Below are 72,089 nucleotides of genomic sequence, written 5' to 3' on the forward strand. Positions count from 1 at the left end.
CTCATCTGCCTCTGATTCGTTGCATGACAAATGCTATCTCCCCTGCACAGCTGGGAATAGAGACATGTCCTGAGATTGCAGCTCATGAAAAATCTGGGTGGGACAGCATATATTTTAGAAATGCCTGATGCAAGTAAATTGCTAAAGCAAGCTCTTTTTATATAATGGTTTAATTAACAGCTTCTATGTTACTGCATTTAATGTGATTCACAGTGCTTATCAGAAGACTCCTTTTCTGAGGCAGGGATCATCCCTTCCCTCTATGATTTACACAGGTTTCTCCTCACTGGTGTAAGGAGTGGAGAAAGTCCCTTGTCTTGTTCCTGAGCAGGCAAACTCCTGCACTCCAGCATGTGAGAACAGGAGATAAGATGGATCATAGCCAAAATCACTTTTGTCCAGTTCTGGAGCCCATCAGCAAGAGGCTGAGGGTGTCTGAAGGCGTCAGACAGAGTGAAAGGTAACCCCATGTAATACTGCTGACCACAACAGAGACTTTGAGCAAAAGGAGCACAGTCAAGTTGCTACTATTGAGGGACATTTCTGGAAACTAATGCAATCCTTAATATTTTAAAAGGATATTTGTGTCCTAAGCTTTAAGCTGTGAGGGAATTGGACCATGCCTCTCTCTCTAGACTGTAAATAATTTGCGAGGAGAGCTGTTTTTATCACTGTACTTCAAACAACACTCAGCATATTGCTGGAACCAATTATATAAATAAATTATATAATATATCTTTGGGTAACTTAAATACCATGCTGAGCAGTCAGTAGTTGAAAACTGAAAGATGCCCAAGCCAAATTTGAAAATAAGGAGATAAAACATTAGATAATTCAGTCATATTTATTATAGTTTTTAATTTTCTGTAGCAGCCTGGTAATAGAGAAAGAAATTTGTGTTAAAATACCAGTATTCTACTGAACAGATGTTTTTATATTACTTTCTCTAATGTGTTTAATAACATATTATATGACATACTGTAGTCATAACACTTTGTTAAAAATCTTCTGTAGATATAACATTTACTTTTGATTGAACAAGTGTGCTGGGATTTCAGAGTATCCCAGTGTAATTTAATGTTATTCTGCTATTTTGGAGTGGTCAATTGAATTGCACAATGGGCTACTTCAAGAAAATATAAAGAATATATTTGTTTCTAAAAGTTAAGGTAAATAAATTCACTCTTCAACGGTTTAGGGATGAATATCTCACACTCCTGAAGTTCAAAATAAGTCATATTTTTCTATTTAAGCATAGTTTCTTGATAGTGGCAATCTGCTAGTTCTCAAAATACAGATTACAAAGCAAAGACTGAGATGAACAAAGACTGTGAATCCATAGCAGATATGTTATGCTGGAGACACTATGAGTACAAACAGACTAAAATTCAGGGAGCTAGAGAAATGGAAGGTCAAACTTTTTCAGCCTTTCTTATTCAAGGATTGTCTCCTGAGTATAAAACAAATGTAAGCTGTACTAGAAGTCTGTGTGTACAAGAAAAAAAAAAAAAAAGATGGTAAGAGCGAGATAACTGGTTTCAAAGAAAAAAAAAAAGAAAAGGAGGAAAGTAGGAGAGCAGTGAACATCGTATTATCACGGGTAAAGAGAAGGCAGTAGCTCTTGTGACAAAAAGGTCATCAGTGGGTGGGAAAGGCACAGCTTCTTTCTTATCTTTGATTTTCAAACATGCTGATGAAGATGTCTCTGTATATAACAGATTACAGAGGCCTCTGCTACATTTTATCAGGATACTGATTTTTTGATGCACATTCTGTACACTTTGAATCTTGATATCCAGAAGGCATTTGACTAATAGAGTGGTGGTTAATGACCAAGATTGTGCCTGCAGGAGACGAAGGAAAAATGGCAATGTCTGGGCAAAGCACTGCTTTAATATTATTAGTTACCAGCACACTGAGCACAGCCCTCTGCATCACACCCATGGTAAAAGGGAAGCTATCTCTGTTAAGGTTACCAGGTCAAGGTGTCCTTGACATGGATAACTTGATCATTAGCTTCTTAGCACAAAGTTTGTGTTTTAATATGTATTACTTAGCTGCATATCATATAACCTCCGTGTATCTGTGTTGTAGACTATCCTTATCTGAATGATTAACATTAGCTCATGAGTGGTGGCTAAAAAAAGGTGCAAGAAAGATCAAAACAGTGCCCTGATTAAGCAGCATCCCCTCAAACAGATTTAGAGTTTCAAGGTGACTCCTCAGTCTGTGCTCCTCAGCCCAGCAGCAGGGGCTTTTGTTTGCAAAGCTTAGAGGGGAGCAATTGAAAGATAGCAATTTGTTAAGGGCCTGATTCCTGCAAGAGACAAGAGAGGAAATTGTCACTTTCAAAAACTGGCATGCAGATGGTCTGAGCCCAAAGTATAACCAGGGCTTAGTTCTCCAGAGAAGGGGCTGCTTAAGTTATGCCTACTCAAAGGATGAATTGAATTTCAGATGGAGGTCCCATAGCACGTAAAGGGATAGCATCCTGCTCAGCTGGCACGAAGGTATAGCCTGGAGATGGAAGCAAGGAGATCATTAGTTAATAACACAAGGAAGAAGTGAAGACTGTTTCTTGGAAAGTGTCCTTAGGGAGCTGTGAGAGGTCTCAGAAGAGGCGAAATAGGCAACAGCTGGGGTCAGGGAAATGTCAACTGCATTTACAGCTCATTCGAGGAACATAAGGTCACCTTTATGCTATTTGCCGATAAATGTTTTACTGCACACCCTGGACAGTCTACCCTGTGCTGTTAGAAATCATAAAGTAATTCAATATGCGATAAGGGTGTAGCTTGACACTCATCAAGTCTGAAATCCCAGTTTCTGTGGAGTCACACCCTTCTGCTTAGAAGAACTGTTGAATAATAAAAGCCTTCGGACTTGGCATTCAAGGAAATGCAAAATTAAGGTTAGATGCCAGTTCTTCAGTCCAAACAGTTGGGGCTGGTTGAGGTGAGGCAGCCAGTCACTGCAAGAGTCTAGGGATGCCTCACAGAGCTAACCATTTCTTCCCTATTTGTTGAATCAACCAACTTCAAGCATTTTCAGGCAGACCAAAAGCTAAAAAATCCTACTTGGGTAGAAACTTCTTCTCTCCCCTATTTTGTTTACTTCACTCAAAACCTGTGAATTACACTTTAAAACAGTTGACAATGTGTAACCTTAGGAAACCACATTCCCGGTGTTCAAACATATTTTGGGGCTTTGCTAATATGATATTAAAGTGTATGAGACACACTGGCTACCATTTGGTCTGAAGGAAACAACAGATGCCAGGTAAAATAAGAATCCAGTGCTGCCAGTTGCAGGGCCTGGAGGAAATACCAGAGATGTCAATGGAGTAGAGGATGGTGATAATTCTAGGCTATGTCTACACAGCTTGTCAAGCACAAATAGGGAAAGTCTGGTGCACCCCTTGACCCCAAGCTCTGCATTTGTGCCATCAACTCTATGATATTTTTCAGTCAGCCTTTGGTATGAACATTGCATAAGAAAGTCTGAGCTATAAACTGGATTTGCTTCTAGGGGGAGGAACATCGGGAGCCATGTAAGAAGGATTGCTTAGGTGTAATTTTTGTCATTTAGGATATATGGCAGTTGCCAAGGCAGTAAAATTTCATCTGCTCTGTCTGCATAACAAAATACCTTCCTCACATCTTCACCCACCTGCCTGCATGCCCCTCCATTCTTCCCCTGAGTCTCACATGAGCACTGGTGTCAAAAGGTTGTTAGTTAATGTAGATTGCAGTGTGCACCAGGACCACTCTATACAGATGGTGTTCTGTCTTCCGAGGATTCTTTCTCGTGAGACTTCACATGGAGAAATTGCTCCTCAGGTCAGATTTCTCCCCTGGTCCTGGTAGGAAGCAAGTTTCAGTGATTTTCTCCATCAGTGGGAGAGCACACCCAAGAAAGCTGGATGTTTTCCCCATTTCTAGGATTTCCTAATGGATGGCACCTTATAGATAGTTGTCAGGCTGCTAAGCTTTTACACCTCTCTGCATTTTAAGTTTTGGCCTTTCCTCTTTAGTTTCCCGCTAGCTATTTTTTTGCAGAGGAGGGCTTTTATCTTTCCTTCTCCAGGCTTTCCTCACTGTGCCTTTTGTAAACTCCTAATTTCAAAAGTGTTCTTCAAAGACCTTTTGTCCCCTCCTGTACCCCAGTAGAGTTTAATTGTCCTCAGATAAAGGTCCTTACTGTTTCTCAAGAAGAGGATGAAACAGAAGCTTCCAAGGTCTTAAATGCAAGATACACGCGAATACAAAAACTATGGGTGAACTGTTTCAGATGGTAGAACAGGAAGCTGTTCTTAACTCTGGCTTCATGGAAAAAATAGCCAGAACCAGGGTAGCTATAGCAACGTGTATATTGCCAGGTTTAAGGGAAATCTAGCCCTCATAATGGGTAATCAAATGAAGTGAACAAAGCAGATACCTAAGTAAATCTAATTAAACTATTGAAATTAATTTAAGAATAATCTAATAATATAAAAATCCCTTGCACAGCATGCGACATTTTTAACTCTTCACCCTCAGCAAACAGCCAGGCTTATCACATCCCCAAACTGTGTTAAAAACAAACTGTTTCTTAGAAACCAACTTCAGCTGTCAACCTGATGGTTTATGCACACACGCACACACATGCAACCACATTCCATAGGCACATCATATCTGCTACCTACATGCGTTGTGCCTGTGCATGTGTACACACCCTGTAATGCTTTTTAAAAGTCATTCTCCTCGACCTCCACCAGAACATCAGCAGTGGATCCTTGCAGGTCATACAGGTGCAGAATTTGTGGCCTTCTGCTCAAAGGCCCTTGGCCTTGCACTGGGGCCTATCCTTGGCCTGAGAGCAGCACGGGGCCTTGGGCGCAGCCTGAATTCAGCAATGATGAGGCAGCACATGCTGGGGTTGGAGCTGCCTCTTTATGACATCCGTGATCTTCCCATCAAACTCATAACCTCCCCTTTCCCCAGAGCTGGGGACAAGCTTCCCAGTGAGTGGAGGATAATCGGTTCCCTTTGTCTGAAACATAGTGTACAATTCCTAAAAGCACAAATTTACATTTTATGATTTTGGCCCTTTTTCTGCAGTTTCTCATTCTTGGAACTCCTTCCCTCTTTTATGATCCAAGCAGCCGCCCATTTTCATTTAAATCATTCCTTGAAACACACTTTCTCTGCAAAGCCTCTGGCTACAGATGACTGGATATGGCAGAAACAGTATTTGAATTCAGAACAAGGGTTTTGTTTGAGCAAATTGTTTGGGGGATAGCCACTTTTTATACCACACCTGATATTCCACAGGGTATTAGCATACAAACAAAGATTTATTATTCACTAGTCATTATGTCATTATTCTTCTGTTTAAAAGAGATCCACTCATCTAATCACAGCACCAAGGGAATAGAAACATATCACATCATTTAGTGTATCAATTACAGGCCTTAAATGAGGATGAGCAAATGGTCATGGTGCGTGGTTTGCCAGTTTACCTGTTCTCTAGGGAGAAGAATGAGGCTCTTACTGCAAGCACACAAACAAGCGAGCATTTTTGGGTAATTGTTTGCAATCAATAACTGAAGTGAGTATTTCTTTCCAGCAGAACTCTATCATGAAGAAAATCTCATTTTAAAACAGTTGGAGAAAAAAAGTATTGAATTGTATCATTTTGAATCATCCTCTTTACTTGATTTGCAGATGGCCTTCTGTCTCTGCATGTTCTCTAAGTTGGTTTGCAGTGCTACATGGGATGGGGTCCTTTTCACAGTAATTGTCAACACTATGATATTACTCATTCCTTCAACTAGCAATAGAAAAGCAGATTTTCTTGAGCTGCAGTGAAATGCAGTGGCACTGGAGGGAAAAGTCTCCGGGAAGCATTTGGGACCAAATGTTTCTATGCATTCCTTCTTCCAAGTGCCTGTGCACACTCGCACACGAAGGCATGTGTGCACACCATGGTGCCACACACTTTGCCAGGGCCACCAAAAGCAGAGGAGAAGGAGCATGCCAGGGAAATGACCACCACAAGCCCTTTTGGTCCTGCATGGGATTCCTTGCAGAGAAAACCAGCAGTGTATTTACATGCTACACGCAGCAGGCCAGACAATTACAGTCGTAGGAGGTATGCCCAGTTGTCTGCGTGGGTGCAGAGTCTCATCTCTGAGTACCACAAATTCCTCCTGTGATCTGCCAAAATGTTGTTGATTCAATCCAAGACATCATTAACCTCAGTAATTGTCTTGTCCCTTTGGTCTCAAGGCTGTATGATTTTTCATCTACTTTCTTTCTAGCCGGTGGCCCAGAAAAAAGGCTGGATCACGCTGACTTAAGTGCTCTATCAAGGACTCAGTGGATGGGAACAGCCTCCTTCCCTGAGAAGAACCCAGCTGAACAAAGTTAGCAGAACCATTTGACACTGAATAATCAGGTAAATGATGATAAGTGCCCTGTGGTGAGACAGAAATATTACGCAAAACAAACCAAAAGCCTCTTGCTAAACATTTGTGTTCACAGGTAAATACCCTGTGGCCCTAGGCCGTCCATTTATAGGGTGGCACCAGGAGGTCACTGTGCTGAGAGTGGCTGCTCCCCTTCTGTCCTCTTCCCACTGAGACCTTAGGGGCCAGCTCCTGACCTTGGCCAGGGCTGTGCTAGGGGAATACTGTACCACATTGGTCTGAATTGCAAAAACTTGTTAAAGAGTCATGACTATCCCACCTTTCCAAACAGTAAATATGTGTGTGCATGTGTGTTTGTGTATGCAAAATAGGGCAAGTATGAAAAATCCTATGGAAAACCTGAAAATCATGTCCTCAGTACAGAGTTAAAGTGTAGGCTGCCTTTAGTGCACATACATGTTTTCTATTTTCTTTGCGATCTTAATCTAAACCCAGCAGGTTGTTCCCTTGTTTCCCTCTGAGGAGGTAAATGCTGCCACCAGTTTTGCTTGTGCAGTATGCTCTGTCAAGCATTGCCTTATTAGCACATCCTGGAAAATGATAACCAGTGGTGTAAAGTCCTTGCCTAACATTTAGAAACACTTCCTCAGAAGAAACGCCAGGCACTCCACTGCATTTAATTTTAGGAAAGCAGCTGGTCCAAAACGGTGGAGACTGTATTATTAGTCTCCCACTCTGGGGCAGGACTGATCATGCTTTCCCATGGAGAGAAGGGGCTGACATGGGTTAGGAGTGGCTTTGGTGTCCTACAGGATTTTTCACCGTACCAACAAAGTGGCAGCACAGTGAAGGGGATTTGACCAAATTTGGTTTCAGCTAGCTGTGCCTTGCTCTGGTGGCAAGCTGAGCTTGAGGAAAGAGATAGAGATACTCAGTTGGGTGAGGTGTTGTTTCTCAAAGGGGTGCTGCCGTGAAGGGAGACAGAAAAGTAATGCAATTGCCTTTTCTTCAAAAAATGAAGGCAGTAATGAATTATTATAGGGGGGGAAAAAAAACAAAAGCAATAATATGAAGGACCATGCATGTTGAAAGGCCACAAAGCCCATAGAGACACCCAGCAAAGCTGAGTGGTACCAGAATAGCCACTGGGCTATACAGATAGACTTAAGCTATAAAACATCTGACCCAAGCACACGTTCCTCACCCTAAGGGCAGTGAAGTGGTGCTGCCTGAGCCCTGCTTAATTACTGAGTATAGGGAAAACATATGGAAAACTTCAGGATGGGGAAGCAGCACAAAATGTCTTTGTAGAGAGCCTGTGCCAGTAACACTGCCCTGCATCCTGCTAGGAAGCAAGCCAGGGAGCAACGCCTCAGCGAGTGGAGCTCTGAAAGCCTTGATTCAATTTGTACCCAGCTCAGCTCCGTGACTGTCTCTTAGCTGCTTCAAATTACTCTCTTTTTGGCAGCTGAGAAAATGTTAACTCAGAGAACTGTATTAATCTCTATTAGTAAGGAGCTAGAATCTAAATAGCTTGAACATAGGCTTTCTGGTGTGTCAACTGAAGCAACATGCATTTATCAAATCTATAAATCAGTTTGTCTGGCACAGCAGCCAAAAGTAGGTACCACAAAAATATAACGGTCTAAGCACAGTGTTTATCTTGAAATTTTTTAAGGCCTCCTTAAAAAAACCCCAAACAAATAAGCCAACAAAATTATGATAAAAAACTAAGAGCTAATCTGGGAAGGCTATAAGATAAATAATTCAAAATTTGTTTAAGCTTTTTTCCCCAACATTGCAGATTACAATAGCATACTGCAGGTTTGCTGCTGCTATTGTACTGTTTCTGTGAGGGAAGCTCCCTTTCCAATAATTCTTCAAAAATATCTAAGGGAAGAAGCTGAAATTCTTCACTACAGTACACCACACACAGAAAATGTCTGCTTGCCATCTAAACTCATTTCTTTTCTTGAGGCAGTGACCAGCACCACACATTCAGAGTAAAAAAATAAAAAACGGGCAAGAAGTGCTAAAATGAGCAATTACTAAGGAACCTGCCCTTAGCAAAAGTTGCCTTCTAATCACTGGGCAATTTATTGTTATTTAAGATCTAAAGCATGGTGATTTATATCCCTTGTAATTTGTTATTCTACTGAGTGCAATGCTTGGTGTTTTTTATTATTCATGGGCCTTTTTAAATCTCGTTTCTTTGCTGACCTCAATAATAGCAGCTGGGGTAGTAAGTTCCACTAGTTAATTATTGGTTGTGTATAAAGGCAATTCCTTAAAAGAATTGTATTTACAAAACTTACATTTGCCTCCTAATTTGCTTGATCCTCTCTCATTCCTGCACTCTGACTATGGCACCTTCCTCTATAAGCTTCATTATTCTGCTTTAAATACATCCTCAGAAATTATTGTTTGTCTTCTTTGTCAGCTCCAAGGCTGTGCATCCCTTTCTGTGCAAACAGAGCCTTTGTGTGACCATTTGTACCATGAATACCTTCTCCATCAGTCTTCCTCTGGCAGGTTTTACCAAAGGTCCCCAGGGTGCAGAATTGCTTCTCCCTAGCAAGGTGACCACCAGGGTGTTGGTAAACAACAAAAATTCAGGAACTCTTCCTAAATTCTCTTCCTAATAAGGCAGTGAGCCCCTGAACAGGGCTTTGGACCAGTCACACTTGCACTGTCTGCCAGAGCTGTCATAATGGGGAAATATATTGTCCCTGAACAAATCCTGCCTGACGGTGTGGACTGAAAATAGTGCTTTGCTGGGGCTTGCCTGCCTCCCATGGCCCTTGCTGAAGTCTCTCCCTTCCCACAGCTTCCCACAGCTTTTCTCTTGCCCCCTTAGGCCAGGACTGCTGTCTGCTTCCCCCTAAGGCACAGCTGCCAGGTACAGAGAGCTGGTGCCGCATAGACCCAGAACCAAAACTGCTTATCATTTGCTCCATGCAAAGAACTCCAAAGCAACCAGCTTGTCCCTATATAAAGGCAGCAGTACCAAGACCCACACAAACTGCTTTAGCACAGGAGTGCTGCAGAAAAGCTCAGCCATGTGGTCCTCTGGTTACCAAAGATACAGGAAGTGCCAGTAAAAGATGGTGGGAAAAAGATTTCATAACTCCAGTGGCTTCTCTGTTGGAAGTCAACAAAAAGGAGGGCTTCCCAACCTCATACCCATCCCCGGCACAGAGTATCCCTTCCTGCAGTTGGTCCTGTCTCTACCTTGGTTCAGAAGCAGGGATTAAATGACCCATGAGTACATATTTGTGATGCAGTAAATAAAATATCCATTTGGGCTAGACATGCCTGATCTTCTAACTATCCTTAAGTGTTTGATGTTGACAGCTCAGGATGTCATCATGAGTTTTGCATCATGTTACTTTTCTTTTTCTGTTCTCAGCCCATCGCCTGGATGTAGTGCTATTGTTAAAAGGCCAATTGTCACTTTTGAAATAGTAGTTCTGTGTCTTCCTAATTGCACTAAAAGGACTTCAAAAGTAGGAAGGAAACAGAGAACCTAAAGTATATACTTTTAAAATAGTATGGATTTGAATTAAGCTTATTAATTTGGTAGAATAACTGCCAATGTACCTTTTAGTTACTTGGGCGGATGAGATAATGCATACATTTCAATCTTATTTCAGAAACTCAAGTATTTTTCTGATGTGACTGAATCATGCAAGAAATACCAGTGTTCATCCAGTGTTACTGGAAACCCTGTTCCAGAAGTCCTGGTGAAAGTGAGATGGTAGGAGATGAGAGGTGACCCAACCACCAGGGCAGGGACAGGCAGGAGAAGTGCTGTGGGTGGACTCAAGGGCAGACCCCTACAACAGGCCTCGAAGCTCATACGAAGAGGGAGAACAGTAAGCTGAGGGTGGCGATGCAGGGCCATGGCATGTGTGTTTGCACGTGTGTGTGTAGTAGGAATTGTGACTTTGCAAGAGAGTGCGCCTCTGAGTGCAGGGGGAAGCACTTTTCCTTGAGTTTTTGGGGAAGGAAAAATGGCAAATTTCATTGCAGTTAAGTGCCAGAGACTCCAGGAAAAAGCCAGGAGGTTTTGGTGTGCTTCTTTAAACAGGCAAGGTTTATTGATGCATGGGGCAGGCATCCTGGCTGGTTTGGCTGGCAGTGGTGGACTAGTGCAAGGTGTTTCAGAAGTAGCAGATGCATGTTGCCAACATGGGAAGGGTAGGAGAGTGGGGAACATTGTCTGAAGGCAGTAGTAGAAAGATCCTAGATCAAAGAGTGACATGGCTATAAAAAATGATGTGGCATCTGAAGGCAAGTTGGAAGGACAAGACAAGAGACACACAGTTATACAGCTCTTCCTTTGTAGCTCTTCCTCACACAAAAATTCGTGTTGAGTTGGGCAAAACCCTGTTTGGACCATGTGATCTCCTCAGAGTCATGGCACTGACAGGCGATCCCCATAGAGCTGGCCCAGGCTGGAAAGGGCACAGTAAGCTGTGGCAATCCTGACAGTGCTGACAAGCTTGCTGGCTCTGTAAGCAGCATCTGCTGGCCTTCAGGCATCTTATAGCTCATTAGAACAAACACCTGACAGTCATTTGGGGTGCAACTGAGCTACTGTGGAGATGGGAACTGGAGTGCCTGGGAGCAGGGGAGCAACCTGTGCTGGTCAGTGGGACTGTGGGTGAAAGAGATGATGTCATTCCAAACACAGTAATAGTGGTGGGAGACCTGTGTTATGTCCCTGGACCACACGTGCCAGGGCACACCGGGTCTTCCCCCAGTAGTTTTGGCATAGAGGGTGTAACAGAGAGTGACCAGCCAATGATGGCTTAAAAGGTATAAGGCTACAGAGGTTCTCAGTGAGCTCCCTCCACCTAGAAGGAGCTCCTGCTTTAGCTTGGCTGGTACCACATATATAATTGATGAGTATATTAGACAGAGAAGCTCAGGCCGTTGTGTTCAGGCCATGACGGGAAGGCTGACTCAGAAAGGGCTGCCTTTACTTTAGAAGAAGAGTATTTGTCCACAATCAGCAATTAAGGCATCATCTCTATTTGATACAGAAATCACCCCTGAAAATGCTCTACAGAGAAAGTTTTTTCTATAAATGGACCTCAGTTCTATTAATGAAATTGTGAGAAGTTTTTCTAATGTTCAGTGCAAGACAGGACCTCTATAGCATGGAGGGTGACAGCATCCAGACTTTTCCCATCTAAGAAAATACCCAGGAATATTGTACAATATGAGCAACCCTGACCTTTTTCCAGACAGCAGCATCAAATTATCAAGCTGAAAAAAAAAAGAGAAGCAGTCCTTCTAAGAAGGCAAGTGAGCTCTGGAAACCTAGTAATTTAATGTCCTTTAATGTCTTCAGCCAAGCTGCATATCACTTGGAGCAGTAAGGAAAAAAAAAAAAAAGAAAGTGGAAAAAAAATCAAACCATCTTTTATTCCCACATGGAGGTCACAGAGTTTGTCGTGTCCAAAGGCTTACAGCCTGGCCCAGGGGCTACAAAAAACAGCAGGAAGCATTCCCTCAGAAAATGATACATCTTCTTCTGTCAGGATTTTGCTTCTCTAATCAGATAAAAAACACATATTATAGTCAGTACCTTTAGAAAAGAAATACAAGATTGTGCCTTTTATTCAACTCCTTTAAGCCCTTAAAGAGAACCATAACAAAAAGTCCAGTTTGCCAGCCTGACCACTTCCACTTGTCTCACCTCATAAAAGATAGGAAAGCTGTTTATGTATTTTCTTTAAACTTTAGCTCAGAAATTCAGGTTATCTCTCTCATTTTCTTCTTCCAGTTCAGACTTTCAGGCATGCCTCTTGCTGTCATACTTGATGTGAGCACTGAGGACTTGGGGGAAAGCCAGCCACCTGTGCCTTGTAGCAGGAGAGCCTGTGGAGTACTACTACCACTAGCAAGGCAACCAGGCAGGTGAACCTGAATGTGCTCAGCTCTCTTCTTCTACACATTGAACTCCCAGCATTTGAGAGAGAAGCTTTCTTAAAAAATATATGACCTTGTCTCCTGAGCAAATAGCAGAGAAATCTCACAATCCACTTCATGGATTCTATTCTATGATTCTATGATTCTATGATTACTCCTCTCGACAGGCATGAACAAAGCTATCAGAACATCACCTTCTAGGTCAAAAAAATTAGGTACACCTTTTAGGACTTCTTCATGCACTTTTAGAGTAACAAGGGAGGACAAATCCTGTCTTGAGCAGAAGTTTCTATCATAGAGACATCAAAGCTTTTAAGCCTGGACTATTGTAATACAACATGATACTAAAAATTGCCTGAAAACAACAGCTTGTTAAGCAGGCAGGTACTTACCTGTAAGGCTGAGCAGACTACACAGCCCATTTCTACCACAATAGCTACCAGCTATTCTGCTGTGCAAATACACTCTTCAGCTACAGAGCTGCAAGTGAGTTACTATCTCAGCAGAAGGGAGAAAACACCCCTTTGGTCCTGCTGCAGCAGCTGCCTGACATGGGGATGTGGTTTGAACTTGCAGAGGAGAGGCAGGTCCCTATCTAAGAGCTCTCTGTGGTTGAAGATGAATTCAATGAAAGTCAATATTTAGCCCCATGTTTCAACTCACAAGTTTTATAGCATTTCTCCAACATTTGCAAAGATAGAAGAAATATAAGCTGCCCAAGAAACACGTTGACTAGGCTTAAACAAGGGACGGAAGGACTGCAACTGCCTTTCAGCTTCTATTAAGGCTCCAAACCTTAGTGCTGAAAAAGTGATGGACTGTGAACGGGATAACAGTAAGTGTGGCTTGCAGCAGAAAACCAAAACAATCTTTTCCAGCACTACATCCTCATGGGAAATTTTTCTTTAGGAAGCTCACAAGCTTATGAAAATCACATGGACAAAGACCTGGCAAAAGGGAGTGACAGCTCATAAACCATCCATATAGAGCTGGAGCAAAATGTGAGCTATGTCTCTGACAAACTTTTGTTCATGGTCTGAGGGCAAGATTTTCACTCCTGGGGGAGCTGATTTGTGAGACTGAACATTCATGGTGGAGTTTTAACCAATCAGCCTGTGCTAGGGCAGGAGAAGGGAGGCCACAGGACACGGAGAGCACTTATGATCGTTGCTTCACTAACCCCCAGCTGCTGGGACTGTGCTTCAGTGGAAACAAGTATGAGCAAGTTCTTGCTGTGTGCCTTTGACTGTCTTCTATCACATAACCTCTTAGGACCATAATTAGTCCAGAAACTGGCAAAGATCCCATCTGGGTCCAGGACTGAATGTGCAAAAAGGGCTTAAGGCCTTCACCAGTGAATTCACTGACTGAGGGACAGCGAATGCAGCCCTGAGGTGATCCCAAAAGGCCCCACCACACTCCAGGAGGTACACTGCACCAGGATGCTTTTGAAAGGTGGTTCCCTGTCCCTTTCTCTTCGTGGCCTCTTCTTCCCTCCATAAGATTTGCTTGAACATCAGAAAAATCCCTAGAAACTAATGTTTCTACATGAGCCTGGGGGCTCTGGGGACAGGAGGTTTTCAGATGACATGAGGCTAGGTGCCTGTTCTGGACATTTTCAAATGAGGCTTTAATAGATCTGTCTTGCTTATCAGCATCTCTAAGAGCTCAGGGTTCAGATAAGCACTGCAGAGGATGCATATTTAAATAAACATAGAGAGGACTGTGGTTTTTTCATCCATCACTTTACAGGTTTCCTTTTTAACCTCCTCAGGAGGTATGACACCTGCTTGAGTGTGTGTGTGTGAGTGTGTAAGCTCCTTCTCATTTCATCTGGGTTGTGAATAACTTATATCTAAGGCAGTCAGTATAACTCATTGTATGTATTTATTTCAATTTCTAGATATGTTTTGTACAAAGAGTTGTTCAGAAACATGTCTATCAGGCTACCTTCTTTCAGCAGCTTAGAGGGAGAAAAAGAAGTAGGAAAGAATATGTGTTTTGAATAGTCATAATTCTTCATTTTATCCTGTATGGACATTTTCTTTCTTAAGCCTGATAGTTTATCCTGAATACTTGTACTTAAAAAAACATATAATTAAAGGATTTTGTTGTTGTTGTTGTTTGCTTTCAGCAGTAAAAAATAATTGAAGGGGGAAACAATCTATTCCTCTCATGAATAATCTTCAGCTTGGCCAGTGACTGCTCTGTGGTCAGTGGTTTGCTGACCACTATGGTCTGGCTGTACTGGCTGTGAGGAGATTCTGAATTCTGAAAATCTCTGACCTCTCTGCCATGCAGTGATGCCACGAGCTTCATTCCAGCTGCCAAGGTCTGCTCTTGCCTCCAGCATCACAGCTGGATGTGGGGCTGCCTGAGAGACAGTGGGAGTGAAGGATATCTTGCCATAGGTCAGCACTGCACCTGTGGGTGCCTGGAACAGTCGACATGGTAGGAAAAGCTACCTGCCAAAAGACCACAATTAGCCCAAAGTGGACTATTATTGAATGAACTTGTGTTAAAGTTGTCTTGTGGTGGCATTTGGTAGACTCTCCCTAACAGCCTGGTTATCTCCCCATAAATGCTCTCTGTGATCTCCCTTAGTGAAAGATCCTGCAAGGGGCATCATAGAAGACAGAGAGCAGCTTTGAGAATCATAGAAAACTTCCTAGCTGTGCAAAATGCACCGTGGGAATAACTAGGGGGCAAGGCATGACACTTCTGCTAGGGTTACCCATTTGACACTCTACATTTAATCATGCACTTCTGCATTCTGTAGCTATTCTGCGACCAAGCTGTCATTGCTGAGAGTGGTCCTGGTATTGCCCAGATTATTGTGATCCAAAATAACATTTTTAATCTCATACACAAGCATGTGGGTTTTGGAAATCTCTTTTGTATACTAGCTTTAGAGTTCGGTTGTGTGGTTTTATCTGGATTTACAGGTGACCTTCTTTTTTTTGTTAAATGGTTATATAAAGATGATGTAAGAATATAGTATACTTTGCCTGCCAAATTTTTGTCTCACTCTTTCTTGAATTGTGATTCAGGTCCTGCTTCTGCTAAACTAGTAAGGATTGTAGCATTTACTCCTGTGCCCAATGCATTTATATGAACATTTGCTGAGATCTGGAAGTAAAGACAAGTTAGCACCTTTAATCTAACCACTGCCTCACAAACGCTACCCACACCACCTTTATGAGGCAGCAACCCACCATAAACATCTGCAGTTTGACATCTAGGGAAGCTATTGCAGATGGGTTAAAATAATTGCCTTATTATTATAGTAGGGATATGCTACGAGGATCAGAACTGCTGCCGAAGATTTGGACCTCCCCAGGGATTAACAATGTACACCAATTCAGACACCTCCTCATTCTCTGGCAGGTTTCCTTCGAAGCAGACAGGATGGGGAGGCCAACAGAACAGCAATCCTGTAAAAAACCAAATACATGAAAACTAGGGAATGCAAGAAGGGAATAACTTGTCCAGGGTCATAGAGGAAGTCTGTGAGGAGGCAAAAATGTAACCCAGGCTTGCTGGGTTCAAGACCATCCTCTGTTCTGAAGGGGGAATCACAGCAAGAAACTGCTCAGAAATCAGGAGTTTTTAGCTCCTGGCCACATACTGATATTGTGAAATTTTGTTTCTCTTGGGTGACTATTCCAGTTTCCATAAAATTGCCACATGTATTTTGGAAGTTGGACTGCTACCCTTTCAGCTAAACATGACAAAACCTGGGAAAGGGCCAACAGAGGAGCTGAGGGCTCATTATGCCAGGACACTGTACCAGAGGGTAGGTGTATCTCACCGTAGTAAACCACTCATTTACAGCTCCCTTGCAAATCTCCAACAAGTCTTTACACTCGCTGGGTCCCCTATTTCCTGTTCACTCTGAACCAGTTACATTTTTTCTGCTGATAAAGTCATTATCTTTCTTTCTTTGACCACGTTGGCCACCCTGACCTTGCAAAAATGAGATGAAATGCCACACAGGGACATAATGATTTAAATATGAGACTGCACATTTCATCTTGAAATTCAGACGATCTTATTAAAGTGTGGAGGGAAAACAGACAGAAGTACAACCTTTTGTGTTTGGTTGGGTACATGTATTATTTATGATGTAGAATGAATGACTGATTGCCTTGAATTTTGATATGTGAGGCAAATGAAGAAATGTTGCCTCTTTATATGCAATGCTACAGGAAAGTGGTTTCTTCAAGCCTCTGATGTGGGAAAAGCTGGATTATAGCACATTTTATATGTTTAATCTGCAGCTGAAAGGTAAACAGGCAGACCTGATTTAACAATAAGGACCTACAGTCACTTGTGGGGCAAATTCCATTGTATTTAACAGTATGATACCAGAGCTGTATCTGCCCAGTATTTGCTGATTAAAACTTCATGTAATGGCAATGTGATTGCTGGCAGAGCAGTGACCTTCACCCTGGCAACTTGGCTTCCACGGCCACAGAGCTCTGCAGCTGAATAATAGACTGATGTCTGGAGAAGACTTCAGTCATAAAAATCAAAACACTGCTCTGACTTTGTGGTTTTCTCATAATGGCCATCAGGATAGCAGGTGAATTAATCCCCTTTTCACACTGCCAAAATGACCTCTAAATTATTACAGACAAAGATAGGAAAATGGTGAATTTGTATTTAGTGGGAATGGTCTTGGGTCCCCAACTTGCATGCTCTATCAATAATGCCATAAGTAATCATACTTTCAGCAGGTATTTAAAAATAATTTTCACCTCATTCTTCAAGCTACTTTGCTTATCACATAAATGGAGAGTCCGACTCCATTTTAGAGTGCAGCTAGAGGCTGTGAGAGACAATGTCCTGTCCTTCTCTTCCCTCTCCTCCCACAGGAGTCCCAACAGCAGGAGCTCAACCATTTCCCAACCACTGCTATGCACAGTTCACTCATTTTTCCTGTTACATATAGTGGCCTGCTAAGTGCTGCCTATCTTCCTTGTGTGTTTACATAGAGCATATATAAAAGGACAGAGCACTCACATGGATAGACTAGCCCAGACATACTCTAGTGATAGGAGTTTAAATATAACTAGAGTTTGCAAGGCATTTTAAGGTGAAAAGCTTCACATAATTGCTGACTACCCTTAAAAGTTGTATTTCTCCTTCTTTTCTGCTTACCATATACTGTCTGTAAGCGATGACAAATGAATAGGCTGTTATCTCACAGGATAATGGCTTTCTGCTTCTATGTCATGCTGAGTTGAATTGGAGATAGCCAGGTGTAAGCAAGGGAAGGACGCTGATTTCCAAAGCAGAGAGTCACACAGTGACAAGCTTCCGCTACCAAAGCTTTATTCCTCTCTCGTAAAATGAACTTAAGCAGACACTGGAAGAGTAACTCTTCCTGTTGAAGTGTGTTACAAAAAATTGACTCTCATTTTTGTTGTCTGCTGCTTCTAGATATCAGCAAAACCATTGCCAATTGATGCCAGATACATGGATTATTTTAGCAGTCAACAAAAGTAAACAAAATGCTCCTTCTCTTCCATCAGATTTTGATAGACTGATCCAGTGTAATAACTAATACCTGGATAATCTCATTGACTTTCTGCTGCTTTTTGGCACAGTGAAGCACTGGGCCATGGTTTTTTTTTTACACAGAAGGCATACCATTGTGAAGGCTTGGCTACACACAAAATTAGAATTATACTGGTATAGTAAAAACGGTATAATTTCCCTAGGGTAGAAACAGTCATACCAGTATAAAGCAGCTTATTTATACCTAAATTTCTATTTCCATACAAGCAACTGAATAGGCTGTACAGGCATAAAACACCTTTGTGCTGGTACAACAGTGTCCCCAACTAGTGGTCATACTGGTTTATCTATTTCAGTAGAAAAATCACACGTCTCATGGAAATAGCTGTACCAGTACAAAACCTGAGTCAACCAGGCCTGAGTAAAAACTTTAGACAGGCTCCTTTCCACCCCCCCCCCCCCCCACTAGAAAAACTATCTTAAAGCTAGGTGTTTTTTGAGGACTGGCTTGGATTGCCTTTTAGGGCTAACTGGCAAACCTGGGTCAAATATTCAGTAGTCTGGCAGACAGGGAGGCTTCCCAGTGTGATGACAGTGCTTACAGGGAATATTATATTTAAATCTTTCTTATTTTGGTTCTTTTCCCATTTAAGGAGCAATTAATGCCCGGTGCGGAGATACTAGCGTGGACAGGGGCTGAGTGAGAAGCCATGCTCACTAGGGCTGGTCGAGCACTGTGCTGACTCAACATCCCTTCTGGAACTGCTTACTGCCTTTGGGGCCAGTTTGGGTTTCCCTGCCTGACCCCACAGCACAGCTGGGGAGGTGAGGCGAGAGAGGACGGTGCTGACAGCCATACCCACACTCCATGGATAGACAAAGGAGTTTCAGAAATCAGGCGGACCAAACCACATGGCAGAACCTGTTCCCTTAAAAACAGAAAAATGCAACCCTCATCATACTGGATACTGGTCTCATGATTTTGTGGGTCTGACTCATGATCCTTCATCTCTGAAAATTCTGCCTCACACACTGAAAAATAAAATCTGCTCCTAGGCAAAGGTCAGGTAGAGCTGGGATGTATTTCTTATAAAACTAGGTTTACATCCTGCATTTGGTATTTCTCTGGCAGACTTCAGTGCTGAACTGGTGTGTTGCTGCGGAGAATAACATTACCTGCTCTTGGGAGAAACCTCCCCTGGCAAGTTAAACCTATGTTTTCTAATTCCACCTTTGATTACTGGTGACAATTTAATGTCCTGGGCATATAAGGCAAAAGTGTATTTTTTGCCATTTTTGGTAATGGTGGAAAACTTTCTTGGGGTTAAAGGTGTGCAAAGGGAACTGGTTGAAATTTCTTCTGAAATCTCATTTGCATTGCAACCTTAGTCATGTAACATGAGATCTGCATCCTGAGGAAAACATGAAATCCTCACCTTTTGTTCCCAGTTTTCAGAACATGCAGCACGTTGTTACCCTGGGTTGGGCTCTATGCTGTCACTTAGTGCCAGAAAAAACAGAAAAACATGCTGGAAGTAAGGTACTGCATCTTGCCATAGACCACACAAGCCTAAGAAAAGCACTTCTGAATTGATGCAAATAAAAGGGGAGAGTGGGGAGAAGTACAGGTTGTCCCCAAGCCCTTTTTTTGTTTGTGCAATTGCTGCACTCACCAAGTTTTGACTTGTTTTAGAATTTGGTTTAAAATCCTCAGCCTTTCCACTGTGAAAAAAAGGGGAAGATGTGAACCTGTGCCGATGTAAGGTTTTTCCTTGAGAACAGGACTTCTCCTGTGCTGGGTCACTTGTTGGGAATTTTATTAGCTTGAAATAGTCTCCACTGCCTCCCAAGTGCAGTATGTAACACAAGATCTACTCTTTGCAGATCGTGCCCAGTGATTTAGAATGCGCGAGTGATTTAAAATGATCCATGCTCCCTCCATCCGGAGTTGCTTGCCTGGGCTGCTGTCCTGTGTTTATACAGGGGCTAATAGAAAGATCCTTGTTAAAGCACTTGCATGCTGCTGAAGCAGCAGTATCAGGAACTTTTTCCTCTTGGGGATAGCGGGCAGGATAGCTACAGGTGGGCAGGAAGCCTTAATGGACATACAGGCTATTTAACGATCAGGGAACTTCTACCATGCAGAAAATCTGTTTTAAATTTAGCAGCTGGATTCCAAACCCCTCTTGTATTATGTGTTTGTTGGAGATGTGTCCAGTTATGGATACAAGTACCTAGGAACGTTATCTAGTATTTCATATTTAATGCATTTGGAGGAACAGATAAAAACACTAGGGTATGTTAAGGTGTCTGGTATGAAAGCCAGCTGAACAGCTGTTTGTCTGACTCTCTGAACAATACCATGGGAGGTTGAATTTGTTTCTTATTTGATCTGTACTCACTGTATTTAGTATATAGGCCAGGAAGCAGCATGACTTGGAGAACAGGACCAAAGAATGACACAGGAGTCCCAAGCTTCAGTTTTGCCTCTGCCACTAACATCTTGGGTGACCTCAGGCAACTCACACGACTGCTTTGCTCCCATCCTCCTCTTCTTCTGACTTTTCTAGTTTGTAAAGGTCTTTGGGGCAGGGACAGTCACTTATACGTGTTTGCACAGTACCAAACACAGCAGGGCTCAGGAGCTCAATTAAGGCTCGTATTTACAAATATAAGTAAATAGTAATATAAATAGAAGGCATTCTGCCTGCTCAGCATACTGCTGCTGCAGAGGATTAACCCATTCCAGAAGTCCAATGTCTTCTTGACCGCTTTGATGCCAGGACAAGATGAATAAAACATGCTACTCATTACTTTTAAAAAGCATTTGCATAAAATATATTGCTATATTTTACTACATTTTCCTGTTATGCAAGCCCACCTTTATGTGGTGAGATTTATTGCATGCTAAGATTTATTGACTTATTTCAGCATGGAAATGACTATTAAGATTGACCTGTCAGCAGTTTTTAATTTAATTGCTCTTTGATCCTTCAGCCCTGAACATATTTGCATTTGCAACTAAGCATCTCTTGGCAACACTTGTAGAGTACAGCAGAAAGCAGTAGCTGGGATGCAGAGTACTAAGGAAGCCTGTGAGTTTCTCCATTTCTGGATGTGGCCCCATCATCTGATCTTGAATTACTGCAGGTTTTCAATCTCTCTTTATCCTTAAAAGTGTGTTTTTGGGTGGCAATAATATTACTTTCATTCTCAAACCTTTTAATTCCATTCTGACTACAGAATAGGCAGAATCTCAAAAGAACAATTTCCAGTTTGAAAACAAAACCAGAAATATCTACATCTGCCCATTTTCTGTGTTCTATGCCCCCACAGAGTAGGGGGATGAAACCTGTGTCCACTCTGCATGAAAATATGTCTTAGCTTGCTCCTTAATATAAAGCAAATGTCTATGAGGATAGATGTCTTCCATGGCATTTATATGGAAAAATATTACACAGCATCCTCCTCTGTAGAGAAAACCAGCACTAATACACAACCTAGTGCAAAACCAACTATTTGGAAATAGTTAGGATTATCAGGACTTTAAAGGAAAATGAGGATGTGGAACTCCCCTCTCCCGGAATGAAAGACCTTCTTGATTCCCAGTTCAAACCTGGAAAAATTTTCTCTAATGACAGATGCATAGGATAGAACTAGCAAGCTTTAAATTGTATAACTGGGCTTAGAAGCACACTATGTACAAACGCTGGCCCCAGTAGCAGTAATGCAGTAATTTTACATAACACAGAATTGTTGCTAAATTATTCATCAACACATAAAAACATAACTCTTTGCAGTTCTGCAGCACTGGCTCTCTGCAAACTGCCTCTGAGTTTCTTCCATAAGTTGGGAAGTCTGGAACATTAGCCAGGAGGCTAATGAATGAGGGGACATGCACCATGCAGTCAGCCAAACCACCACTGTGTTTGGTTCTGGCTGGTTATGGAATGTGCCGAGTACAGCCACCACCTGGGTGGACTGAAAGACCGGGGGCTGGGTTTCATCAGCAAAGGGTCTATAGTGGGTATAGCTGAGTCTGGTCTTGAACATTGTAACTAACTCACCAGGTAGCTGTATCAGCAGAGATATGTGCAGTCTCAGTATCTCACTAGTAACTTCCAAAATTCAAATCTAACAGTGGTTTTGGTGACCTACGGCTTATGAGGCCCCTCCTGTACGTTTGCGCTGTTACGCGTTGCTGTGGCAGGGAGGGCTGCAGCTCTTTGTGTTGCTCACTCCTAGGTTCTGTCAGAAAGCAGATGCATCCACTTCCCTCTCCCTTTGGCGTTATCATTGCCTCTGGTTTAAGAAGAGAAATTGCACAGGCTGCTGGGATTTGGGTACTGTAGTAGTCAAATGCTGGATCATAAATCACTCTCCACCTCAACTGCTGTCCACCTCTGGAGCCTTTGCTTATTGCTTCAGCAGAAGCACTTGGTTTGCCATCTTGACCACTGGCTAAATCAAATTGTCTTATCACAAGGAAAAAAAACCAAACCCAAACCAGTGACACAACCCATCAGTGATGCCCTTGCCGCCCAAATCAGAACCCTCAAGTTGTGACCCACTCACCCGTGCCAAGCACTACAAGGGGCAAATGCCAGAGTTTCTGACAGAAAACCCTCTGTTGAACACATGAAACAAGACAAAGGAAACCCATGCCTATTTGCACTGTGCTTGCTTTGTTTCTATTGCAGTAAACACAGGTTCCGATGTAGAAGACAATGATGTTCCACAGTCTTGTTCTTTCAATAAGGTTTCCTTTTTCAACTCCTGACTTGCAAACTGGACAGTGGTGTTTGTTTATGAATAATGTCTTCTTTCAGTCTGGTGTTCAACTGCAGCATCACTATGCTTTGTTCAGGGGAAAACCTTTTAGGGCTTCAAGCACAATAATGACCTCAGAAAAGAGACATGGCATGTACATGTTTTTATCAGTCTACAGACAAAAAAAGAAGAAAAAAAAAAAGGAAAAGAAATTAGCTGAAGATAGCATTATCTGGAACTGGATTTGACATTGCTTCCAGCAGTGACTGCATATAGCTGTTGTGACTGCGTCAAAACTTAGGCCCCGACTTTCTGAAAGTTCCTATTTTAGAGGACAAAAAAAGATACTGTTAAAAATGGAAAAGGATCCCATGGTAGAGATGCTTTTTTAACTATTCCCGACCTTCTGAAATGATGAAGGAGACTCTGTGTGCGCTCCTGTACATATGGAATGAGTGATTGGAGGGAACAGACTACGGAAGCAAGCTTGTTCCTAAAATCCTTAAGTGTGAAAAACACAATATTCCTGTTAAGTAGTTCTATTTTCTATCTCTTTTTGAACTCTTCAATATTGCAATAAATCAGAAAACTGTTTAAAAAAGAACAAAAAAAAAATCCTCAAGTTCTTGGACAAATACAGGAGAGAGGGACTTTTATATCTGATGTAGTATCATGTAGCCTTTTAGTACTTAAAAAATTTATATTTATTTAACAAATAATAATCTTTAGTAACAGAAACAACAACAACAAAAAAAAGAGTACTTATTTTTTGCTCTTAGGTTCATCCATCTTAGCATAATTTCATTAACAACCCTGGGAATGCAATTACATGGAAACTTTCTCTACCCAAACGAAGAAATCAGCAAAGAATCAAACTCCCTACCCTACTCAGCAACAAAAGAGAAAAGCAGATCAGAATAGTGATGCATCAAATCCAGGTGGACACTACTGAAAAATTAGGGGTTTCTTTGTTTCATTTTATGTTTAAAAAGGGGAACTCAATCATCATTACAAAGGTAATTTTCTGCAAGCAGGGGAATGCAACCATTATGGCAGCTAAAGCTATAGCAGGGGCATGGCATATTTTATTGTGTGTGGTCAGCAGCAACAAATGGAGTAAAAATGAGGAATAGTCTAATAAATCTCAACAGAAGTCTCAGAGGCAAAGCACAATGCATATGTAATTCAGCAGAGGATTAGAGATGAGTAGAGAAACAATACACACAAATAAATACTCTAAATATGTAAAAGTTGCTAATTAACGGTTGCAGAAGACAACTATTTTTCATACTGCACCAACAAAGAACCAATTTATAAACATTTCATTCAGACAAACTGATTCAAATCAAGATTTGTGCAGATCTTTGGATTCAAAATAAACCTTGTGCTTAATGCTAAACAGCACCCAACAACAAAACTGCTTCTTTCTTTTCTGAAGAGGTTAGAGGGAAAGCTATCCCGGGGTGGTATTTTCCATTGTTTCATAAATGCATCTCTTGTTCTCTTCTTTTTTCCTACACACTGATAAAGTGCCAATTATTTTGGCTGTAGCATAAATTGTGCAAATCATTTGTATGAGCTGGGGAAGTTGGACTCTGCAGTGTCTGAAACCATGTAGATTGATGTGTATGTCAAGAGGTCTTCACGTCCAGTACTTTGCATGACTAGCATTAGCAGTCTGTTTCTACAAGAAAAAAATAATCTATAATGAAGTCCTGTAAGTCTGCTCATGTGGACAACCAATATTATTTAAAATTAAATGTCTAAAGAGAGATTTAATGCTGGCTTAATGGCTGAGTAATACTCCAAACTCAAGTTTAAAAAAAAGTTAATAAAAACAAGTAAGAAAAAGGGAGGGGAGACATACAAATTTTTATTTGAGACATTAGACTGGACTTCTCTAAGCTCTGAACATAGACTTATACCTGCACAAGGAATAAAGATACCAAATCCATATTCTCCATTCTGTTTCCCTAGTGATACCATTTTTTCACCTCATTTTAATCTCTTACTGAAAAAGACATTATAAAGGGTCGGATGAGTCAGGCATGCATCAGACTCCTCTGGCTGAACTGAGGCAAAAGCATGTGGGGGCAATCTAGGCTGAGAGATACATTAAGGAAAAGAGGAGCTCACCGTCCTTCTTTCAGTCATTCAGAAATGAAAGCAGCCTGCAGACTGTGCAGCTACAGGTGCCGTGACGGGACGTGTCAGGGACTAACCGTGGCAGCCTGTGTATGTACCCCTAGACACAGGCTGTGTCTGCACTAGCAAACAGTGTGGGACAGTAAGAGCAGCCATATAGATGAAAATACCTGGTGCTTAGGACACACCACCTTTAACAGGCACATTTAAGGGCTTTTCTTTTAACTTAGGATGAGTTAAACATTGTTACTACTAAAAACTTTAATAGAAAGTTTCTATATGGACTATTATAAAGGGGTTTATAATGAAATCTGCATTCACTTGGGGTTAAATCGAGCTGTTACCAAGAATCCAACAGCACCTGGATGACAACATAAGAGCAGGCACAACAACTCCCACCAACATGAGAAGAGAATGAACATCCAGCCTAGACTTCCTACTGTAGACAGCTGAACTCCTCCTCAGTTTTTAGTCTGAGGTGTGACTGAGCCATCAGGATTTTTTGTAATTTTTTTTTTTGCTGTCACAGTGAAAATGACATCTTATCTTGTACCTTTTTTTTTATAATGTTTTATCCATGGGAATTAAATGCTCAGAAGTTTACCCAGGAATAACACTTAGAAACTTTAGTTCTATGCAGTGCCAGCATCTACAACCAGAACTTTTGCATTGTGAAGCCCAGAGGATATCATCATCCAACAATCTAGTTTTGAATCCCTTACATTGAAAAGTAAGTACTCATATAACTTATTATACCAAAAGGGTGCTAGTAAGGAGAGGCTACGCACCCAAGGCCTTCAGGCAACGCTAAGAACAAGAAGGAGACCTGCACTGAATTTTGCCTTGCAGCACCTAACAAAGGAATCTGTATTTGCTGCTGGTTGGACTATCTGTAGCATTCAAACTTATTAGTGACTGAATCTTCTTCTGTGATGGTAGCATTTTCAAGGTTAGTATTTCTGATCTTCAGCATACTGAGAAGACTTTTAAGGCAAAAGAAGGCTAATCACAATCAACAAAGGTTATCTGATTTATCCTACAGTGCGACAGAGCACCTTAATTCTGAATATATTAGCTTTCCAAATGAGGAAATGGAACATTATCAGTACTGCGTTGTTATTGAAAAGTATATTAAGTGACATGTTGATTCTAGTTGGTGATTTCTACTGCATTACTAGGCTGTTAATTGTGATCTCTTTCCGGCTTGAGACACTTCATATTAGACTTGAGATATCAAGCACAGCGTACTGGTTTGCTTAAGTCCATCTCTAGTTCTAATTTTTTTCTGTAAGTGGAAAATATTTGGCAAAAAGACCATTTGAAGCCATGTCAGGTTTTGATTTTTTTTTTATTCGTGGCACTAACAGATATCAATATTTTACAATATATAATATATAGTCACATTAAATGCAGATGGCTAAATATTCTTGTGCTTTCAGCAGTCCATAACTATACATTTGAAATTCCAGCTCAAAAAAAAAAAAAAAAAAAAAAAAAAAAAAAAAAAAAAAAAAAAAAAAAAAAAGAATCTGCCCCCACTCTAGTCTATGATTATAAAAATGTAAATGTACAAATTCCTCTTCTTCAGTTTCATTACAATATAGGAAATGTGAAAAAGCGTTTTCATTTGTTCTTTTTAAGTTAATCACTTTAACGAAATATTTTCAAAATATGTACAACAACAACTACCAAAGTAGTTAACATTTGAAAAAAGATGCTGCTATAAATACTTGTGAGACAACATACAACAGCCATACAAATACAAATTAGAAACAAAGGGCCAACTTATGCATGACCTAAACAAGAGTACATAAAAGTCCTGATTACTGATATAAACCAGCTTCACTTCATTTTGCAGTGCAGGAATGAATTCTACATCTTGGACCTCTATGCAGGACTCTGAATCTTATTTAACACCTTCACAGTCTGTTGCAAATTGAGATCCTTTAAGGTGGCTCAATACTTCTGAAGTATTTCTACACTTCTGAATGTTACTAGGGTTCAGCATATGTCTGCACATTAGCATTCTATACATCATATCCCATATGTAACTTTGCAATAGACGCTGTCTCACATTCATTATTAATTGCCTGCTTTCTCCGAGCTCCAACAGAGATACAAAGCTAATTTCATTTTAAAAAACAATGACCCCAGCATACGACAACTTAGGTACCATAACGTTTTTCTTATGATTGTTTTTTATAGATCTTTATTCTGGTTTTCACTCCAACCATTTACAGCCCTTTCTGAAATTAAATAAGAAGCAAGTAAATAGTTTGAAATAGTTTGAAATGCTTTTAACAACTTAAAATGAGTATTACTTCTCAGATAGCTAGTAAAGTTTTTAATTTTGCTCATAAATACAATTAAGTATTAACACAGGACTGCACAGTGTTTATATTCTTATTAACTTGCCAACAAGAATGGTTTATTGGCAACCTTAAATATTCAGAGGCAAAACACAATTCCTTGGCACAGAAGCTTTACAGCAGAGCAACATATTTCCCCCCTAAGAATGATTATGCAGAAACACACAGAAAATTAACTACAACTTATTTTGGCTTGTAGACAAGAAAATATACTAAACTTCTTGATGTTTTTTGCCACTTCAGAGTTTGAATGATGATTATGGATGCATACAGGGTTAGATTTTCCAATTATCTGTTCTTTTTATATGATTCAAACAAGCAGAGGGACCTATAACAAAGAAAAGCACATGATCATTCAAGATATTTTTAAACCTCCAACTGTTGACATTGTTAACCAAACATTCTCCTGTGAGGCTGCTTTCAAGCTTGGTCTCTTCGTCTGCTCCTTAGGACTATTTAAAGCTTATCTGTTTTTTCCTAGCTGTATCAGTTGGTCTAATGAGAGGTGCTATCTTGCCTAAAAAGCCCACAACTCATACATACTTATGTATGTTGCAGCTATTTAGGTTGTAATTACATGATTTCTGGAACATAGGTGATGCAGTTTTCTCTGAAAGTCCTTCATTTTGTGGAACGAACAGAAACTTCAGGCTGTGAGTATGCAACATCTGACAGTCAAAATCTATTCTGTGTCAGCTAGCTGTCACTGGCCATAAAAATCAATTGATGAGTACTTTGCTTCCTGATTAAAAGAAGGAAACTCCCAATGGCTTTGATTCAGGAAAGTACTTAAATGCTTATCTTCCTTCCCAGTCCTCAGGTCATCTCAGCATATGCTTAATTTTAAATACATATGCTAAGGTGCTCTTCCAAATTCAAAGTTACTGAGCTTTGATTCTATCACAGAGATATACTTTGAGGTCACTGCAAAAACTAAACAGGAATATGTACTTGATCAAGCCTAAATTTTCCATTTTGGCCTTAGTATCCTTGGCAGAAGCTTTATTCTTGAGTAAAAAAATAGGTCGTGGTATAAATTATTAGCAAGGTGAAGAGTTCAAGTTAAGTTTTATCTTTCAATTCAAACAGTAACAGCATGCAAATGCCCGCTTCTCACTGAGCATGGGAACTAGAATCACTTCATAGGCTCATTTGACTACCTGTGTATCAAGCTTGGCCAACCTTATTGTGGGGCCTCCTGTCCCTTTTCCAGCCTACCAAAGCCAACATTAACTGTGGCTTTGAGTCTGCAATCCTGTCATTGCACACAGATACTGATGATAAGAAAAAGTATTTGTTCATTCACAATTATGTATCTCTGCTTACGTGAGAAGAGCAGGCCACTGCTTGACATAAAGGTATGGAACTAGGCCATGCTTCCTAGAAGACACTCAATGTGCCACAATTCAGATCAATGAGTTACTTGTTGACAACCAACTCCAAATTACCCCAGTGTACACCATGGACTCATTGTAATGGTGCAATAACTATCTTACCTGGCTCCTTTGATTGCCAACAGAATGATACACTGCATGTATCAGGAGGTTCACGTGACCTAATGCCTATGCCAAACATCGGCATGAATACTTGTGGATATGGTGATGTATCCAAATAATTTTTAAAATCTCAGTGAGCACACAGAAAGGGCTGCTTTGGTGTAGCCTCTTTATTGGAAGGTATATGGAATCTGCAGAATCTCCCTTGCACATACCTCTAAGAAGTGGCTCATTTTACCATGAGCCTGTTCTTCAGAGATATAACTTGCCTTCCCCACCACTTGCAGGCACATTCCCTGTAGTATCTCTACCAAATCCCTGGGTACAACTCTACCTAAAATGAATGGATGGCATATAAGCTAAAGCAACTTTTATAGCTTCTCTTCTTTGGTAAGATTTTTAATCCTGCATGGACTTGTGCTGCAACTATACCTACAGCTAGACATCTAACGGGTTATTTGCATGTGTAGTTATGTTTATTTCCACAGATAATCATGTAAATCCCAAGGCAAGTTACACAAAAAGAAAAATACATATGCATTGATACACAGAATTTCTGAAATCTAGCCAGGTTATTTTGCATTTTCTGAGATGGGAAATAGAAAGTTAAAAACTGGACATACAGATCTTCACCATGTGATTCTGTTTGACACAACTGAAGAAAAACACTAGTTCACTTTTAATATCAGAAGCTCAAATGGTACAGCTCTATGACCTGAGTTTTGCCCACCAGAATTAGCCAAAATCTGGTCTCAAATCAGCCGTTTATTTCCTAGATCAACGGATTCTCCTTTGCACATGAGGCAGACTGCATGGCTGGAAAGCAGGCTCTTCACCAGCGAGACACGTTCATTTCTGAAGACAATTAACCACCAGAGGCACTGGGGCAGCCATCATGGTTGGTGGCTTTACTTGATGCCACCTCCCTGACTTGCTGTTATACTTTGGATGTGTTGAACAACTGCCAGGTTCCTTGACAGACCATTTCAAAAACTGAAGAAAAATGTTACTTCCTGCACTTTGTCAGGTCTTTTCCAGTTGTGTAAATAAGCTCACCATGTTCCTGTAACACACCTGTGTCTCTGCTCCCTTTAGGTAGGATCTGTAGTGTAACCACTTTCTGGCAGGTCTCTGAACTGCCCTGCACTGTGGATGAACCATTTTACTGAGCAGGCCCAATTGGGCTTGGCACCCCCAAGAATTTTCCTTCAGGAGTGTGTGGACAGCGAGTGCAATAAGACAGAAGGCGTTTCTTCAAAACAAAGGGTGATTTATTTGCCAAAGCAGGCACAGTACTCCAAGAAATGGATTAAAGAAGAGCCAGGAGACTTATGAAAATACTGTCTTACCTATACATAGTATTTCCCTTAAGCACCTATTTCTGCTCTGGTTTGTTTTGGCTGACCCACTTAGAGACTGTGCCATGCAGACCTTGACTCTCAGCAAGGCAAGGTCAGCCTCCAGTAACTTTTCTCCTCCCTTCCTGCATAGTGGATCTTTTAACCCTAGAGTTCATGACTTTAGCAAATAGCTGTGTAATCAGGGGAGGAGTGGAGGAGTTGCCTTTTCACAGATATTACTAGAGCTCAAATGTTTGTTGGGATGCTCCTTATCTAGGCAATTGGTTGATTTTTACATGTGGTTCCACTGACAGCCCCGTTTGATCTGCTTCCATTGCAAATAGCCCTTCATAAATAAGCACCGAATCACACATAACTAAGGAACACAGATTCTTCCCAGTTCTCCACAATATTAGCTAAATAAATGACTTTGCTGTCAGAAGCCCTTGTCCCAGAAAGCTTTGAGAAGACAATAGAGGAGAAACAGATGCCATTACTGAACTGAACCACCTACTCTGCTGTCTAGTTGCTGCAACCAAAATCTTCCAGAAATCATACTCTGTCTTGGACAAAACATTGCTCTCTTTTATTTTCATAAAAGATCTATATAATGACACATACTCTTCTGTTGTTTCAATGTCAAAACTCCCAAAAATTAATCTGTCTTGGAAATTAAACTAGAAGGCACGATATTTAGCAGAATACATGAGAATATCTGGTGTACTTTCATGGCCTGCACTGGTTACCCAAGTGTTTTGAAATAAATCCACAAAGAAATGATAAAGACTCAGTTTCATGAGTAGAGATACTGATTGCCTCAGGGACTTCTGCAAGAGCAATGCAATTGGAAGAAAAAGAGATTTGGAAGGATCCAGAAAATAACTGCATCACGTATCCTTAAATGTCCAAATCCTGGTTTTTTTTCTGTCAGTTAGTTACACAGGGAAACAAAGGCCTGATTTCTTCAAAATTTGTACTTTTAGAATCACAGAGTATCTAAAGTTGGAAGAGACCCATAAGGATCATTGAGTCCAGCTCCCTGCTCCTCATGGGACTGCCTAAAACTAAACAATACGACTAAGAGCATCATCCAGATGCTCATCAAGATCTGACAGGTCTGGTGCTGGGACCACTTCCACGGGGAGCCTGTTCAGGTGACCAACCACTCTCTCAGTGAAGAATCTTTTCCTATTGTCATCTGAACTTCCCCTGACACAGCTGCACTTCGTAATGTCCTATCAGTGGTCACCAAAGAGAGGATATCAGCACCTGCCTCTCAGCTGCCCTTCTTGAGGAAGACTTTGACTGCAAAGAGGTTATTTTTCACATGAAAAATAACGGCATATCCAGATTTCTGATATAATCAGAACATGTTGATGTAAATTTCCCTGAAACACTGATCTGTTTGTGCCATTTGTATGATTCTGTGGAATTTCTGGTTTATTAGAAATCATATTTTTTTGCCTACTTTCAAATGTTAAAATTTGAGCATATTTTTTCATTATTTACAAGAGGACAAGTATGCAAGGTTAAAGCCTGTTTACACATTTATGGCTGGCATCAGCTAAATCGTGTGTTGGGAAAACTACATCTGCTTTTGTACACTCCCTAAAATCCCTGGATCAAAGTCCATTCTTGGATACTGCATTGTAACACTGGGATGCTTCCACTGAGGCAAATCGATATGCTTCTCTTTACCAAGAAATGCAGTGTAACTTGAGATTTGGAAGAAAAAACTTTGATCAGAGGTTAGTGAATTTATCCAAAAATCACAAACAGGCAACAAAGCATTTAGCCACCTGGGAGACGACTGATTCACAGCTGATCACAGAAGTGAAACACACACCCCTTGATTAATAAAGTTCAGACAGACATTAAATTGACCTCCCAGCTTTACTGACAGCTCTCAGCACATGTAACCAAGGTGTAAGTGTTGAGAATCAAGGTCTAGGACACACTACTGAAATTAGGAGAGAGTACTTATTTATAAATTTGCTTCAGGGTCTCATATCTGTAAGTTCACCTTGTCTAAAGGACATACAGCATTATCTCAGATACACAAGAATGAAAAGATAATGAAAACACTTTCTGAAATTACACACAGGCTCTTGATTGTCTCTTTTAATAAAAAGTATTGAATATTCAAATTGTTGCATACATGCACAGGTGTGTTTCATTAGCTGTTCAAAGGTTTCAAATACATTCCTAATCTTTGATTTAGCTAGGGAAAACATTATATGTACCTTGTCCTGATGGAAGAAAGAAATGTGTGTCTCAAACAGCTTAAAAACAGCTCTGAAAACACAGCTAACATAGGTTGTTTCATTCACAGTAAAATATAAAAGGACATTTACCTTTCTTAACTTTGCTGCTCCAGCACCAGAGCGAATGGCCTCCATTAGAGCTTGCCTTGCCTCCAATGGGTTACCTGTAACTGTGGCAGAGGACTTAGGAGCCCCTGCTGACAGCTGAATGGGAGGTGGTGGTGGTGGCTGGGCAGGGGCAGGTGGGATACAAAGCTGCTCTTCCTGAACGTCTTCTGCCTTCTGCGAGGATAGTTCTGCATCCCTGAAACGCTGCAGCTCTTCAGAGGCCAGTGAGGAGATCTGCTCACGATGCAGTTGAAAGAAGGTGATTAATAACAAGCACGGCTAAACTGTAACTATTTGACAGATGATGCACTTTCAGTACCCTAATTTCATTTTGCCTGAATGATGCAAAACACATAGAACTTTTGTTTGCTCATGGGGTCGAACATCTGTTACTACTCACTCACATCACTCAGCTGGGCTGATTACTAGCATTGAGATTTTGGCATTGAGTCTGTCTCAGAAACTCAATCTTTATTTACTGTGAGATCCAGCATCCTGTAATTTTTCTTGGCATGTAAGGTAAGAGAGAAAGTTGGACTTGGTATTAATCTGAAAGCAACCACAAGGGTTTTGGAATCAGGGAGATATATTAAGGCTGCAGTAGCCACCCAGGAATCTAATTACTTTTTTGCAGTCTAGGCTGCACAGCAATAATCTCAGATGACAGGGATGCTCTTCCAGATCTGAGCTCTCAGACATAGCTTCATTGAAAAAAATGCCATTAAACCCAAAGTTTTCAGCCATACTTGGGGAAAAAAAAAAAAAAGGACCAGAGAGAACTATGTGAAAGCACTGAGAACAAAATCAATTGATTATTCTTCCAAGTGTGTTTCTGTGGAATTTCTGAAACTAAAATCTCTGCACGAGTTAGCCACTTGGAAACTCATCCTACTTCAAACGCTTGCACGCAAAAAAGACAATCTTTCAGATTAAGCCAGCTTTTCCATCAACTGTCTCAAGAGATACTTTTGCCATTAACACCATTACTAGTAATAATCATGATAAATTGTTAGTAATTACAATTATTTGGCAATTATTAGGAAATTTGGTATCATGGGCCAAATAGGAGATTTCTAAGCAGATCCATCAGAATTCTCTTCTCAGAGAAACTGAGACACAGAACTTCTGTGGCGAAAAATTAAAGGATTCATCTCCCATCACATAATCCACAGAAAGCTCCTGTATTCTATTCCCTCGCTGTACACAAACAATATATATATGAGTATAACATCACATTGGATAAAACATGAACATTTAGGGTAACATAAAAAGGACAGCCCTTTCATCATAGCACATCTGCATTGTGCCATTTATGCATATAAACATGGTCATTTAACTGGCACAGGTGACACGGTGTGAAAAGGAAGTATATGGTTTCTAGGCAACTTCCTCTAAAATTATGGCAAAAGCCTCTCTGCCAGAGGAAGGTCTTCCAAAAATTCTCTGTGATGACACACTACCACTTAATTGTCAGACCCTCTTTTACACAAATTTACATTTATTCCCAATGAATGCAGAACGCAATTCAGTATATGTGAAGATTGTTGCTGGCTAGCACATCCTGCTCACAGGCTCAGAGTAAGCTGTACCCTACCTGCAGCAAGTGCAGTAAGATATTTGAGCGATGAAGTAATTCCCTAACACAGGAAGAGACTTTTTCTATCTAATGCCAGCTATCTGGATATGTGCTAATGATCTGAGTCATTGCACAAGGGAAATGGGAATCTCCATGCCAAGAACACATCTTTGGTTGGATTAGACAACTGAGTGATTACTAAAGCTAGAATGATACAGGTTTTGGCTATTAGGAACAAGAGATGCTTTAATGATTAGGTAAATCAGGGAGAAGGAGTCATCCTGCTGTGGTGCATGTTGATGAAACATCAAAATAAATTACTTGCATACGACTTGCACGTACCATGTTAGCAGATAAACAGCATGAAGAAGCTCTAGTGTGTTTTCAGGTAACTGTGACTGGATGTATAGGGTAGGTAATGCAAATATATTAATCTAACTGCATACTCCTGAAGTACAACTTCTCTGCTCAGAGAAGTTGTGGATGCCCCATCCCCAGTAGTGTTCAAGGGCAGGCTGGATGAGGCATTGAGCAACCAGGTCTAGTGGGAGGTGTCCCTGCCCAGGGTAGAGGGTTGGAACTAGATAATGTTTAAGGTCGTTTCCAATCAAAACCATTCTGTGATTCTATGATTCTACGATTCTACAGAAAAACCCCACCTAAATGTGAAAATGAGGAACATTTGATGTCTTATATGTACACTCCCTGTGATTGGTTTGGATTTCTGTGTCCCTCTTTCTAAGTTAAAAGCTCACCATTTGAAAGAGTTAAAGTTTTATAGCAGAGGACAGAATCAGACTTGTGATACTTTCTGCCTAAGTCAGGTCTGGTAGAATGTCATATGGTTTGCCCCTCAACTTCTCCCTTTGCAGCACAACATTTAGTTTGTGGCATATCTGGGTTTATTCAAAACACCCAGTAAAAATAGACTGCACTTTAAAGATCACTTACCATCTTGATTTCTTACCTTTTTCAGCTTTGAGGTGCCACTGTGGCCTCTAATTGCTGCTAGTAGGGCTGAGCGTGCATTCTCTGGCTCAGTATATGAGGGTTTCTTCTGATTGCCATTTAGTGCACTGTTTGAAACCTAGAATATGAAAGGAATAAACCACACATTGTTATTAGATATTTACTTAGAGATAGCTTGGAAACACTTTTTGGCACTTGTACCAGAATGCAAACTATGAAGACTGATCAGTCTGTCTTTTTTTGGGCCTGCTTACACTGAACAGTGAGGATATGTGTAGATAGTAATGTTGTACTTCGAGATGCAGTCTCATATCTCCTGAGCATGAAGTCAGTGACAAACTACTATTATGCCCTAGTAAGACAAAATGCAGTTTTCTTTCATTGTAGTTATTTACAGGTTTTCTCCACGCTGTGTGTTCCTGTTTTTACATAACATATTGAAATGAGGGTTCAGCTCTTAGATTAACCTCCATTACCTCTTGTTTATGCTGTGTCTATGCACCCTCTGCCTCTTCTAGCTAGCAGCAGCCGTGGTGTTGCATAATATACAGTATATGCAGAAGCTGCAGCAGCTTGGTCTATATTTTGCCATTATAAATTTTTCAAATGCCTTGTGTTCTCCAGCTCACCAGCAACTGTACCAGTTATAAAACCTCTGGTGTCTGACAGGGTGAATACAGGGCTCTCCAGCATGAACAGGCTTAAAAATATTTCCACTTTACCTTTCTCAGTTTCTCCTTTCCCCCTCCCGTTTGAATGGCTGCCATTAGGGCACTGTGCAGTGACGTGTCTTTTGGAACTGGTTTCTGGATGACAGGCTTGAACTTCTTCTTTGGTCCAAAGATATTGGTCTGCACATTAATATCCACTTCACTGACAGCATTAATATCTGAGTCATCAGTTTTTTCCTCCTGTTCTGACTCTGCATTTGCTGGTGTACCATTTAACTCAGATGAAGCTTTAAGTGAACTAACTTGAACACCATTAGCAGGAGGCCATTTAGTGACTCGCAAAGATGAGCTGAAAGAGGATGGGACTCCTTGGAGGTCAGGAGACTTAAGAGATGAGGCTGAACTAGTAAGGGTCAAAGTCTCACATTTCTGGTCAAACATGAGACGTGTCTTTTTCTCTGCTATACTTTGTTTGCTGTTTAAACCACGATCCTCTTCTGCACTGTTGTTATCCTTTGAAGAGGATTTAGTAAGTGGGACACTGCCATTCTTTTTATAGAAACTCAGAGGAGCTGCTTGATTTGGTGCTCTGATATTAACTACTTTGTTTTCCAAGCCAGAATTATCACCAGGTGTAAACCTGTGGGATGCTTTCTGACTGCAAGTAAAAACACTTGAAAGCGTTTCTCTTGTTTCTGCTGATTCTGTTTCCACAGGGCTGTATTTGGCCACAATAATACATCTTTTTGGTGAAACTTCTGCTTCATTCTTAGCCTCTCCTGCCCCTTGCTTGTTTTCGTCTTTCTCATGATATTCCATAGAGTCAGACTTAAACGTAGTTGCATTGATGTGTCTTGCAATGGCAGAGGCAACATACTGACTGGAAGTTCTCCTATGTGGCTTTACAAATGGAAGTTCCAGCTTGTCCTTATTAATGGTTGGGGCTGCTGATGGTGTTACCTGAGACTGTGTAACTGGAAGAGGTAGTTTGGTCCTTTCATTCTCAGACTGTTTTTCAGCTACCTGGGTAATACCTGTTTGTGGCGCTACAGGTTTTGGAGCTGCAAGACAGACAGGTTTGTGTTCATGTTTAACAGTAAAGGGCTTAGAGCTTGCGGTGACTGCTGACTTTTTAGAAAAATGCTCAGCAGAGTCATCACTTTGCTTTTCCATAGAACTTGACCTCCAGAATGCCTTCACTTTCCCAATATGAATTTCCTCACTTTCATCAGAAGAAGAACCTGGTATGTGTTTACTAACACTAGTGTTTGGGCCTATAAGGTTGCCTAGTTCGTCTATCTTAATGGCACCAGTGGAGAGTGAAACTCCTCTATCAAAATGTCTTACTTCAGGTTTGGGAGGGACAACTTTAAAGGTTGTCAAACCCATTTTAGGTTCATAGTTCGATCCTGAATTCTGGGCACGATGACACCATGTAGGTGCTGATGGGACTTCTTCTACTTCCACTTTTTTTGCTGGTGGCCATTTGATTTCTAATTCTGATTTACTTTTTTTCAGAGATCTTTCCCTGCTACTATATTCATTATATGGATTTAGCTTCTCTTTTGCTGTATTGATTTCAGCTGGGGTCTTGGAGTGAGATGGACTCAGCTTAGATTTACACTCCTCAGACTTCACACCATGTTTGAGAGGGGGTTCCAGTCTTAAGTTCTTTTCACTTCTTTTTTCAAAAGAGGATGTGAGAGATTCAAACATATCTCTCCGCTGTTCCACAGGCAAATGACTGAATTCATTTTCAGACGGTTGCTGATGTATTAGGTCCTTTGACATGCATACAGCTCCACCATCTGTGTGTCCCTTATCAAAGGAACTTGCATTGTTGTTTTTGTTTGTGAAGTTTCCTGTATTAACGGAGTAGGTTGAGATATTTTGTGGAACCCTCATCTCCACCTCTTGATTTTCATCTGAGTTAGAGGTGCTAACTTCTGGAGCATCATCTATGACTGTTACTGGAACAGAAACGGAAACATCTTGGGCAGCCTCAACTTTTCTTATATGTGGGTTCAATGCTTCATTGATGTAGTCAGAGTCAGAGTTACTCATACCATCCACTGCTGCAAAATATACATACAACATTACATATTGGTAGTATTAAGGCAATATGACTTTAAATTACACAAAGAGCTAGCACAAGCTTAAGCAGACCAGATATTTTAGTTACACTAAAAGTAACAGGAATATTTTTATGCTTGCATTACAAAAAAAGCAGAGGTCTGGGTCCTTCTTATTGTCTGGCTGTTGATTACGATCAGCCAAATATTGCTGCAGTCCTCCTGCTTCAGCTGGTGGGAAACATACAAATAGAGCTGAAAGCAGAATTTCATCTATTGTTCATACCTTATCTTCGACTAACTTATCTCAGTGATAAACATTTCACTGCGTGGCTCCAAAGGAGAAACATTTCTGAGAAATAGCAAGCAACTCCAAATTATGTTTCCCAGACCTGGTTAGTAATAACAGCCCAGCTGAAGGATTTCCTTGAACAAGCAAACAAAGAAACAGTACTTTTATTTTTTCTTCAATCTTCTCACCCTTTATTACCAGTGACTCCAGAAGCCTCACTGTGCAAGAAGCTTAAATATCCCTTCAAACTCACTGGTATAAATCAAAGGTTACAAAACAGAAGCTAAGGAATTGCCATGTTAGAGAACTCACAAGAAATCAAATCAGAATCAAGTCCACTGCAGACGTATTAAAATAAAGATAGGAAGTTTTAAAAAAGTATTCAATGCCATTTTGTGACAAACCAATAATAGAGAAGTATTTTTAATACACAGTAGGAAAAAGAGGAGCACAATATGACATTCTATCTCTTCCCACTGATCGATGTTTTCTTATTTTTAACTTTTAAATATGCCTGTTAACACAGAGGAGGTGTTGGCCACAAAAATGTCCCATCCTTTTTCCACTTTACTATGATAAAATACAAAACAGAGGCATTGGTTATTTAAACACAGACCTAAATTCACAACTGATTTAGCTTCACTGAAGTCAGTGAAATTATATCAAATTCAGCCTATAATTAACTACTGTTCATCTCTTTTTGGTACCAGACACTGAAATACAATGATGATTTGATATCTAATTTGAAAAATATATAGTGCAAGTCTATAAAAGGTGGCTGCTCCTGAAGCAAAGGGAGAGCAGCCACTCTGGGTGGATCACATTCTGCCACAGATCCGTGAGTTATTCCTAGTGGTCGTAGTGAGAAATGTAGAGGATGCCTCAAAGTACAATTGATTGTTCTGCATCTACTGGTTATTTCTCTCTCTTTTGTTCTGAAGAGGTAACACATTTTCCTACCTTCTAAGTCTTCATCCAGGTCAGCCAAAGTCTGCTGGAGTTGTGCTTCAATGAATGTATCTTCATTGTCACGCTTGGCCAAAGCCATTGCATCAGCTTGCCTGCTACAGGAAAGAAGAGAAAAACTCTGGGTGTCTCGCCTTCTTTTTAGCTTTGTCCTGTTGCTCTGAAACAGTGTCGTTTCATCCCCTTTGTTTCCACTGGTATTCTGAAACTCATTCCCTGAAGTATGAAAAATATGTAGCCTGAGAGACATACACCACCATATTGACACATCCACGACTAGGAAGGATCTTGGTGGTGTCTGAGCAAACTCAGTGCGCTGGCAATCAAAAGATCAGGATTAATAAAGCCTGTTGCAAAGAAATGGCTCAGCAGCACTGTGAAGTACACATTTCAGCTGGATTGCAGAAATACAGCATATGCCAGGACAAAGTTTATGCATATCCATACAATTGTAAGGCAGACCACTAGCCATCCTGGGCACCCGCTCTATCAATATATCTGCAGCTGAATTAAATAAAAATTGCATGATAATGAAAAATAAGGACAGCTAAAGTACTGTTGGACAATCACTCTTCATACTGAGGGGTGGGAGGGAAGGAGAAAAGAGAAACTAATCCTTTGAGAGTAGTTTCTAATGAAACATAGAAAGGGACCTGATTTTGCCAGAAACCTGATGAAGTTGTACAATGGTCTAAAACAAGTCTGAAATCAAAATGAGTGCCAAGTGCTGTCTTAGCTTATTAAGAGAAGAAAAGAAAAAGAAAATAAAACTAACAAAAATCCTGACATAAAAACCTCCAAAATTAAAAAAAAAACCTGTATGGCAACCTGTTACAAAACATGAAAAAACTTGGAAAATAAAATCATGACCACCAGAAAGTTTTTATCTAAATCATTGAAACTAGAATTTCACATTGGGCAATTCATTCTTCCCAGTTATCTCAGCTGAATTTAAGACACTGCTCTCTGTGATATCCTATCCAAGTTTTGCCCTTGTGATTAGCCTATTGAAAAAGTAATTTTCCATTCCAGCCACACTTAAACTAGCTCTGGTCAGGCAAAGCAGATTTGCCCTTTTCAAGATCAAACCCATTGTAGCACAGATACTTAGAGTAACAGATGACACATTTTTTTTGTAGTTTAGCAAACAAATGAAAATGCCTGAAAAATCCATTTATCTGCTAACTTTGAAGACAGTAACTGGAATAAGAATTCAGGAATGCTTCCTGACATTGATTTAAATTATGTCCAACAATGCAGATTCCTTTTTAGCTATTTGATTCTTTGATTTTTCCCTTGCTCATACCAGGAGCAACTGAAAGCACATGTTGAAGAATCAGATATTTAATTTTATTTAACTTCGTTATTTATTTATTTATTTAGCATTCACCTCTCCTTTATGTCTTTTGTAGTAGTCTTGGAGGCCAATCCTTCTACTTGTACCTGAACTGCCTTGCACTTACAAAGCTGCGTTCAGGTATGTGTGATCAAAGAAAACAACAAGGAAGTCTTCCAAAACTGTCATACACACATTCCTGCGTACCTGGACATACAGATGGGATTAATCCAAGACAGCAAGGCTTCATGTGTGCCTAAGTGGTTTCATAAACTGGAATCTATGACAGTATTCTGTACTGGTTGCTTAAATACAGAGGAAGAGACACAGTACTCTGTGACTGGAATACAATTTCTTCCAACATCTACCACTGACCTGAGTTATGACAGGTCCTGAACATTCCCAGAAAGCAGTGTGTACTAATGATGCTCAGGCTCAACACCCATACTGCAAGATTCATCGCAAAACAAGTTTTCCTTGTGATGAATTACAAGACCAGTAGCACAAATCAGTTGAAGTCTCCAGTGGAGGCAAATAGTGTTGTAAGACTGAAGTCCTTCTGTCCCCCGAGGCACACACTCACACACATACACAAATCCATGAGATTACTCATTTGAGCAATTTGACAAGAAGATTTAAACTTATTGCAGCACTCAGAGTTGGAGAGAAAACTGGCAAACAAAACTCTTGACTTGAAGATGGCAGAAAAAATGAACTGAATAAGTTTCATAATGTTTTCACAGTGGAAAGTTTTATAAAATGATTAAAAAATACTCTCCTCCAAGTACATTTTCAAGCAATTTATTTGCAAACCCAGAAAGAGCATTTTCAAAGGGAAAACTACTCAAACTGTGCACCACCTAAGGTCTATCCAGCACGGAAGGCAAATACCACTTTCTTCTTTACAAAGCTAGTCTTGGGGAATAGTTGGAACAGCTGGAGGCAAATAAGGGACACACAGTGAGACTCTTTCTCTTAGTTTCTGTGGAGAAGTTGCTTCCAAAACCTTGGATGTCACAAGACTTATATTCCAAAAAGGTCATGCCAGCTCACCACTTTTTCGGTGTCTGATCATATTTTTCAGTCTATTGCCTGACCATTCTACAATACAGCTAAAATCTGTAGTACTAAGGTTGCCTGTGCTGGGCTTTTTACAGGAAATAAGAGAGACTAATAAGTTGAGAATTTTATGGGCAATTTATCTAAAAGAACATATTTGGGATGGGAACAAGCATTCCTGGACTCCAAATACAGAGCGTAGGCCCATTGCACTGACCAGTTCTTTTCTCACATCTATCAGTGGGAATCTTTCAATGACACCTTATAGCAAAACTACCCTCTCTGCTGGGCACAACAATCAGCAGAGGTCTCTTTCATTAATCCTCTGCACTTATGCAGTGACTATACATAATTTACCTCTCAGTTTCTGCTTCCATCTCCTTATCTAGACAACTGGGAAAATAATATCCAATTCACAGAAGTTTTCTGAAGGAAAGAGAATAATGCAGTGAAAATGAAAGGATTCTTATTTGCTGTCTCAGAGGGAGCTTCAGCAAAAGCAGATTTTGCATTTCTAAATCTCTAAAAGACCTGTTGTTCAATGCATCTCCAAATTTACATACAAACCAAGCCAGAAGGCATAGATTAAGCACAAGAGTTTTTCCTTAAAATTCTTATCATTGAGATTTTAAAATGGGATATGTGTTTTGTGAGGTGAAGGTCTGGTAGTTTCCAGTAGCTCGCATGACTTACAAATATGACTAAGAAGACTCTTTCTCACAGGAAAAGGAAAACAAAAGGGACTCTAATTTTTTTTTTTTTCCATAGCCTTCCTCCCTTCTAACCCTATATACTTTTCTTTTGTTGACAGCTCTCTTTTGGTCAGAATCCAAGAAAAACATGACTTATTTTGATACCAGGTTTTACATTCTGGATAAACATTACTAGTGGCATTTTCCCATACCCGCTTTTTTTTTTTTTTTTGGCTTTGGGAGGAACTTGATAACCTTTATGCTGCCTTTTTGGTAAAACGTGAGGTGCTAAAAATATAGCATTGGTGAGTATTTAGACTAAACTTGAAATGGCAAATGTGTGCAGGTCCAGGAAGCCTGTGCACATATTACTTATGTAGATTAGCAGAGATTTGTGCAAGAGCACAGAATGGAGCAAAGTGACTACTAAACTACAGCATTTAATGTTCCACTGAGCTCAGGCTACAACTCCTAATTGCTCCTCGGCAGTCATTTGCACAGTTGGAGACAAAATGAAACTTACAGCACTGTTTTACCAAATTAGTGCCATGGGAGACAGACATTTATGAGAAAGTTTACATTCTAATAAGGAGGGAAAATGCTCCGATAAAACAAGCTGGAAATGCTGCATTAAAATAAACCCAAACCAGTGGTAAGACAGGAGATTTGCAATGAGAGAAGCTGACACTTTGTTAGAGCAGCTTTAACTGTGGGTCTACAAATGACAAAACTGACCCAAGTTTCTCTGAGCACCTCCTGGGAGTTCTGGTGAACCTCGTGTATGGTCCCAGAGGTACAGACCACATCCCCTACCATAACTGTTGAAATACAGCACAGACCTATGCAAACTGCAGAGAAGGGACTGAGGAAGACATTCAATTATCTAAACACAGGCACTTGATGCCATTTTAAACACTGTAGGATATTCAAGACATCTGTCTGGGGCTGGTAGACATAACATGGAAGACAGGGAAACCCACGTCCTAACTGAGTGGCAGCAGGTAAGAAGAAACAGCAGTACACATGTCTCAGGTTAACCAAATACAATTTGAAATCTCACTCTTTGCACAGTACAAGCTACACTGAAAGACTTGAGAACATGGTTCCTGTGAACCTGTTACTAGTGAGTAGTAACAGAAGAGAAGGGGGACAGACCCATTGCAAGTCAGTCAAATACACACAGACACACTCTGCAGTAGGACACACAAGAATGTAATAACACCTATGAGACAGTTCAATGGACACTGAGAGCATTCAGCTTCTCACATGTGTCTTGGGCAGCTAAGAAGGACAGACCCACATGGAAAACCTGATATGGTTACTCCAGACTGGACTTTGGAGCATCCAGGCTCTCCTCCCAACTCTGACAGTCCTCCCAGTCTGCTACTGGGGACTTACATTAATCCAACTGTATGTGTCCAAATCTGTTCTCTTTAAAATGAATCAACAATATTCACCTCTTACACAAATGCTGGAAAGAGAAATGCTTCTACCTTGTGTATATATTAAGGTGGGTATTAGAGACAAGACTGATGCTCGACGATTTTAAGTAGTAGGAAGTATGGCTAAAGCTTTTTGAAAACTATTCAATCAGGCCAGAAAGAAAGAATTAAGTAAAGTCAGGTTGTTTATATCTTTGTTTTTGTGAGTGAGGCAACAAAGTATTCTTCAAAAGTGGACATAATTGTGTTCAGATTAACCAGTGGTTTATACAATCCTAGGGACCATGTTTCTATTCTTTGCATTTCTTAGGCTAGATAACTTTTTTTCATTTCCTTTCAAGGAAGGAATGTAACAGCAGCAGGAGAGCAGCTAGTGTAAGTGCTGGACTTTCTGGTCACCTAAGCCATGACCTGATCAGGAATATTGTTGATTTCTACTGCTTCCTGTGAACTTGAGCGTAAATTTTTAACCCAAGCCTGATAAAATTCAAAAGTTGTAGACTGAACAGCAAATTTAGGACTGGTGACATAGGTAAGTCATCTTTCGTGCAAGATTTTTAAAAGCGGCAGGCACTGAGGAAAGGGAAAAAGCACATGGTCATGGTCTGTTGAATGCCAGACAACCTTGCTTTTTATGGTTTTAGATGAGCAATAAAAAAAAGCTGCACATATTTTTGAGAGCAAGGTACAGGGATTATTTCCATTCCAAGTTTTTTAGTTTGTGTTCTGTTTCTAGTTTTGTGGGATTACATCAAACTCACGAAGATCTTTACACTGCATTTGTACCTATGCTGAATTAAAATCATCAGGGATTGAATTAAACTATGTTTCAATCCTGTAATACACAGGTCCAGCCGTATCCGCAGATATACTACCACCCAATTAATGATAAGAACTTGCAAATATAGGTGAGGAGGAAAATGAAGTAATTTTTCAACAGCAGCTCAGTTTATGGTCCTTTTACAGTTCTTCTCCGTGGTTACTGGTCAAGAACCTAACAGAAAGCAAATGAAACTGCTTTTGAGTAGCATCATTTTGTGTTTTGGTGCTAGAAATCTCTACGTTTGAGACATACCAGGGTGATTTTAAGCTTCCAGAGTACCACAACATATGTCAGTTCCAGGGCCCTGCTGCATACGCAGCAGCTTGTAAGTTGCTGTACAGCTGGAAGTGTGCCCCCACTGCCCCCTCCTCACGCGGGGCTCTGGCAACAGCTTCTCAACAGGAAAGCCCGCAGGCGGACAGCAGTGCCAGAAATAGCCAGGAAAGTAGACTTGCATGATTTAAACCTTAATACAGCCACATCACCTGTGCAATATAATACTGCAAGTCAAAAGATGGCACAGTTAAACAACTTCTCTTGGTTTACACAGAAAAATTAGAAACAGAGCAAGGACCAGAGCCTTCCTCTCCAGAAGACAGCACTACACCTTTAGCAACTCAAGTTGCTCTCTACTATTTAAAATATTCTACGGTTCCAAAGTATACAGCATTTTTCCAGTGGATGAGTTTAACAGAAAGACTAATCTGTATTCTTGCTTATAAAAACTGTATCTATTACTTAACCATAATATCCTTAATATCTTCCCTACATGAAGGTCTGCCAGCAAAAAAAGTGCACAAGGCTATTCAAGATTAAAACAGTTTTCTGGAACAAGGGGAAAGGGAAAGACAGAGATAAGGAAGGAAAACTATTTAAGAAGCAGAGGCTTACAAATCTGTCAGACATCTGGGTGTTAATAAATAATTTTTCATCCCTGAAGTTCTCCCTGTTACTTTAACCCTTTATCTACCTTCTTAGTCCTTAAAACAGTTTTCAAAAAGGTAAAATGTGCCTACTCAGTTAAAATAAGACCTATTCTATAGAGAAATAAGAGAATAAAACTTTCTCCTATTTCTCAGAGATAGTTACAAGTGACATGTAATTGTACAGAATGTGTCCGTGCACAGAGGTATATATAATACAAAAATACACTCCTATTTTTTTCATTGCAGTTTTCCTCTTTCCTTCCTGCCTGCCTTCTGCTACTCACTATTTTTATTTCCTCGGACCAGCTTGGCCGCTGAATTCTCTCCATCTACTGACTTCTCCTCCTCCTCTCCTGTCTTTCCCAAGTGGAATACAAAACCCTGTAACATATAAATTTGAATGCATTGAAAATTAAGCAGAACAAGTTCACACACCCCTATAGTTTCAAGCTTTTGTTTTAAACTAACTCATCAAAACCCTAACAATTTAGTAGCAAACAGCAAGTACTTCTCAGGTTGGTAGCTGAGAGCACTCATCTCCTCCCAGTAGCTTCAGCAATCCTGACCAGAGCCAAAGGTAACAAATTCTTACAAGAGAAAAGGAGGAAATGGGATTATCTCTGTCCAGACCCACAGCATGAACTGATCTCTGGAGGGTTCCCCCACCCGATGTCTTCCACTAGCTGTACGTGAAAAAATATTCCTCTCTCATGGCTACTGAAACTGACACTCAAGGGAGTGAAAAATCCCATTCAGACTTTTGGAAGGTATTTTATCTTCTTGTCCCACACGTCTGTATTTATTTAGCTTTATAACTACAAATATCCCTTTACATTTTAAAATACTTTTTTTTTTAAACATTGCAGTACATTTAAAACCTTTTCAAAATTTAAAAAAAGGTCTTGTATTTTAAAGTGTTTATCCTGCTCTGAGAGAGGCCGGTGGAATCAGCCACTTCTGAGACCCTTTTAAAACCCTTATTTCAATTGCTTATAAATTTGAGAAACTACACATCTTTGCCAGGTGACAGTCCAAATGACAATTTATATCATGCCCGTGATCATACTATTATTTTATTTCAGCCAAAACGTTTAAATGTCTTCTAAGAACTGCAGTTGGAGGAAAAGGAGAGCTGCATTCGGATATATGAAATTCTATTTAATGGTCAATCCTCTGAAAAAAGCTGGTCCTGCATGGTGTAACTGTTCACCACTCTGCTTTGACTCTCTGCCCATCAGCTCTCCTTCTCTAGAACAGGATAATGCCACCTCCTCATATCATATGACCACTGTACAGAGAAATGAATTAAAGTCTACACGTCACATGGATACTAGTGAGACAAGAAAGACAAAAAGAGCAAAAGGAAATTAAATAGTCCTGTTTCCAGAACAGCATTTAAAGTGAGTAAATGGTGGTTCATTTGTTTTATTAACTGCACTCTGAAACTTTGAAAGAAAATAAAACAAAAATTGAGTACCACTTTAACTTTAGTGACGTTATCATGCTGTCCAAAAGGGGAGGGAACTAAGGTTAAAGGGGGGAATCTAAGGTTACACAGAGAGCCTTAATAATAAAGTAACTTAATTTTGAGCGTGTGACCTAGCATTCCTAATAGTATTGTTTTAACATAATTTTTAATGTGTAATTATTTATAAAGCTCCAGACAGTAGGTGTGCATGATGCTTTATAGGCGTATAAAATTGTCTGATCCCTGCCCCTAGGAGCTTGCGTGATGACACCACACAAGGGATGGGAAAAGAGGGGGTATGGGAGGACAGGGTTGCAACACTGTGAGATCATGAGATGTACTTACTGCTACATAAGCAACATTTCAGCTTCTCTGTGGTTTTCTTGTTACTCATTTAACACTATATATTAAAATTTGGTGAACAGATACATAACACAAAGACATCAACCGTAAGAAAGGAGATGAATAAAGAGAACTGTGTAGTACAACGTTCAGAGTCAGCAGTTAATATTAAAACATTCACAGTCAAACACTGCATCTAGTCAACTATTTATAAGGTTTAGCCCTTGGCACCTCCAGCTGAAGTCTGGGTTCTGCTCCACCAGGCACTGTACAAATGGATCATGAGATACGATAGCTGCGTTATGGTTTTTACCTTAAAAAACAGTCAGTGGCAGAAGGGGGTATCATGGGCAGAGACCAAGTTGGTTAACAGGTTAGAGGCAGAGCTAAGGGTAGAGTGTTTTGACACTTGTTTTGATATTCTAATTGCTAATTAATATGTGTATTTAGATCACTATTGCTTGAAGAAGAATCCTAAAACCAAACCAAACAAAAAATAGTGCACTTGCAAGTTGCCCCCATGTACTGGAAAACAAAACCACAGAGCAAAAACATCAGGTTGGAAACCCTAAAATCCATGTACTTTCTTTTAGAAATTTCTGTTTCCATGCTCTGGGAACTGAATGAGATCTGAGCTCTGCTGTGGCTATCATTTCTGTGCGTGCAACGTCTGTGGTACATGCCATTTCCGACCCGGACATACTATTATCCTGCTATGTGCTGACAAACCTATCGCATGTCGAAGACTGTATCCTTAAATGCTCACAAGTTTCCTTGACTTCAGCAGATGAAGACCCTGATGTGATATTCTGATGCTATCAGGCATTTCAGTCACACAGAGATCACCCAGGACACCCAGTAAACAATTCCAGAAACTTGAAGAAAAATGAATTTAAAACTAAATATGCAATTAACTAAAGTAAGCAACATGGCAAAATATTCTTGATCTCTTGGAGCACAGGCTAAGCCTCTGGACCAAATGTAGATAAGAACTGTGGACTTGATTCTGCGCTTCACTGCAGTTCTTTACATTTGCACGTGCAAAATACTACCTGGACCTTTTTATAGCCTTTCACACTCTAAGTATAATTTGCTTCCACTTTAAGGATACTTTTCACAACCCACAGAGTACAAAATGATTTTAGTACACAGAATTATAAATCCTTAGGAATTTGTTATTTCACTGGGTGAAAAGCTCAAGTTTTAGTCAGCTTTACAATTTAAAATGACAAGCTAAATATTTCCATTACTCTTGTTAACCTTTTTTTCCCATGCCTTGGCCAAATTAGTCACTAAATAAAATTTCTGGCTTCAGTAGTGCTCAGCTTCAAGGAGGACTCAGATTCACTGCTGCTAACCACCGGTACTTTACAGTAGCAACATGTTCTTTCAATTTCTTTGTTGTTATCTTCCTTTTAGAATTGAGTTAGATCTTGGTACACGGATCACTAGTGTACCAAGAAGAAGATAGAAAGGAATGAATAAACTCTGCGTAAAATTTTCATTCAAGTTTTGTAGCTTATGAAATATATTTAAAGCTCGGAAGAGCTTGGTATCAATTATTCACATGAAGTGCATTTTGACTTGTCTGGGGATTTAAGAGGCTGGTTTGGTCCTGAAAGCAGCCTGTTCATCAAAGAACTATGTACAGTTTCAGAGTTCCTGACACATTTTATTAGTGGGGTGGCAGCTGTTCTGACAGTGGAAGTGGAAACTGATGTTCTCCAGATTTGGCTGTACCCAAAATTGTACTCAGAAGTGATTTATATCTGATTAAAAAAAGAATTTCATGCAAATAGGTTTAAAAAACTATTTTTTCCTTCCTTCTACACTTAGGAAGTGGCTTTTGAAAACTTAGTAACTTGACCTCAAAAGGATTTAGAGGAGCACAATTTTCAAAGCTGTTTTGTTTACAAAGATAGGTTAGGAGTGGAATTAGATTTTCCTTCAAATATTACTGGCACATTCAGAGCATAACCTTTTAACAGTTATTACTATCAGCATCACTGTTATGTCAATCTAAGTGGTTGCTGACATAAGATTAAAATACATCACAAATGTTAAGTTTTTGCCACATACTAAAGCTGATCCGAAGCAATTTTGCCTTCCCAGAGTCTAAAAAACCCCCAGTATTTATGAAAAAAAATTGCATTCTCCAAAGAACAACAACCGTACCCTATTTTAATCCCAAATCACTTTTTTATAATTATGCATATATTAGATAAATACAAAATATTTAGCAAAATAAAGCACAGCAAAAAATAAGTTGGAAGCCTTGTCCAACCTACTGGTCCAAGTAGGGCTAATTTCAAAGCCAGACCAGGCTGCCCAAAGCTTTGCCTGCATGAGTTCTGAGAATCTCCAGAGATGAAGGTTCTTTAACTTCTCTGGGCAACCTCTTCCACTACTTAACAGTTCCCAATTTAAGGAATTTCCTCCTTATATTCAATTTTTATTTCTTTTAGGGCAGCTGGTGACAGTTGCTTCCTGTCCTTTCACAGTGTATTCCTGAGAATATCCTATGAGAAGCCTCATAGTCCTCCTCTGGTTTAGGAAAAGACTGCAATCAGGTCCCTCCTTACCCACATTGCTTTCCCAAGGCAAACAACCTAGTTGCTTCCCTTGCCCCAAATACCACACATGCTCCAGTGCCCCAGCCCTCTCAGTGGCTCTCCTATGGACCCCTCTCCAGGTTGGCAGGAGTATATTATGGGAGACGGTGTCAAAGGCTTTGCTGAAGTCCAGATAGACCACATCCACAGCCTTTCCCTCATCCACCAAGTGGGTCCCCTGATCGTAAAAGGAGATCAGGTTGGTCAAACAGGATCTGCCCCTCCTAAACCCATGTTGGCTGGGTCTGATCCCCTGTCCATCCTGTAGCTGCTGTGTGATTGCACACAGGATNTGGGACCTCCCCAGTGAGCCAGGACTGTTGGAAGATGATGGAGAGCGGCTTGGCAAGCTCTTCTGCCAGCTCCCTCATCCCCCTAGGATGGATCCCGTCTGGTCCCATAGACTTGTGAGGATCCAGATGATTCAGTAAGTCACCAACTATTTCCTCCCAGAATACAAGGGGGCTATTTGGTTTCCTGTCTCTGTCTACCAGCTCCAGAGGCCAGTTGCCTTGAGGGCCACCTGTCTTACTGGTAAAAACTGAGGCAAAGTAGGTATTAAGTACCTCAGCCTTCTCCTCATCTCTATTAACTATGTTTCCCTCCAAGTCCATCAAAGAATGGAGGTTTTCTTTGCCCCTCCTTCTGTTATTACTGTATTTATAGAAGGACTTTTTGTTATCCCTAACAGAAGTGGCCAATTTAACTTGAAATTGTGCTTTTGCATCCCTGATTTTCTTTCTGCGTGATCTAGCTGTCTTCCTGAATTCTTCGTAAGTAGCCAGCCCTTTCTTCCATAGCTGGTAAACTCTCTTTTTATCCCTGATTTCCTTCAGAATCTCCCTGTTTAACCAAGCTGGGTGTCTTCCCCCCCGGCTTGCCTTTCGGCACAGCGGTACAGCCTGTTCCTGTGCTCTCAAAACTTCCTGCTTGAAGCACATCCATCCTTCCTGAACCCCCTTGTTTTCAAGGGTTGTTTCCCAGGATATGCTCTGGACTAGACTTCTGAGTAGGTCAAAATCTGCCCTCTGGAAGTCCAGCGTAGAGGTTTTATTGTTGGCTCACCTGGAATCTCTGAGTATTGAAAATTCTATTATTTCATGGTCACTATTTCCCAGGCGGCCTTCAACCACTACATCTCCCACCAGCCCCTCTGTTTGTAAACAGCAGGTCTAGCGGGGCCTTACCCCTGGTAGGTTCATTTACCAGTCGATGAAGGAAATTGTCCTCTGTACACTCCAGGAACCTCTTAGACTGCCTCTTCTCTGCAGTATTGAGCTCCCAGCAGATATCTGGCAGGTTAAAGTCACCCATAAGGACAAGGGCTGATGATTTCAAGACATCTGCCAGCTGCTTGAAGAATAATTCATCCCCTTCATCATCCTGGTAGGGCAGTCTGTAACAGACACCTATGATGATGTCGGCCTTGTTGGTCTTCCCCCTGATTCTGACCCACAGGCACTCAACCTTATCATTGCTGACCTCAAGTTCAACAGAGTCAAGAGACTCTCTAACATATAAAGCCACCCCTCCACTTCTCCTACCCTGCCTGTTCTTTCTGAAGAACTTGTAGCCTTCCACAGCAGCACTCCAGTCATGCGAGTCATCCCACCACGTTTCTGTGATGGCGACTACATCATGGCCTTCGTGCTGCACAGTGGCTTCCAGCTCCTCTTGTTTGTTGCCCATACTGTGTGCAATAGTGTAGGAATAGCCTATTTATCTCACAAGGACCAACCTAAATGTACTGAAATTAATGGGTTGCTTTTCTGGATCACATCTGGAATCTTAATTGCAGTTACAATAGTAGCCTATCTGATCCTTCCAACAGAAACTGCTTCACAGCCTAAGACACTGCAAAAGGACAAATCACAAGAAAAATGTGTTTATGAGCAACTATCTAAGTGAGGCTTGACCTTGTCCCCATTGATACTGACAGATAAAGAAAAACCCTGAGATCATTCCAATAGGTTAAATACTGACTTTGGCCTAATTCATCCCTAAGTTATCACCCACTGCACAATCCAGGATGAAGGTCTCACTCAAAAATGTGTGGAAGGAAATAACTAGGTCATGATACATACTCTTATGAAGGGGCTACAGATTAGCAGCTAAATGGAGAGAGACCAGAAAGCACAGACTTTGTGTCAACTGAGAATTCAGAGGAATTTCTGGCCCCCGTCCCATGACTTTGCAGCATCACACAGAGCGGATCCCTGTCAGTATTACCAGGCCACCCTCCTTGCTGGAGGCACAGCTTCCTATTTAGCCAGTTTGTATTTGCAAAGTCCAATAAATTTTGGGTTCCCTTTGCAGCCCTGCCACCAACTATGTGAGTTTTGGCAAACAAACAGTGTCAGAGTCATTTGTGCTTGAAGGCAGTTCCTAGTTAAATTCCAGGTTCTCGTCTTTTCTTGGAAAAACTGCAGAAAAATGTTTGTCTATGTGAAAAAAAAAAATATGCTGAAAAATAACACCCCAAGGTATAATGCCAGTGGAGGTTAGCAGTAGGTGACTATATACATATATATATATATATATATATATATATATAGATGTATGCACACACTCCCAAACTAATCTCCAAACCTCACTGAATACAATCCTTCTCCACCTGGCTCTCGGTGGCTTGCATTTTCCATTATATGACCTCCATGTCATTTTTCTGGATCAACATATAGTAACATTTTAAACACTTCAGATGCTATCAGAAATACAAAATAAATTGAACAGTAACAAAATTATTTCAGACTCCTTGAACAAATCAACTCTGGAGGGCAGCGGGTCTTTTGCAAGAAATGTAACTACAAGTTCAAACAAAAAAGTGACCTTTGCCTGTTGCTACAAGCATGTCACTGGAGGGGATTTGGCAGTGAGCGTTCCACTGGGAGGAGTCACTTGGCAATGGTACTGGTTTATGAAAGAGCTAAAGAAAGTATAAGTTGGTTTTCTTAAATGATTCCCTACCAGGACGACATGCAAGACATTTTCCCAGAGCTGGTGGCAAGTAAATATTTACCTCTGTGGAGCACTGTTAGATTCCACGCTATCGCAGGAGGCGTTCTTTGCAGGGCATGTGTCTGTGCCATACATCGCATCCGCCTCAGCTGAGTCCATGTAGCCATTGACCAGCTTGATGTCTCTCAGCTTCATACTGTCATTTTGTGAATCCAAAGATACAATGTCAGATGGGGAGCTCACAACACCAGAGTCCTCTGTGGTGTCCTCAGACGCGAAACAGCTGCTTTCTGATGCCGTTTCTTCCACCTCTGATAGCTCCAGAACTGTGTCATCCACTATACAAACATTATCATGTGCAGACAGGAGGCTCTCTAAATGAAATACAGCAAGGAAAGTTAGCTCAAAGTCATCAGTACATCAATCAGAGAGCCATTCTTTTGTAATTGGAAAAAATCCACATGAAGTACATTAGAAATGGTAGGAGGGAGCTCAGTACTTGTATATAAGATAAAGATGATTTGAAAAGTGACAAAAATTATGCTCTTTGCTTTTGGAAAGGTGATTTGCTCTGCCAGTTCTGTGGAGTTTGGGTTTTATAACTTTCATAGCTAATCAGTTTCCCTAACTCCATGAAGAAACAACTTTCCAGGAACAGTTTCTTGGGGAATAATAAGACCCAAGTTTAAATGATGTGGTTCAAGAAATCACTCCTGTTATTCCTTCTGTCAACATAATCTCACTATTCCTCTTTCATTCTGTCAAATAGGTAATGACATTTGTAATAAGAAGTCTATATACAGGTAAAAACAGGCAGTATTTCCCAGTCAGGATACTGAACTGGTAAACAAATCTACTGCTGGTCCACTGGGTATCACTTATTTTACCACCCTTCAATTCCAATTTTGCTTTAAGTGGGAGAATAACAGTTCTCTATTTTTCAAAGCATATAAAATCTACTAATAAATGTCCAGAAAAGTAGACAGTACCATGCCCAAAGCAGAAACTTTTCCAATGTTTAGCCACTTCTAAAGAAGATCAAGGGATATGCCCTTTGCATGTTCAGTTCTTTTAAAAGTTGCAAATTTGGAGCGATTAGACACAGTACATTTTCTCATACTCTGTCTTAGTTTGGTTCCTGTGAGCTACCCCCTTTAGTAGTTTCTTTGTCTGTTTGTTTGTTTTTTGTAAAAAATACAATTTTTTAAAAATTTCCCTTAAGAAATGTACTCTAGACTCCATCATGCAATTATGCTATTAAAGGGGAACTCCCAACAAGGTCAATAATTTCAATGCCTGAAATTATTGAGTGACGAAAGACAGAATCAAGCTCAAACATTTGTCTCCTGATCAAAAGGAATCAATAAAGACTAATCTAAATGTTTAATTTGAAATTATAAGTGTATGCCATTCACTTCTGCAACCTCAGTAAGCAAAAGAAAGATTAAACATCAGTTTATGGTCTGATCTTTCAGACACTTGTGGTGAAGTCCCAAGTCTACAAGCAGGACTAAGTTTAAACATACACTTCACTGTATTTTATGGTTAGAATCTACAACTTTTTGAAGTTTACATGAAGCTACAGCTCAATAAAAATTATCAATGGAGAGAAATACTTCAGAATTATTTTGTATACACAAAGATATTTTCTTTAAGTCAGAGAAATGAAAACAACTTTGTCAAAGAATGTCAAAAATAATTTTGTAAGGGTGTAGTTTAGCAGTGAAACTCAGAGTGAAACTAGAATAAAAATCAAGCCAACATTCTCCTTGACTGAGGTTACAAGATGCCATTAAGTACTGAAATTGATTTCTGACAGCAGAAGCAATAAAATTCAGAAGGTTGCAAATCATGATTAAAGTTTTAAGTGCTGTCAGGCATTGATATTAATGATGGAAGATGATCCAAAGACTCTATTGCAACTTTGGAAGAAATGTTACTTGATTTCTTTGACCTTATTTTCTGTAACATTAGTTCTAGATTCTAGATTTAATCCAAGAGATCATTCCATTTTAAAAGGTAATTACAGGAACTAAGTATGTGTCACTGAATGGATTTGAGTGGGCTCAAGACAGAACTACAGTTAGGAAAACACCAACATGAAGCAAAAATATGAATAATTTGACATTGAGCATCAAATAATAAAACCCGCACAAAAGAGACAGTGAAGAAACAAACAAAAAAGCCCTGTAACAACTCACCATCAAAACATAAGTAAAAACAACATGTTAAAACCAGGACAAAGTACGATAGCAAAGAAATCAATTAAAAGAGCGGAAGTTGAGGAATGGAAGCACATGGGAAGATTTTGAAGCAATGAACAATGCAGTATACTTTGATGCAAAGAGACTTCTATAAAATATAGGCCAGATCTGTTGTCACCTGGATGCCATGAATGACCTCTGCCCTATAGCTGGCACTGCAATTTATAACGAAGTACTTACTCCCAGATCCTGACACGAGGATGGCAGCCTTTTCTGCCCTAGCTGTCTCTCTCATTTCCTCATCCTCTTCTTGCCTGCCTGCAACTATTTCCTGCATTTTTCTGCTCAGGGATTTAGATCCTTTTGGTCACACAGCCCTATTTGGTATTACTGTAGTAATAACAACACTCAAGTCTCTCCCTGCTCGATGGAAGCATCTCCACCTCCAGCCCATTGTTCTCACATATGGACAAATAAATTGAAAAACAATTCTCTTATTACCAGAGTCCACGTGCAAGTTGATCCCTGTTACGTTTAGGTCTTGGCAGCTTAATCATCCAGTCCAGAATAAGAACATCCTCATTCAACAGCAGTTTTATCCTGAAGCACAGAACTACAAACAGACATCTTTCTACTCATGCAAAATCAAAACACCACCCCCCCTTTCCAAGCCTATCAGTTTGTCAAAGCACTTCCCTATCTTTTATCTTCACCAAGAAGATCCATGAATTTTTAACACATTTAATGCACAGCACTGAACAGTTGTTGGCTACTTGTCTGAACATGAAAGCACACACATAAAGCACGACAGTGATGGTTCTGTGTCATGTTAACAACCTTGTTTCAGCTAAGAGCAGCACCAAACCACCTCTGTTTTAAACTTGAGCCATTCTTTGATGGATTAAGTAAGAACTATTTTTTCTTCTACATGCTTGATTAAGTCTTCACTGGGGCAAACTGAAGATGGATGGGCATTACTGGGTAATGATACGTGACATGAAAAAAGCCTACCTCAACTTTTCTGAGTAGTCTTAACTTTAGGAGTCAGGATATACCTTATAAAACTTTCTAATTCTACATGGAGAACAGGGCAACATCCAGTAGTAGATGTGATTCTGCCTTGCAATTATTGCATATTCTTTTTCTCCAAGGGGATGCACATGCAGAAAACCATCACACAGTAAATGCAGTGTGATCACAATGATGGCAGATACTGAGGTTATTTGTTGGTTGAATAAAGAAGAATCTCAACATTTGCTTCTCCTTTCTCTTTCATAACGCTACAACACTTTCAGGTTCTGATCTTCACAACCTCATGCAGACATATCCAGCTTAAGAAAGAGGATGCAGCAAGTACTTCAGGACTGAACATACAAGTAACAACTGCCACAGATAACATATTACTGAAACACTTCTGTACCTCAGAAGACTGAGTTTTCAAATATGTAATTAACATGTGACCCCATTCACTGGCATCAGGTGGGCCATGATATTGAGAGGGGCGTAGAAGTTGGCCCACGGTCTCCAAGTCATTCTAAAATCTCTGTGGGACATCTCACCCACAAGTGAAACTGGAGAGAGTCCCTCAGTGCCCTGCATTGCTGCTTACCTATGTCCTGCTTCAGGTTGCAGACACTGCTAAGCCCACATGAGTGCTGTAGCAGGGATCTTTCCAGATTCTCAGCAGCAGTGCTGTCGCTGCACAATTAGGTCAACCACATGTTACAAAGGCTTTCTTGCAGAGGGGGTGTCTGTTTGCAAGAATGTTGCCCATGATCATCAAGAGGGAAAGAGAAGAGCTCATGAGTAAAGAATGTGAGCTTCTCGTTTAAAACAAGAGAGATCTTGTCGCTTTAATCTCAATAGTCTGTAAGTAATTAGGAAAACACTGAACTCTGAATTTAGAGGAGTCATATCTGCACTCGTGCAGTTTGATATCACATATATGTACACATTACTCATACAGAATGCCAATGATGGGGAGACAGATAAACCTCACCTTGTTTAAATGCAAATCAGCACTTTCAGAAATGAAGGTTTAATTCAATAGTTAAAAAACTACCACGAGTAAAATACTCACTTTGATTACTACTGTTAAAGTAACCATCATTGAATTTGAGTGAGATTAAAATTAGACCTAAGTGTTTGAAAGATGCACATCCCACCTACCTGGACTTCCAAAATCAGTCACCAAAGCCCAAGCCATCACTCCTTCTGAGTCCAATGGGCACAGGGTGTAAGTTGTAACTGTTCAGAAAGTGCTATGACCTTCTGGTTTTACAGCACTGCTCGTGGTTTACTGTCACATTCAATAATGACAGAAACAGTACATGCAACAGCATTTCTGAAGATGTAACAGTTAATTCACCCCTACATGATGAGTAATCTGAACTTCACAAGGGTTTTAGAGACATAGAGTTCCTCTAGCCCATCTGACTCTTGCTAAGAGGTTGGTAATTGTTTTACAATTTCTTTCATCATTTGTTCCACTGCAAAAAACTTTCTTTTCATGGAGTAAAATTGCTTCACCATAGTTGAAATGGTCTATTAAAATGAAGTTGTAAAAAAATACTACAAACTTCTTGATGTTCAAGAATATTAATTCTTATAATGATCCTCAAATTAGAACATAATTCTTTCAATGACAGTACTTAAAACTTCTAGCAACAGAAAGAAACACTGCTCTAATTATTTGTATGGGCAGTAAAAAGTTAGACCATCACCAGAGATCAGTATTAAAAAATTGTGCACTTTTTTCATCCACTTTGAAGAAGGCTGATGGGAGAAATGGGAAAAGAAAACATCTGTGGTGGCAATTATTTACAGAGATAATGAAAACAACATAGGATTAGCTTAAGAGATTTCATACAGGTACAATGTGTTCTTGTTATATTTTACTAGTTTTGCTCATTGATCAAAAACTTGTACATAGAGATAAATGTTAAAAACCATTCAGTGTACAGCTAAAGTATGACAAAGAATGAGTGGTCTTCTCCCTATCATAATTAAAACTATTTTAATTCAACATTCTTCTTAGCGTATTTGAGCCTTCATACATATATTATTAAAAAAAAAAAAAAAAGAAACAAAGAGAAAATAAATGACTACTGTTATAGACTAAAAATAGTATTAGAGGAGTGGGGGAATAGCTCAAGCTCTGAGGCATTCCTTCTCTCCCAACTCCTGTAACTGCCTTGTAGAAACTGAAAATGAAATGCTGAGGAGAGATACCATGCTCTGCAGCTCCAGCTCTCCTCCAAAATGAGGATGTAGAGCAGCTTAATGTTGGCTCAGCTCATTTAGGTCACAAAATCACAGAATAATTTTATTTGGAAAGAACCTCCGGAGGTCACCTAGTTCAATGTCCTCCTCAAAGCAAGGATAACTTCCAGTTTCAACAAAGTCGCTCAGGACCTTGAGCAGCTGAGCTTTGAAAATCTCCAAGCATGAAGACCCCACAGCCTCTCTGGAAAAAATCGTGAATCATTCTCTGGGCAATGTCTAATGCTTCTCCCACTTAAGAACATTTCTTTAATGTCAAACTAAAATATTTCTAGCTGCAACTTGTCACTGTTGCAGTCTTATCCTTTTGCAGTGAATCTCAGAGAAGAGTCTGGCTCACTCTTCAATGCAAGACAATATTCAAATTCTCCTTATTCTTCCCTTCTGCAGGCTGAATAAGCCCTGTTGCCTCAGCACCTTCATGTATGTCTTTGATGTCTTCTGCCAGACTCTGGTGCCTCTGCTCTGGTTTGTCAGTACCTTCTTTTAGAGAACTCATAACTGGACTCACTTTTGGACAACGGACTCATATGTGGCTTCATGGCAGCCAAGTAAAGGGTAGTAATCATTTTCTCTGATCTGCTGGCTGTGCTTTTGCTAGTGCAACTCGGTCTGTGGTTAGTGCTTCATCACTGTAAGGGCACGTTGCTGACTCACACAGTTCTGCATCCGACTCCCAGTTCTCACATAATGAGACATTTTCAGTCTCCTTCCTAGCCTCATGCCCCATGCTCATGTTTTCCAATAGATTCTTTAACTGCAGCTAAAGAACTCTCACTGCGCAAACCCTGTAAACAGAAGTAAATCCATTCCTTTACATGCTAGACAATAAAAAAAATTAAAAGATTCACAAAGGATGTCTCACCAGACATACCATCAGAAAGTTACAAATGGAGTGCTATTAAATAGAAACTGTGAATCTTCACCATTTCTATTGTTAATCCCAAACTAATGACAGTTAACTTAGCTACCTAGATCTACCCTCTTATCATTGAAAAATAAATGCAATGTGGACTCATTTAACCTGCCTTACGAATTTGGGTAGTTAAGCACTTCCTTGAGGTTAAACTTGTCTGTTGTTAGTTGATATCACAACAGAAATGTATTGTAACTTTTACAAAAGCTTTTTTGGCAATGGTGTTTCCTACACCAAAGGCAATACAAGATAGGATCAAGCCAGGGAATGAGAACTGAAGAGTGTTCCAGTCCTTCTATTGTTTTTTCCATGTACAAACAACTGTGAATGTCTGTGTACTAATGTTTGATTTTCTTTTGAAATATAGACTGAAAATGATTGTGAAGTCTCTCTCTCAAAACAACATTATCTAAAATGTCTGCTGGCTCTTGAAAGACTGAGGAAACTACTGCTGCAAGTAAATGTCTGCTACCCTCTCCCATTTCAGACTATTTTTACCACCTAGCAAACAAGAAAGAAAAATTTCTGAACTAACACAGTGCAGATTTTCAGACAGAGGAGAATTAACATATTGAACTTTATTATTCCTATTTCTTTCCCACAATCCTTTCTTCAGTGACTGAAAAAGCCTCTCTGACCTCTGCAAAGCCCATTTGACCTAGAATGCTGCTGGTATTGCTGAACTGCTTTTCATCCTCTCCTTTTTGGCACTCTCTTGAACCTACTAGTTCCTTGCTTTTATAAAAGATTTGTTTGGACTCTCTGACAAGTCTACATCATAGCCAGTAACTAGCCTTCCTTATTCAAAGGGATCAGATGTCATAAAAGTGACACGAAGAGCAAAATGCTCTTTGACAGAAAAAGGATCATGTGTGAAAGTAGATCTTTCTTTGATTAACATGAGCATATTACCACTTGGCTTAGGGAAGGACAGATTTTAGAAAATGAATCAGTAGTGTGAATTGTTCATTTCTTTTTACACACAATAAAGTATGGGGAGACTTCCACAACAGTTCCTGGTGTTCACTAAGGTTAACAGCAAACTAGAATGATAAACAAGGTGCTTTCAGGGCTTTAGATGGTCCTTTATTTAGGGTGAGGAGGCAGTGTGCATATTCCATACAGTTAAAAAAACTATGAATAAGCAGGTTAAAGGAGGAGGATAATATAAAAACATATTTAAGAGAATATTTTAGATAACTTCAGAGTTGCATTTCATGTGTAACACTGGTAACTTGTTGTGTTAAGTAACAGGGCTCTTCAGGGGCCATAGAGGGAAAGGAAAATCTAGATCTAAAACCACAGACTGCACAATATAATGAGCCTGGTGAAGAAATAAACCACTCTCTACATTTTTCTGCGAATTATTAGTCTTAAGTGATAGATTTGGGTAATTTGCATCCTTTACAGAGGTGGTCAGCTTCCATTCATGCATACTTCAGACTCTAAACAAATGGACTGTGAAGGTGATTTTCATGAGCCACCTTAGAGAACACACTCTATAAAACTGCACGAAAAGCAAATGCAGTGTAATGATTAAACCCAGAAATTATTAGTGTGTCTATGCAATAAAAGAATGTTTTATTAGGTTATTTTTAAGACCACAGAAAAATGGCTATTTGCTCAACTTTTAAACTTCACCATCTTTTTCCCCCAGTGCACTCTGTATCAATTCTCATCCTTACTTTGTGGGTTAAAAATTCCGTAAAATCTCTACTACAGTTTTGTATTTATAGCATAATCCAGGGGAGAAAAACATAAAACACTTTTGCATTGTAATTATACCTTCCTTGCCTAGCAACTAGTTGCCAGCAAACTCAGCAAAGAGACGCAAAAACCCAACCCTAAACCAAACAGACATACACACATGTACACACACAATTTTGGGATTTAAGAGCTCTTTTCCATAGATCAGGCACACCATTCCACTCCCAGTTTTGTATTTATTTCTAATTAGAAGTGATTTAAAAGTTAGGGAGGGTGGAAGATAATCAGGTCAATCTATAATAATTTATTACTAAAACAATTAGGTACTAAACAGCTAAAAAAATATGAAAATAAAAAAAAAATTGAGCAGTTACTTTCTATTTATGGGCACAAAGTATACCTGCCTTAGGCACAGAAGCACTTCTACTGAGAACTGCTGCACAAATGAGAAAAAACCTTCCTATCAATGCAGACTTACTAGGCAGTCATGGCAACAAATACTGGTTTTGCTGAATACCAAAAGGTAAGAGGGAACTCCAGGTTGGAGCTAACAAAATGGGTTTTCATCACTCCTGCAAATTTTTTTCCTACCCACTCTCAGACTATCTTGGTCTATTCAGATACGTGATGTCACCCTTCAGTTCCCCCATCAGTGCATCCATCATTTCCCTTTACATCTCTTTCTACCATTTAATAGGATAGTACTTATAGTACAATCCAAAGTCAGACAAAGCCCTGAGAAAATTTTTTCATGCACAAACTACCTCTCTAACTTACAATTAGAATGGTACAAACCAACTTAATTTAATTGGCCAAAACATACCTCAGCCAAACCACCAATAATGTAAAGGCCTACACAGAAGATTTTCAACAGCTAGCTCCAAATTTAGATATGAAAACATTTTCATACACCACCATACTAAAAAGACACAAAGCTCTATTCTGACCTCTTTTTATGTACATTACCTGATTCCTCTTGGACCTTCTGATCAATGGAATATCTGCTTCCCTCTCCAAGAGGCTTTTCAATAAACTTCGGCTGGTGGTTTACTTTGGCAATTATATTCCAGAAATAATTTAACCTAGAAGAGCATGTTTCTTTTCCAGGTTTAGTTATTATACATTTTACTCCACATTCACACTCAATTACTCTGCTATTGTATTTCCCATAGCTGTAAGACATCCAATGATGTCAATAAAAGTATACACCTGGAGAGAAACTACTTGGAGTATATGAACACTTCTTGTCACTAAGACAGTTTGGCTTCTGAAACTGCCCAGTAAAGAAAAAATTATTCTTGCACGGAACTAAAGTGAGGACTGGAGCTTCTCCCTGCAGATCTTGTGCAGTATCCTCCACAAGGGCACTGTACCATTTTCAAAGGACGTTTCCTAGGCACTGTGAAGACCAGACTCCTGTGCTGGGATGTGGGCAAACCAAGAACAGTGAGGCCAGGAGAGTGCATGCCAATCGCACTCACCAGCTAAAACACTGCCAGGCCCCGTGGGTCTATGCTAGTGGGAAACAGCTTCAGACATGCTGCAGAAGCCCATAAAGGCAACTGGTTGTATGGAAGGATAGCAAGAGAGAGACTTCAGTGACACAGACATGGCCAAACAACCACAGCATGGAGCAAGAATCAAATGTAGGGTATCATGAGTCCAGAAGAGGGCCATGAAGATGATCAGAGTACTGGAGCACCTCTTCTATGAACACAGACTGAAAGAGCTGGGTTTGTTCAGCCTGGAAGAAAGAAGGTTCTGGGAAGACCTCATAGGACCCTTCCAGTTCTTTAAAAGGAGGCCTTAAAACAGAGCTGGAGAGGGACTTTTTACAAGGGCATGTAGCGATAGGACTGGGAAAATGACTTTAAACTGGAAGAGAGTAGGTATACATTAGGAAGAAATTCTTTATTGTGACACCGGAACAGGTTGCTTAGAGAAGTTGTGGATGCCCCAGCCCTGCAAGCATTCAAAGCCAGGGGCTTTGAGCAACCTAGTTTAATGGAATATATCCCTGCCCACGGCAAGGTGGTTAGACTATAGACAATCTTTAAGGTTCCTTCCAATCCAAACCATTTTATGATTCTTTGTTTCTATGAGTTCGACCTCACACTTTAGCCATGAAGTTTTTTTTTTCAGAAGTGCACATTGAAGTTTTTCCTGGGAGCCTAGTAAGAAGGGAAATATTGGACGGGTAGAGGGAAAAATGCTCACAGAAGAGCACTGCTGCCATGCCACCACTCCTCTTTGATGGCAGATGGAATACATCAGATTAATTCAGACATAAGCAGAGATAGGAATGCTTAAGTCAGAGCTGAATTTGGCCTGCTTTTCCACAGTCCTCTTGTGAAGTCAATTATCTCATCAATCATGCTTTGCCCGGGGCTCTCTTTCCCTATTAACTTGAAGAAATGCAAACATGCAAGAGTGGTAACTGGATGTTAAGCTTTGTACTGATTTGCAGATAGTAAAATGTTAATGGCACTGCCATCTCTGGTGCTCTGGTGAACAATAGCCTGATGCAAGAAATGGGCCATCATCTGAACACCCACTTGGAATAAATTCTCCCCTATCATATTATGTGCTGTTACTATCAGATCCTGCTTCCACTGCAGCAGTTAGTTTTGCCACTGACTTCAACATGAGCAGGATCAGACCGTTCACTGATTAAAATGCAAAGCTGCAGATATCTCCTGCATGGGATGAATCCCCACAGGGAAAATTTGTCTGCATTTTTATTCATGTGAAGCATTTTAAGGCTTTCATTTACACAGTTCATTCAATAATAATGTGCATGCTGTATAATGGGGTACCTGATTAAGCATGCTTAAGTGCTTTGCTGGAGCAGGGCCATTTCTAGAATTTGAAGTTCACTATGATCATACCCTCAAAACAGACAAGCTAGTTTGGGGAATTTTTCACCTGAGTTAATGGGCTTAAATAGGATCAGAATAAAAGGTCATTTTTCCTTGGGAAATTTGTAAATGTCTTTGAGTTTCTTTCTTTTTAGCCTCAGTTCCTACAGAAATTAGGCTGAGAAGGTCACCCTCTTGCAGGTTTTGTCTGTGAAAACCTCCAGTAACTTTTAAACTGGCTACCAGCTTCTCCTGAAAGAGTCAGGAAAGATAACAGTCTAAAGTTCAGTTCCAAAAGTTTAATAAGGAGGTAGAAGGACAGAGCAAGGAGACTTTCTTCATATATGTGCTGACAGAAAAGCTCATTCTCTATTATGTACCAGGGATACCTGGGGAAAGGATGCTATGAACAATAAGAAAGCCTCAACCCAGAGCATGGTGAGGTTTAGATACCAGGGAACTTAGTCATTAACGCAGAAGTTCAAAAGAAATGCTTAAGGAATTACTTGTGAGGTCTGGGGGAAGGGAGGAAGAAACCAAAGAAGAAAAATAAAAAATAATTATAATAAAAAATATTTAAAAAAAAAATTCTCAAATCCTAACATCTATTTTGGTTTTGAAAAGCAAGAATTTCAGTCTTCTGGGATTTTCATATCAATCTTTTTTTTTTCCCTTTTTTAATCCATTACTATCCTCTCTCTTTTCCATTTTTATCCCAAATTAAAAAAAATAAAAATAATAAAAAAAAGAAACTTCCTATTTTAAACTCCAAAGAACCATTTAATTTTTTTTCCTAAAATCTCTACCCAAGGATTGTGTTGGGAAAATTTTTAGCAGGTGTGACTGGCCACTGTTTCACTTTGTACAGTACAGTTTGTGCAGTAATGCTAACACATTACCTTAATTCTCCTGATTGCTCATAATTTCAGCATGGGATTATTAAACTCTCCAGTCACCTTAAGAGAGACCCTATCAAACCAGAACAGAATCATGCTAGTGTTTTGTTACTACTCTTCCCATTACAGCACGTAAGTTTAAAGACATTCTGTCTCAATTGCTCTCAGTCTGCTAATTTTCTTGCAGGCACTAATTTAACTCTGTGGAAAAGAGCGCAAGGAGTTTTCCTGTGCAAGAATTTTTTGTGTAAAAGAATGCAATCGATACACTGCCAAAGCCTTGTATTATGAACAGTGGCATGTATTTAATGCATTCTGAAAGTGAAGAAAAGCCTTTTTAGTACAATCTGTGTCCTTTGTAAGAGCAGACTGAAGACAAATGATTTTATTTCAGGAACATCTGAATCCCATTGATTAGCGTGATGAATACAGAACAGGAAAGCTGCCAGGTACAGAGGAAGCTAGGCATGTCCACAAGGAAGTGGAGCAAACAAGCAAATTACAGCATATGCATGCTTTTTTTATTTTATTTTTTTTTTTAAACCAAATGTTTTCATTTGGAATACTTGAACACTTAAAACTCTAAGTTTCTTTAACTGGCTGGTCAGTTAATCAGCATATTGTTCTCGTGTTCTGAAGGAAAGCAGAGAAGGTTTTAGAAGTAGAAAAATACACTTTTAAACTATAAATAATCAACAGAATGTTCATATACATTGTGCTTAATTGAAACAAGGTCTCTTCGGGGGATGGGGGGGGAGGGGGAAGGCAGTTTCTTCTTTTTTTGGGAAAATGTGGTTTACCTGGTAAGAAAACATTTGTGTCACTCCTGAGCATTGATTTAACACATTTGAGACTGGTAGTATCCAAAAATGGTTTCAGAACAAAACCAAAATACCAAGGCATTCATGCAGTAGACCCCAAAGTATCATCTCCTTCCAACAACACCTGAAAATTATACAGGATAACCCTTCTACAGTCCTTAGCAGTCCACTGTGAAGCTTTCTGGAGAACAACCGATGAAAGAGTCTGTTTACCTCCCAAAATGCTCCATCTCTTACAGGTAAAAGTCAAGTAAAGAAAGCTCTTGACTTTAACTTTAAGCCAGTAATTATTTTTTCTTACAGTCTTTATAATTCTTAAATAATTCTTCATAATTCTTATAATTTAAGAAATATATTCATTAAAATCTTGACTGTTTCACCTATAGGCACATCTTAAAAATAGAGCTGTTTCCTGTTTTCACTTAGTTAAGAAAAAACATTGAAATTATTTCTCCATTAATTTTCGTGCTTTTACAAACTGTAAAAATGTTTTCCCTTTTAGTTTTTAGCTCCTTGCCAAGTGACAAAATTGAGGAAATAAAAACAAACATGGAAGAAAAGAAGAAAAATGCTAACTTCCGCATTTTAAAAATCAGAAATCAATAATAATTTTTATTAGATGCTTGAAGTGGAAAAATTGTTTTGTTTGCTCTAACAGGTAAGTAGATACTCCCCTACCAGTCTTTCACTGTTTATGGGAAGTTACCATATATTTAACAACTTTATTTTCAGCTTTTAATCACAACAGTCTTAAAAGAAAAAGCAGAATTTTTCTGGCATAGTCCTTCTCTCTCATTCTTTCCTCCATCTTCTTTTATGTCTTTGTCCTCCATTATACCCCACCTTTGCTTATGGTACAGTAGGTTAGAAAGTAATTATTTCATCCATGCCAGGAACCAATTATGGAATCCACAAAAGGAGCTGACAAAAGAGACGCTGTCTCTGCTCTCAGCCTTTTGCTCCCTCAGGCCCTAGAACCCAGAAGTGAATGTGCATGGCCAGAATTCTCAATTTCTTAGAAGAAAGCAGGCAGGCATTTTAGTCAGTGTTTACTGACTTAGAAGTGGTAATAGGAAAAGCTGAGTGTGAGCATCTCTAAGGATGGAAAAGCACTTTGGTATGAGAATTATCACCTACTTCGAACAGGGAATACAAAAATTTTCAACAGTTTGCTTTCTGTAGCTCCCTGTGCATTGCCTCTATTTGAATCAATAGGATCGTGCACTCCACATTTAAATGCCCTGTCAAATACCAACCTTCACTATGATTTGGTCCATACCTAATGTGCAAACCTAGCGTAACTTCAAATTCATACTCAGGATGAAACTTCTCACACTTGCACGTGATCATGCATGTATTTGGCTGAACACTGATATTTAGTCCTGCTTGTTACTGATAAAGTGTGAGTTGCTCTATTTGTGTGGGTGTGATGATTTCCTCATATTCCACCATTTAAGGACAGTAGAGTATGTTTAAGATGCCACTCAGTTATTAAAGGTACTGCTCCCACAGTTAAACTGCTCTTATTTTGACTAAGGAAGAGGAAAATTGGGAATTTGGTTTCATTTTGAAGAAACATTCACAGTTTATCCACAGACCACTTGCAGATTGCAGAGCTGGTCTGCAAGGGAATTAGAAGAGAAATATCTTGACATTTAGTCAGGATAAGAAATGAAGCTAAGGTTTATTCCACGTTCCATGAAACAGTTAAATAACCAGTCAAAACCCTAATATTGAGGTTAGAAAGATTATTTGATTCATTGGGGTCCAGTCCCATACTTAGGTAACCAGAAAATATTTTCTTTGAATATTCAAAGTAATTGTGCTCTCTTACAGTCAGACTGACTTTTGGCTCAAAGTTTCCAAAATCACGAGTTTTATTTCCAATACAGGCAGGCAGCAGAGTGAAGATGCAAGGGAATAAAAAATACACCCCCTTTCAAACCAGTGTTAGCTGTACCCAGGACTCAGTCTCCCTCTTTAGAACTTACTCAAGGCATGAGAAAATGAAGATGATTTGGTGACCCAAATTTACAATTTTCTTATTAGAAGTGAACAGGAAAAAATAATAAAAAAAAAAATCTTTTATGGTCAAGATTCATCGAAGGAATATAAAGGACCCAGTAGTTGATACCTACTCAGTATGTTATCAGCTTAATTCTTTCTACTGGGCTTGATATTTTCAACAGCCATTTACGCCTTCAAGTCAGAGCATTACAGAAGAATTTGCAATAAACAAAGAATAAAGGAGATGATTCTTGAAGAGAAGTACAAAAGACCACCTTTCCCCTTCTCCATCTCAGTAAAAACCAGCTTCTATTATGGGTAAACTCTTCTGGATAAACAGAGAATAATTATGTCACTTTTTGTTTTGTCAACTTCCTATGAATTTTAGTAGTGGACTTCTCTAGCCATACAGGTGTTATAACAGCTTATGAATAAGAAGCGTGAATAACACATAAACAACAGTGACAGCAATTTTGTTTCACTGTCCTTGAGGGGGAGTCCATAGTTTTGCAATGACATCAGAGAACAACATGGCTGTAATTTTCAAGGGATGGAATAAGTTACATTTTGTCTTCTAAAATAACATGTATTTTAGTATGGAAAATTAAATGGTGCCTACTGCATGTACTATATATATATTGAGAGTCGTGGTAGTGACTGGAAGCCAAGCTCTGAAGACAGAACTGCCATCATACATACACACATGGCCCAAATCTCAAAAAGAAGCACTTTTATGCTGGGACAGAACAATAGAGGGCTTAAAGTGGATGTAAACATAAATCATGAGGGTATGAGAACCATGACCACAGAGTTTACTTTGAAAAAGCAGAATAGAGGGACAGATGATGGGCATATGACAGATTGGATGGCCATATGTTTAATAAACAAATGCATTATGGGTCTTTGCAATTCATCATACAGTATGAACTGAATGATTTCTCTACCAACCATTCTCTCTTGGCACTTATAGGAGCACTCTAGATGCCACAGAAAGCTTTAAATAATTCCAGTTAAAATAGAAAAAAAAAGAGAAATACATCTCTTCCCCATTAATATATTTAGAATATTCTCTCCGTATTTTACCTGCCCAGGGTAAGTTTCAGTGCTGGACCAGTAGCATGTTTTCTGAAGACAAAAATGGAATGAGTTCAAAGTTTAGTATTCTACAGCCCTGTCACTAGAAAAGGAAAGAAAAAATCAACCTGCTCAGTGGGAAAGACAATATTCATTTCAATCCTCAAAAATTCCAATTGTGAGGAAAAAAAAAATCAAGCATTAAATATAGAAAAAATATTTAAGGATGTTTTGAGAATCTCTGAATCCTAGATTTTAGCCTCTGAATTGCTGGTATTGAATGTCATTTGTCTGTGAAAGAGGATGGACACTAAACCAATCTGGTCATGTTTTAAAATACTAAGACTCAAGCTGATAAAATCCTTCTAGCAGAACACATTCTTTTAATACTGGCACTAAACCTGATCTACTCCTATGCACTTCTCAAGAACGTATAGCAACTATATGCGCTAATTACCACGCCTTGGACACAGTTGCCATAGATATAGAGGCAATATCTATGCAATGTAATAGCCAACCCAATACGCCACCACCCTCTGCGAAAATGCTTAGAGCAAAAATCTGAGCGCGCACCTGGAAGATTCCATCACAGTGGCATCACCAGCAAATGACTTTATTTTCTTATTTCATTTTCTTATTTGTGATGAGATTGATAAAAAAAATCTAGAAAACAATTATTTTTGCTTTCTAGTTGCTGAAAAAAAATGATTCTGAAAACTAAGAACTGAAAAACTTTGTGCAAGTGTGGGATCTATTAGGTTAAAATTCACCTTTAACATTATTCTTGCTTGCTCCCTACCGCGGCTCTCGGACAACACTGGCTCCCTCTGGTGGCCAATGTACAAAAAGATATCAGTAAAATCCAGTGCACCAGGAAGTTTCTAATTCACTGGATTTTGTACGGATTGAGCACATCCATCAGAATGGGTTTAATATTAAATGAAACATCTAATAATAAATTAAACATCTATCCTTATTCCCTAAGAGCACTGGATGTCAATGACACTGGATTTGTAACACTGGAATTTGTCTTCATTTATAAGTTATCTGTGTATTTACTTGTCCTCCTGAAAGAGTTCAGTGATATTTTTCTTTTTTGTTTGTTTGGTTTTTTTGATTTTCACCCAAGATATCTTACCATGAAGGACAGTATTTGAACAAGCTGTTTGATTGTGCAGATAAATCCTGAACATACAAAATGTATTTCTTACTAGCTCTGGTAACACCATTTTCATGAAAAATTGTGCAATACTAGCCATTTGTTATCAACTCCTCCATCATTCTTACTACACTTCTGATGTCTCCAACGTTAAAATAAAAGGAGTAAACCCACGCCACTGTCTTTTCATATCATTGCTAACCTAAGATTCCATCAAATGAACCTAAACTGACATTCCTTCCTGTTATTGAAAATGACTGCAAAACTCTCATTCTCTTCCAGAAACTGAATTGAGGAGCTGTTAGAAACACTGAGTTGAAGCCTGGAACAAGCAGGGATTCCCCAGTTGTACCTCATCACTGAGCTGGTGCTCATGAACCAAACTTCCAGCAAGTTCATATTCCCACAATCATACTTTGCTTAAACACTCTACCCCCTTGCACGCATGCAACTAATGAATTAACAGTTGTGAAACAGTATCTATGCAATTCCACTCAACAGATTTGGATTTAATGAGTGTCACTAAAAGTTCTTTCCCACACTGTGTGCAGTAATGGAAGGTTTTAAACTATGCTAATGTTACAGTAAAATTTTTTATAATTAAGATGATTCCTTGTAAAGATGCTGAATTTTTTTTTTTTGTAAGTTCTGTTTAATAGTATATATATACTTGGAACTTATGAAATCATAATTAAAAAAGGATATTAGCCACTGTAAGCAAATTTTTTTTTTTTTAAATTCTGAAAGGCAGATCTGCCTAACTTAAACTGGTCATTAAAATATCTTACATAGGAATTCCACAAAAATGTTAATTCCCACAAACATATTCCAGACAGAAATTCTGAATTTTAATTGAAGGCAAATTAAGTGTAAGTAACGAACTTCTGGTGTTTTCACCTACAGCTTTTAAGAGTTAGAGGAGCAGACCACCTGAAAAGAGACCACTTTTCATAGCAAACATGTCAGCCATGTGGAGAGGAACCATAGCTGTCTTCCTTCAAAGCAAGGAAACTTTCTCTTTAAAAATGTAATTTTGTTGAAAACCTGATCCTCCTTTAAGGAAAACTTGTGCCAATGCAAAGGACTGCTTTGACAATACACAGTACTTCTACATTGTACTCAATGTTAAAAAAAATGTTGTTTCACCACCTCATTATTTCATTTTTATACTAGTCTGAACTCCATGGAGCATGTAACTCTATGGAGTTACAAATAGGATGCAAATAGAGTAATGAGAATGGGTAAATTAGGTTCTTAATCTTCACATTGTTAACACCCAGTTGCTTTTTTTTTAAGAGAAGACTTACAATTAAACCATTGTCCTGTCTTAGGAAGGTATTACAAAGTACCTGGCAGCACAGAGAGTTCAGTTCTCCACTTTTATTAGAAGACCCTTAGGGTACTAAGTATACTTTCCAAAGAATCACTTAAAACTTATTAGCTACATGTCATGTTTGTATTAAAAACTGTCAAACCCCTTTTTAGTCATGTTTCACATTATCTGTAGAATTGCCTTGCTTTCTTATTCTCCATTTCGCCTACCTGGAAAGGATTCAAGATGAATATGATTATTTGCTTGAGGGTAAAACAATAATTTTTCATCATTTAAATTATAGTTATGTATTGCAAGTCACTCATTTAAATAACATGAATATCTTAAAGCACAGTACATACAAGGTCAGAATAGTTCTGGGTGTGTGCACCATTACAACTCATAAAAACTCTGTTTGTAGTTCAGAACGATTAAAAATACATGTCTTGTGGACCATTCACATGAAGAATTTCATGCAGCACAAAGAAGATTTTGCTAAGTACAAACCTAGAGTTGATATTTTAATTAGAACTCACTGACTATTCCTAGTACAAGTGTAAAAAGAAGACTTGTGGAACGAGATTTATCTTGAGCAAACAGTGTTTGCATTTTTGTTACAGAAATAGAACACACACCTTGATTTCCACAGGATGTCTTCAGCATCAAGATAAAATTACTCATACTAAGCACCAGGATGAAAGCAGAAGTAAAGATTATGAATCAGTGCATTTGGTATTGGTTCCTGGTGTTCTTTTTAAGCCCCTTATAGGTCCAATAGGTCTTCCTGGTTTTTTTTCTTGGCAGCTTGATTGATAGCCAAGATATAGAAAGAATCTTGCACTTCAACTTGACTAGGCCATGCCAAGTTCTAGTTTTGTTCCAAAGGAACAAAACAGATGCAATAAAAGAAAAATAGAAAAAAAAAAGAGAATGCAAAATGTTATACCTAGACTGGCAGAAACTAAAAACGAAAAATGTTTTTAGAAATTTTACACTAAAACTTTAGACAGTATGGAAAGTAAGATACCCCATCCCAAAAGCACACTCTTTTGAAACACCAAATGAAATTAAACTATGGCTCAAAATAAAGAGAATCTTGTGGAAAAGAATGACAGATAATGTTTTTGAGGGTGATATATAGATTTAAATAACACAGCATACAGTTCTGGAGCATACATCTGACAAATGAATATGAACCACAACCAAAAATAATCAATAATAATTAAAAGAGAATGTGTGAGTTTAAAAATAAAAGAAGCCAAAATCTCAGTCAGAAAAAAAACGT

The 72,089-nt window shown here is 39.6% G+C and overlaps 2 protein-coding genes across 3 annotated transcripts in view; both read right to left on the bottom strand.

Annotated features, from left to right (window-relative positions):
* Positions 1-27,190: 27,190 nt before the first annotated feature.
* LOC114055150 (protein cordon-bleu-like) lies at positions 27,191-56,480 on the bottom strand. Its single transcript, XM_027878986.1, has 7 exons — positions 56,382-56,480; positions 52,630-52,942; positions 38,905-39,008; positions 35,632-37,655; positions 34,908-35,027; positions 32,347-32,598; positions 27,191-27,484 (listed from the first exon to the last, which is right to left on the bottom strand). The coding sequence occupies exons 2-7, from the start codon at positions 52,761-52,763 to the stop codon at positions 27,467-27,469; spliced, it is 2,652 nt and encodes an 883-aa protein (XP_027734787.1). The 5' UTR covers positions 52,764-52,942; positions 56,382-56,480; the 3' UTR covers positions 27,191-27,466.
* Positions 56,481-71,925: 15,445 nt separating this feature from the next.
* Positions 71,926-72,089, bottom strand: part of LOC114055151 (protein cordon-bleu-like) — a 113,644-nt gene continuing 113,480 nt past the window's right edge. For both annotated transcript variants that reach the window (XM_027878987.1, XM_027878988.1), the window contains one exon: positions 71,926-72,089. This exon is cut by the window's right edge and continues 144 nt beyond it. The gene's annotated coding sequence lies outside the window, so the exon portion shown is untranslated.

Source organism: Empidonax traillii, unplaced genomic scaffold, assembly GCF_003031625.1.
Source record: "Empidonax traillii isolate 1590-97213 ecotype Southwest subspecies unplaced genomic scaffold, ASM303162v1 scaffold48:size2401408, whole genome shotgun sequence".
In the NCBI taxonomy this organism is placed as follows: domain Eukaryota; kingdom Metazoa; phylum Chordata; class Aves; order Passeriformes; family Tyrannidae; genus Empidonax; species Empidonax traillii.

Coding starts and splice junctions, on each gene's coding strand:
- LOC114055150 (XM_027878986.1), bottom strand. CDS start 52,763: ATGAAGCTGAGAGACATCAAGCTGGTCAATGGCTACATGGACTCAGCT. Junction 37,656..38,904: donor CCTGGATGAAGACTTAGAAG/GTAGGAAAATGT, acceptor TATATTTTGCAG/CAGTGGATGGTATGAGTAAC. Junction 35,028..35,631: donor GAAAGGAGAAACTGAGAAAG/GTAAAGTGGAAA, acceptor TTCATATTCTAG/GTTTCAAACAGTGCACTAAA.